Source organism: Homarus americanus, unplaced genomic scaffold (assembly GCF_018991925.1).
Source record: "Homarus americanus isolate GMGI-L3 unplaced genomic scaffold, GMGI_Hamer_2.0 scaffold52763, whole genome shotgun sequence".
Classification (NCBI taxonomy): Eukaryota; Metazoa; Arthropoda; class Malacostraca; order Decapoda; family Nephropidae; genus Homarus; species Homarus americanus.
Window position 1 is genome coordinate 47080 of NW_024728729.1, and position 72089 is coordinate 119168.

At 41.8% G+C, this 72089-nt stretch overlaps 1 protein-coding gene across 2 annotated transcripts; it reads left to right on the top strand.

Annotated features, from left to right (window-relative positions):
* Positions 1-22765: 22765 nt before the first annotated feature.
* LOC121866206 (chymotrypsin-like protease CTRL-1) lies at positions 22766-49792 on the top strand. Of its 2 annotated transcripts, XM_042365811.1 has the most exons (14): positions 22766-22902; positions 27289-27332; positions 28498-28643; positions 29112-29239; positions 29526-29620; positions 30616-30737; positions 31692-31724; positions 35343-35375; positions 44522-44684; positions 45719-45782; positions 46578-46758; positions 47610-47746; positions 48467-48587; positions 49241-49792. In XM_042365811.1, the coding sequence occupies exons 1-14, from the start codon at positions 22864-22866 to the stop codon at positions 49285-49287; spliced, it is 1353 nt and encodes a 450-aa protein (XP_042221745.1). In that variant the 5' UTR covers positions 22766-22863; the 3' UTR covers positions 49288-49792. The 2 variants fall into 2 exon arrangements, with proteins under 2 accessions (XP_042221745.1, XP_042221746.1); XM_042365812.1 differs by lacking the exon at positions 35343-35375.
* Positions 49793-72089: the final 22297 nt, after the last annotated feature.

Below are 72089 nucleotides of genomic sequence, written 5' to 3' on the forward strand. Positions count from 1 at the left end.
ATTTCCAGGACATATTGGAGGAAATGGTGAGGCCTAACATATTTATTTCAGAATTTGGGAGGATGATAGCGTCCTGAAATGTAATTGGTGGGAGATCGTCTAATTTACAAAGCGTAATTGGTAAATATTGAGTTTTGTTACTATTGAACTTGATCAAGTTTGTATCTCCCCATTCAGAGATGCTGCACAGATCCGCGTTGATAGAAGTAATGATATCAGTTCTAGAAACAGATCTAGTTTGAGAGTTAGGAGGAAGGGGAAAATGTGAGGAAGAGTGAAGAGTGGAATCATCGGCGTAGGAATGGATAGAATTAGTTGTAGTGTGAAGTAAATCATTGATAAAAAGAAGGAAGAGAGTTGGTGAAAGAACATAACCCTGTGGGACGCCACTATTGGTAGAGAAAGAGCGAGAAATCGATCCATCGACAACAACTGCCATGGATCGGCTCTCAAGGAAACTAGAGATGAGAGAACAAAGTGGGGGAGAGAAACCAAAAGAGGGAAGTTTAGATAGCAAAGACTTGTGCCATACCCTGTCAAATGCTTTGGAGATGTCGAGGGCCACGACAAAAGTTTCCCCATAATCCCTAAGAGAGGATGACCAAAGATGGGTGCAATAGGAGAGCAGATCACCAGTAGATCTCGCACGGCGAAAGCCATACTGGTGATCCGACAAAAGAGAAAGGCGTTCAAGGTGACGGAGAAAATGGGAGTTCAAGATAGTTTCGAAAATCTTGGAGAGGGATGAAGTTAGGGCAATGGGGCGATAGTTAGAGGGATTAGAATGGTCACCCTTCGTTGGGATGGGCTGAACCAAGGCATGCTTCCAAGAAGAAGGAAAAGTTTTCGTTTTGAGGCAAAGGCGAAAGAGGCGAGCAAGCACAGGGGCCAGGGCTTCAGCACACTCCCTCAGAACACGAGGGGGTATTCCGTCCTGTCCATGCGCCTTACTCACATCCAACCTTGATAACACACCGGCAACCCTGCAAGTGGAGATTATAGGAAATAGCTTTAACCTGTCTCTGTACTTAGGTTCCTAATGCCCGGGATTAGTCTTGTCATTCTCCTCTGAATTCTTTCGAGGGCTTCTATATCCATTTTGTAGTACGGTAACCAGAACTGAACTGCGTAATCCAAGTGAGGTCTCACAAGCACAAGATATAGTTTTAGGATAACCTCGCTAGTCTTGTAACTAACACTCCTTTGTATGAATCCAAGTACTTTGCTCTTCTTGTTTCGAGCAAATACATATTGTTGACTTGGTTTAAGATTCCTACTCATCATTACTCTTAAATCTTTCACACGGTCGGGTTTCTCCATAACAACGTTGTTCATCGGAATTTGGTTTCTCTGTTTACATCTCCTAGACAAAATACTTTACATTTATCCACATTAAACTTCAGCTGCAATTTTCAGACCATGCGAAAAATTTGTTTTGATATTCCTGTAGTTTTGTGGATTCCTCGTCATATATAATTACACGCCCTATTTTAGTGTCAGCAAGTTTACTTACGTTACTGTCTACTCCTATATCTGTGTCGTTTATATATTTAATAAATAGTAATGGTCCAAGTACTGAGCCTTGGGGTACTCCACTAGTGACGTGACGTTACCCCAATCGGATTTTGCGCCGTTTATGCTTACTCGCTGTTTACTTTCTTGTAACCACGCCCTAATCCATTTTAGAATATCACCTCCAATTCCATGACCCTCCACTTTTCGTATTAGTCTCTCGTGGGGGACTCTGTCGAAGGCTTTGCTTAAGTCGAGGTATACCACATCATAATCGTGCCCATCATCCACTGACTCGAAAACAGCTGAAAACAATCTTATTAGATTAGTCAGACATGAACGCCCACTTGTGAAGCCATGTTTGGAATCATTGATCAACTTGTGCTTCTCCAGGTGATTTCGAATAGAGTTTGAAATCATTGCTTCCAGTAATTTGCCTACAATTGATGTTAAACTGATTGGGAGGTAGTTAGAGGATAGTGATATATCCCCCTTCTTGAAAATCGGTATCACATTTGCTATCCTTCAGGATTCTGGTACTACACCCGTTTTAAATATGTTAAAAAAAATTGCTAAGGGCATACTACGCTCTTCCTTATGCTCAACTGTTTGCGTAGTAGACATTTAAGTTAGTCGTGATACGAGTCCTCTCTTTGTTGCATTTAGGTTTTAACTCCCTGCCTAATTTAGTTTTGTTATCATTCCTATTACTATTACTCTGCAACTTTTCATTTTGTTTAACCGCCCCCACTGCAGTGTCCTCGATCCTTGTGCTCACACGTTCCCCAAGCAGTTTATAGACTTTAACATCTTTTGAACTCCCCTCTCGAGAGAGCCAGCCAGGGATGCCACCCCATCCCTAGACAAATGTATCTCATCCCAAGAATAAAGTTCCCTTCTGCCTTAAAAGTTGTCCCAGTTGTCATTGAATGGCGCTGGTATTGAGTTGCAATATCTGTCGATGAACTGCCATTGACACCAACTGCCCTTGACAACCATTCATTGCCAACTCTCCATCTAGGCAGGACACCACATATGGTAAGGATCCCTCCCTTCACCCTAATACGTTCGATAGCTGTCTTGAACTTACCTAGGTGCTCCTCATTCCTACACCGGCCAATATCATTGCCTCCTGCACTGAGGCAGATAATGAGTTTGTTCCCATTACCAGACAAAATATTGTCCATCCTGTCAACTATATCCCCCACCCCAGCTCCTTGCAAACATACCGTACCTGGGAATCACCAACATGATTTGTGGTGTGGCGTTAGACAGGGAAACGCACTATCCCCACTGTTACTAATCATATTTTTGTGAAAAAACATTAAGTTATGTTTGCCACAGGGTCGATGACGTGGTAACATTTGCACATACTGATGATCTGGATGTAATTTCCCAAACAGAAGATGCCTTTCAGAACTTCATGCCTGTGGATTGATATTAAACTCCGGGAAATGTGAAGTGATGATGGTGTCCCGACAGAATGAAGAGTTTGAAATATGGCTTAATGGAACTGAGTTTAAGTTACTTTATGTTAGGTTCGATTCAGTTCAGATAGGTTAGGTTAGGTTGGGTTAGGTTAGGATAGGATAGGATAGGATAGGTTAGGATAGGTTAGGTTAGGTTAGGATAGGATAGGATAGGTTAGGATAGGATAGGATAGGTTAGGATAGGTTAGGTTAGGTTAGGTTAGGTTAGGTTAGGTTAGGTTAATAACATTAGGTTAATTTAGGTAGGCTAAGTGTTGTTACTTTATGTGGGGATAGGTCAGGTTAATTTTGATTACGTGAGCATAGGTCAGGTCAGTTTACGTTACAACACCGCTACTTAAAATTAGGAAAACGCGTTTTTTAATATATTGTGGATATGTCAGCTATCAATAGATGGGATGGGAATGCCTTTTTTTTTTACCCTGTAATAAATTGTTGTATCATTGTTGTTGTATCAGCTGCCAATAGAAGGCGTGGGCATGCACCCTTCTGAATAAATTATGAATATATTGTAGGTTTTCAGCTCTAAGCCTGGCCCTGTCCGCACCCCCTTTAAGCTGACCCTGACTACACCGTACCATCACCACCACTACACCCAACCATCACCACCACTACACACTATCATCACCACCACTACACCCTACCATCACCACCACTACTTCCTACCATCACCACCACTACTTCCTACAATCACCACCACTACTTCCTACAATCACCACCTTTACATCATACCATCATGAGTTAAAACCTACCCAACCCCCCACCCGCACATTCCCCCTACCCTCCCACCGTTATCCCTCACGTGATGCTGAACTTCCATTTAGTTTCAGTGATTCTTCATATACAGTTGGACAGGCAGTGCTTTCTTGTTTATTGAGTTCCCAAACAAATATATGAAAGCCACAGTGCCAACAAACTATTACAGAAGCACAAACAGTAGTGAACATAAGAACATAAGAATGGAGGAAACTGCAGCGGGCCTATTGGCCCATACTGGGCAGTCCCGTTTACACCCAACCCCTATTGCTCATATAACCATCCAACCTATGTTTGAAGCTATCCAGCGTATTCGAGTTAATGATGATATTTGGTAACTTGTTCCATTCATCCACTACTCTGTTTCCAAACCAGTGTTTACCAATTTCGCGCCTAAATCTAAATTTGTCTAATTTAAAACCATTGTTACGAGTTCGCTCCTGGTTGGATAGTTTGAGTACCTTTGTAATGTCCCCTTTGTTTAGCCCTGACTTACATTTATACACCTCTATCATGTCGCCCCTCGCTCTACGTCTCTCGAGGGAGTGCAAATTAAGACGCTTTAACCTGTCTCTGTACTCAAGGTTCCTAATGCCCGGGATTAGTCTTGTCATTCTCCTCTGGATTCTTTCCAAGGATTCTATATCCATTCTGTAATACGGTGACCAGAACTGCACTGCGTAATCCAGGTGAGGTCTCACAAGCGCAAGATATAATCTTAAGATGACCTCCCTAGTCTTGTAACTAACACTCCTTTGTATGAACCCAAGTACAGTACTTTATTAGCATTGTTACGAGCAAAAACACATTGTTTACTTGGCTTAAGATTACTACTTATCATTACTCCTAAATCTCTCTTGCAGTCGGATTTCTCAATGGCATCGTTGTTCATGTGGTAACTGATTTCCCTGTTTACGTCTCCTATACTGAGTACTTTACAATTGTCCACATTGAATTTCGTCTGCCATTTTTCAGACCATTCGAAAAATTTGTTTAGATCTTCCTGTAGTTTTGCTGAGTCCTTGTCAGATTTAATTACACATCCTATTTTAGTGTCATCAACAAATTTACTTATCTTGCTGTCTATGCCGATATCTATGTCGTTTATGTATACAATAAATAATAATGGTCCAAGTACTGAGCCTTGGGGAACTCCACTAGTGACGTTGCTCCAATGGGATTTAGTGCCGTTAATGCTCACTCGCTGTTTCCTGTCCTGTAACCATGCTCAAATCCATTTTAGAATATTATCTTTAATGCCATGTGCTTCTACCTTTGTTATTAGTCTTTCGTGGGGGACTCTGTCGAAGGCTTTGCTAAAGTCGAGATATACCACATCATAATTGTGCCCCTTGTCCACCCATTCGAAAACTGATGAAAAGAATGTTAATAGATTAATTAGACATGAATGCCCGCTTGTGAACCCATGCTGGGAATCATTGATCAATTTGTGCTTCTCCAGGTGGTTTCGAATAGAGTTTGAAATGATTGATTCCAGTAATTTGCCTACAATTGTTGTTAGACTGATTGGACGGTAGTTTGAGGATAGTGATCTAGCCCCCTTCTTGAAAATCGGTATAACATTCGCTATCCTCCAGTTTTCTGGTACCATACCTGTTTTTAAGGACATGTTAAACAACTTTGCTAAGGGCATACTAAGCTCTTCCTTACATTCCTTTAATACTCTGGCAAATATCTCATCGGGTCCAGGCGACTTATTAGGCTTTAGTTTGTCTATTTGCCTACTAACATCGTTACTAGTCACTACCATTTCTCTTAATTTGTTTTCTTCACTATCTCTGAATAGAGTCGGTGCTTCGGGTATCATGTTTAAATTTTCGTTGGTGAAAACTGTTGAAAAATATTTATTCAGACTATTGCTCGTTTCCCCGTCGTTATCAGTTAGCTCGCCGGTATCTGACTTGTAGTGATGGGTTGTCAGACCACAGCTTACATCTCAGAAACAGTCCAGACCTGACCCGACATTAGGGGGGTCAAGTGTAAGGGTAACCCTCCCTGCCACTCAAGGAGTTACAAATCAACTAGCTCCCCTTCTCATGTCACACGGCCCCAACAAACATGTAAGAAGCACCTGCCGACTCTCTCCCAATATACACAACTACATTACATCTCAGACAAGGCCCAGACCTAACCTCAGATCAGCCAGGTAAAATGTAACCCTCGAGCCAGAGTCAAGGGGCCACAAATCAACCAGAGCCTCTCATGTCACACGGCCCTACCAACGATGTTAACAGGCAAGCATTCATCTGAAGATTTCTCCAGAATATACAACAACTTATAGTCTCAGAAAAAGTCCAGACCTGACCCTACATTAGCGAGGGCAAACGTAAGGAGACCCTTCGCCGCCCCCCCTGATCAGCTCAACCTGACGTCTCCCAATATATAGGACGTCGTAACCCTCCCTTGGGAGAGAGAGAGAGAGTGTGTCTTGTGACCAGGAAGGGCCAGCTACGACGTCCCCAGGCCCGCTCGAGAGGAGTCAGAGAGGGCCGGAAGCAAGCCGCCTCCGGTCGCCTCCGGTCGGGAGCGAGTTGCCCTCTACACATCGGTGCCCAGCTAAGCAGTCTCCCATAGAGACAACCCAGGACCACCTGCTAGGCCTTCCCCAGGTCACGTGAGTTTTTGTCAGAGCTTTCCATGGGATGAGTTACTTACGTGAGAAGTGTATTCATTTCATGTTCGTGTCCGAGAATCAGTGTCTAGTAACGTAATATGATGTCCTATAACGTATATATAGTGTCCTAGTAACTTCAATAGGAGGTGTTATTAATGTTCCATATCTGTTCGTAATTAATAAAGAGTCGCCCTTAAGACGTAATAGATGTGTGTTGACGCATAAGATAAGATAAGTGTAAGTCCAGTTCAAATAACTAACACGGCCCGGCTACCAAAGTCTTCCTCTCTTTACATTTCTCTTGCTATCAATATTCTACCTATATGTAATCTTCTTCTTGTGAGATTTGTCTCATTATAGACTGTAGCCCAATCTTTTCTCGTGTTTTAGTTTGATACATTTGATAGAATCCCTTGGGGTTTGTCTTCTCCTCCCTTGCTATCCTCAGCTCATTACTCCTTTTTGCTTTCCTTATCTCGGTCTTAACCCTACCGGCCAATACCTTATAATAATCCCGGAGGTAAATTTCGCCACGATTTATCCTTCTACCTTTAGCCTTCCTTTGACCAATAATGTTCTTTAAATAATTATTTATCCATTTAGGGTCGTTGTTGTTTGATCTGAGTTTTTTGTATGGTATGTTCTGCCTTTGTGCATTCAGTAACTCATTATTTAATTTGTCGTGGAACTCGGCAACCTCAGATTTTGTTATCAGGTCGGTTTCAATCGTCAGGTCCAAGTAGTTCACCCCCAAGCGTGATACCCCTTCTCTCAACTGCCTCTTCAAACTATCAAAGTTTGCCCTTCTGAAATCTGGGACTTTTGAGAAATTTTCCTTATGGCTGCCCTGAAAATCTAACTGGAATCTAATTTCTTTGTGATCTCTGTTTGCAAGTTTGTTCCCTACCTCGACATGACTAATGAGGTTTTCTCTGTTCGACAGAACTAAATCGAGTATATTATTACCCCGGGTGGGATCGGTTATATGTTGACTTAGGAAACAGTCCTGGATTGTTTCAAGAAAATCCTCTGATTCTAAGTTACCCGTAAGGTCAATCCAATCTATTTAGCCAAAGTTAAAGTCGTCTACTTTACAGACTTTGTTGTGTATGGAAGCCCTGCGCATTTCATCCCAGATATGTCTCTCATTAACTCTATCAAAATTGGGAGGTCTACATATTACTCCTGTGATTAATTTTTCCCTACCGTCGATTAATCCTATCCAAATTGTTTCTGTATTCCGCTCAGCATCATCTCAACTTCCACAGCCATAATAACAACAAAGTTTGCCACCATCATAACTAAAAACCACAACAGAAAAATAAATTGAAAAATATATATAATAATAATCCGGGTTCATTTTAGAGAAAATGTTTTAAATGTGTCACAGGTGTATTGAGGGCCTCTCTGACACCTATTTCAGAAAATCAATACTGTTCACAAATCTTCGACAACATTAGGTAGATTAAATTCATGCCTGAAACTATTGGTATATTCTCGATAATATCAGAAAAAAAAACATGAAATAAAATGTCTAAGAAACAAAATGAAATAAAAAAGGCCGGTAAATATTTTGAAGTGAATTCTGTGAAATTAGATATTGCGAAATTAACACAAGGAAATCTTAACACTAAAATCCTGGCCATGATATCAGAGACACTGAGGCCGCGCTTCTGACCAATTCAGCAGTTCTTACCACGCATAGCATTTCCGCAGCCTTTTTCTCGAATTGAGGTTGAGGTCCCTTTTTATTAGGTCTTTTAGATTATTAAAAGGTGTTTTTGAGTGACTCTTTTTTCTTTCTTTTCGTACATCTACCATCACAGTTAATGTTACTTCCCAAACACACAAAATGTTCCTCTTGTTTAAGTTCCGTGTTGCCTACCATAATTTTTATTTTAGGATTTTTCTCCCAATTTGGAAACAACTCGAGTAGCACTGACAAAATTTTGTTTCTGTTCACAAAGCGCTTTAGTAGTAAGCTCAAGAGATCTCCAAATGAATGCCTACCTGGGCTACCACAGTTACACTAGTTTCTATGTCCTTGAGAGTCTGCCTCTCGTCTTACTCCACCACTGACCAGCCACTGTTCCAGTGATGGAGGTAAAAGGGGGCTGCGGGGGAATCCCCTACCCAGCTTCAGAAAGGATATTTTCGTAAAATGTGTGTGCGTGAAAGGTCTACTGCGTCCTGTAAAGTAGGACGGCACAAAAATCTCAGAGTGTCGTAACTCGCCCTTACCGCATGCAGTGGTTGAGTGTACCCTGTCTTTGTGTCTGGCAGACATAGGGTGCTTAGTGTGAAGAGCATTTTGAAACCATCCTTACCAAATCCAAAAATAAATGCAGCTCGCTTGATATTCCTGTTGATTTTTTACGAAAATTAATATCAGGAAGGAAATCATTCTCTGGTGATGAGCCTACCTCTACAGTATAACCGATTCAAAGAAACGATTTAGAGTAGTATTTACAACAGTGTGTTGGACACTGTTATCACCGACCTCAAAACGAGATTTAACTACTGGATACAATAAGTATTGCGGAGAACTGAACATGTTTAGAGACTTCTCAAAAGACGTTTTCTCACTCGAGATAATGGAACACCAGTACAGACATCAGCCCGCACCTGGGAGTATGGTGGTGAGGGAGAGGCTGTACCAAGGGATCATGAGGATCTTATGACCTTCCTCATCAAATATAAAATGAAAGGTCAGTTTGAGAGAGTTGATACACTTCTTGAGACTGCGTTGGCCTTGCCTTTTCTTCTGCTCATTATGAGAGATAACCTTCAGCTGCTTGGAGAGACTCAGGACATGCTTGTGGAGTAAAATGCCTGGGAAGCGACAGTCACTCTAGCTTATATATTTCAATCAATCACGAAGTTGTTGAAAACTTGTCTTTAAGGGAACTTCAACAATCCTTTCTGAAAACAACAAAAAGGAAAATTCTTCAATAAAATAAGTTTTATATTACATGAACATTGTGAACAGTAATTTACAAATAAGTTGTTCGTTAGTGGTAGTGATATGGTTATCCATAAAACTGATTATAAATTATTTTTATATCTTTTTAAAGTTATAATAAAAGTAAATTTTTGTGTTTAGTGTTTCACTTTTATTTACTGAAGAGTAACAATTAATTCAGGTGTGTTTTCGGTATATGGTTGTAGCAGCCATGTTATTTTTATCGTTCGTTCTCTTATGCTTGGCAGTATAAATTGTTACAAATTTTCTAGCTAATTGTTACACATTCCGCATTGCACATTTTCCCTGTGAATTATTTATGTTCATTTCGTGACAACGTATTTGTTCTGTTTTTGTATAAGACTATTGATGTAGGTGCTCTATCATACATGTTTTCATCGCACTTAATAGATTCTCTGTATTGCCTGAAAAATCTGATGGCGAACGACTTCTTAAATTAAACGGAACAAATTTTAAAATGTACGAATGAATTTTAATTAAGTTTTAGCAATAATTTTGTTTATCAATATTCCACTATCCGGCAAAAAACATTTATTAATTTTAAGGTTTAATCGGTGCTTATCTCAACTTATCGGCGATTATCTCTATTTTTTAAATGGTGGATAGCTCACCCGGGCACAGGTCACCGACCCAGAGCCGTGGAACAAAAAATATATTGGACAGAAGTAAAGCCAACCCAGATATTAGAGATGTACTCCAAGTTAGGACGAATGAATCCCTTATAAACCTGAAGCAACTGGTCAGGAGTAAAGTAGCTACGGCTTCTGTACAATATCCCAACGCTTGTGGGGAGAGCTTTAGCTATGTTGTGGATGTGTGACTTCCATTATATATTAGAGAAAATGGTGAGGCCTAGCACATCTATTTTAGAATTTGGCAAAATGGTTACGTCCTGAAATGTGATTGGTGGGAGATCCTCTATTTTGGAAAGTGTAATTGGTAAATACTGTGGTCTCTTACAATTGAAGTTGACCGCATTTCTACTTCCACATTCGGAGATGCTAGTTATGCTGCACAAATCTGCATTGAAACAGATCTAGTTTGAGAGTTAGGGAAAGGGTAAAATTGAGAGGAGTGAAGGTAAGAATCATCAGCATAAGAATGAATAGAATAGTAATAGTGTAAAGTAAATCATTGATAAAAAGAAAGAAGAGATTAGGTGAAAGAACAGAACCCTGTGGAACACCACTATTGGTAGAGAAAGAGCGAGAGATCAAACCCTCGACAACAACTGCCATGGATCGTTTCTCGAGGAAGCTAGAAATTAGAGAACAACGTGGGAGAGAGAAACCATAAGAAGGAAGTTTAATAAGCAAAGACATATGCCACCTGTCAAATGCTTTGGGGATGTCGAGGGCCACGACAATAGTTTCCCCATAATCCCAATGAGATGATGACCAAAGATGGGTGCAGTTGAAGAGTAGATCATCAGTAGATCTCGTCTGGTGGAAACCATACTGGTGATCCGACAAAAGGAGAAAGACGTTCAAGGTGACGGAGAAAAGGAGAATTTAAGATACTTTCGAAAATCTTATAGCTGAACGATAGTTAAGAGGGATTAGAATGGTCACCTTCTTCAGGATGGACTAATCAAGACATGCTTCCAAAAAGATGGAAAAGTTTGTGCTTAAGGCGAACGAGACAAGCAAGCTCAGAGGCCAGAACTTCAGCACACTCCCTGAGAACAGATTGGATGACACACCAACAGCCCTACGATTGGAGGTGATTTTTTGGTAATTCCAGATATTTTATTTCCATATTAACACTATATCAATATATTTTCATGCAATACCATTACCACCACTACATCCTACCATCACTACTCCCTCCCATCTCCACCACTACAACCCATACCACCACTACTTCCTACCATCATCATCTACTACTTCCGACCATCACCACCACTACTTCCTACCATCACCACCACTACTTCCTACCATCACCACCTACTACTTCCTACCATCATCTCCTACTTCCTACCATCACCACCACCATTCCCACTCATCACCACTCACTACTCCCACCATCACTCACTACCTGACCATCACCACCACTACTTCCCACCATCACCACCACTACTTCCCTACCATCACCACCTTCACTCTACCATCATCACCCCCCACCCCACCCCACCACCCACCCACCACCACTTCCCCACCATCACCACCACTTCCAACACCATCACCCACCACTCTCACCATCATCACCCACCACCTCCGACCATCACCACCACCACTACTTCCCACTATCACCACCACTACTTTCTACTTCACCACCACCACTCCCACCATCACCATCACTACCTCCCCATCACCACCACCACTTCCCATCATCACCACCACCACTTCCCACCACCTCACCACTACTCCCACCATCACCACCACTACTTCCCACCATCACCACTACTCCCACCATCACCACCACCACCACCCCACCATCATCTACCACCTGACCATCACCATCACCACTCCCAATCATCACCACCACCACTACTCCCCACCATCACACCCACCATCACCACCACCACCCCACCATCACCACCACTACCCCATCACCACCACTACTCCCACCATCACCACCACTACTCCCACCACCACCACTACTCCCACCACTCACCCACCTCCACCACTCCCCACCACTCACCACTCACCACTCTACCACTATCACCATCACCATTCACTACTTCCCACTCTCATCACCAACTACTACTCTCACCATCACCACAACTACTACTTCCAACCATCATTACCTACGACTTCCTACCATCACCACTACTACTTCCTACCATCACCACCACTACTTCCTACCATCACCACCACTACCCTCACCAATACTAGTTAACACCACCACCACTTTCCACACACCACCACTTCAACACCATCGTCGCCCTGATTCCTTATCTCTCACGTAATGCTTTTTAATTCTGGTACAGTGATTCCTAATACGTGCTTGGCTGAAGGCAGTACTACATCAGCTTCGTGACTACCATCATGACTGCCACCTCACCACCACCTCATATGCCACAACGTCAGTAACAACAACTAACAACTCTACCCCAATAAACTCATACCCTGTGTTCCACCTTTTCTAGGGATGAAGGTCTCTGAAGGTAGGGTTTCTATGCCTGGTTACAGTAATCCAGACTCAAACGTCTATGATATTTATAAATTTGAAGGAGCATTTTCCTCTATGGGTATTCGAAGGTTCGCTTCTCTCACTGCTGCGTCGCCTTCAGTGACTGATCTGTCACAACGCCGATAACTTTCACTTTATGAACAGTATCCAAGAAAGTGTTATTAACAGCAAAGTTGTCATTAGGGTCATTGTATCCTTCGTTCAGAGTCTTGCATTGTATAATGTTAAAGAGCATTCGCCAGCCTGGAGACAATTTGAACAGTTTGTGCAAATCTATCCGAATGATTGCGCCATTGTCTTGAATTGCTACCTTCCCAAATATCTTCGTGTCGTCCGCAAACTTACTATTGTGGCTCCATATATTTTCATCTATGTCGGCTTTGTAGAGTACAAACAGATTAGTGTGGTACTGCACTGAGAACCTTTCTCCATTCTGAATGTACTCCTTTATGACCACCCTGTGTTCGAGCCAGTTGTTAATCAACTGTCCGTGATGCCATGTGCCTAGGCCCAGCCTAGAGGCTAGCCGTGCATGTGAAGCGTTGCCAAACACTTTAGAATAATCCATTTACAGGTAAAGAAGATAGTTGCGTTAGACTCACCGTGCCTTATGTTCTGAACCACCACATTGGGTCTCTTTGCTTACCAGCTGATGGCGCGTATGCCTGTGTGCACAGTGTCATTTCTCGATGTAGAGGAAAGACAGTCATTTAGCAATGCAATTGTGATTACAAAATGATGTGTAAGAGAAGGATTATATACTGTATACCTCAAAACGTGATTGTTGATAATCTGCTAATTATTTTTCGTCCATCCCTTAGGCCTACTAAATTCACCGGCGTAATATTACTAGAGGTTATCAATAGTCGCTGACTATTAATAGTCAGGTGGTTTAAAATTGAAGACCTGGTAGAGGCGCTAGTGCAGGAGTATCATGCTTATGAATCATCGTATGTGTGTATGCTAAGACACGGTTTGCGTAATGATAACATTGTATGGATAATATTATGAGATAAAGGGAACCTATATTTCTGTTACTTAGTACGAGCTTCAAACTCTGATACACAATATTACGTGGGACAGATTTACAGTAACTGATAAAATATTATTGATATTAACATTGAAACAGTTTATTTAGCCAGAAAAATACAGATACAGAGTGGACAATAATGACATGGCTGAGTCATTATTGCTAATTTGATATTATATTGTCATTGTTTGTTTTCATACATTTTTACACAAGGTCCATTACACCTTGGTTTACAGATTGATGCAGTAAGTCGTAATAGAGCAGAAGATGGCTGGCCCCATCACCAGGGTCCATCCTGTTTTGTCATTTCACCTAATATAACAGTCGCTACAAAGTAATTCAGAGGACTATCAACACAAGTCCTACCGTCAGGTTGATATAATGTTTGACAGAGCTTAACTAAAGAAAAGTATAGTATGCAGGAACGCGCATGCGTGCGTAGTGTCAACAAAGGCTGTATGAGACTGCTCCTTAAAATTCGTATTTCTGACGAATTCAGCGCGTCTCACCAATCATACTGGTAACAACTATAATTAAGACCCAGTTATCAGCACAGTGGCATATTTTTGTTACTTTTTGAACTTTGTCTTTTTGGGGATAAAACATCTGGTCCTACCACCGATCCCTCTGAGCAAAGTTTTTTCAAGTTTGCGCATGCACATCGATAGTGTGACGTAGCAGTACGTCATTACCCACTCCCCACCCTGACTGCGAGTGTTGCCAGCGTGCCCCTATGCCCGCCGTTAAACGCTCCGTTTCGTTGAAACGGCGGCAGTAGGTGACAGTGATGCTGACAACTTTCTTCTTGAACACGTCAAGAAGAAGCGGCCCTCGAGTCAGGGTCTCCAGCAGGGGCACGGCTCTCCCCGCCCCTTCTGGGCTGTGGGAGTGGACTCTCCACCTGCATCCGGTCCCCAAGTGAGCCTACGTAGCCTTGGCTCAATGACCGACCCTCCGCCGACGATGGACAGGGATTCCCTTTGTCTCCCTGCCCGTCGCCTTTCGTCGTCTCGCCTTCCTCCCGGACTTGCCTCCTGAGCACACGGACGAGCCTGGTTCTTCAAATCACTGCTCTCCACTTCAGGACTCAACACTTCGCCTCACCGAGGTCTCACAGCCGTGATAGTCACCACACAAATGGACCCAGACGGTACGCCTGCTCACTCAGGTGGGCTTTCCTGGCTCTGCAGGGGGAGGTGATGCTGAAGTTCACCACCCATCACCCCAGAAACTCGTCGTACCAAGGTAATGGTTCGCCACGTACCCCTGGGAGATCTATCGACGATCTTCGCCCTCTTCTCCCACAACTACTGGACATGAACGCCGCATCAACCCGGTCTGCAAACGTCCATCCAACGAACTCATCAAGCTGGTGGGTGGGCCCCTTCCACCCGAGGTGGATAATAGGACCAATTCACGCTGTCCTCAACGTTTATCGGAACCCCGAAAATCTGTGGTCGCTGCCAATCGTGGAAGCACCGCACCTGGGAGTGCACGAGGATGGTCGCCTGCGGTTTCTGTGCAGGTCCTCACGAAACAGTGGAATGCAAATCGAAAATTCAGAACAAAATCCCAGTTATTCCACGGTGCGTCAATTGCCATGGCAGTCACCACGCCTGGAATGCCAATTGCCCACAGCGTCCTGGCACTCGCCCGGGGAAAACTTACCTTGTACCACCGCCCTCGTCTCTGACGAAGCCCCTGTCAACCAAACCTCAATCCCATCCACCACCGCCTCTTCCATCCACCAAGGATTTCCCATTGATCTCCTCTCCTCTACCACCCCCTCCATCACCCCTACCACCCATCCTTTCTCCCCTCCCTCCCTCTCCCTACCGTTCTTGGAACAAGGTCGTTGCCGGCCCTGCCACACAGTCACCGCCATCTCCTGCCCACCCGGACCCCCGCTGTCTCTCAACAGCACCACCACCTCTTACTCAACTGAACCCTCACCGTCCCTCTCCGTCGCTACCACCACCACATGCCCAGTCGGGCCCTCGGCAATCCTCGCCGCCACCTCCAGCTCATGCACAGGTACACCAAGTTGGTTCTATGGAAACAATCACTCTCCGTCTGGATCACCACTCCAAGCAAATCAACCTTCTCTCAGCCCAACTCGACTTGTTTGTGAAAACAATTGCGACATTGCAGAAGCAACAACAACTCATTCTGGACACCCTGACCCAACAGGGGCGCACTTTGCAAGTCCTGATGACCCGCCTCCTTCCATCTCCCGAGATGGAGGATCCATCCCTCGCTCTCCCACTCCTCCCTCTCCATTTCTCTCAACAGAATTTGGTACCTCCTCTGGAGCCCTGTCTAGTCCCTCCGACTCATCTCACACCGGAGGCCGTTCCCTCCTCTTCTTACAATGGAACATCCAGGGACTTAGACCTCGCCGGACAGACCTCGCCCAGTTTGTGCTCTCCCATCAAGTAGATGTTGCTCTACTTCAGGAAACCATCACAGACGATGTTACTCCACTCCGCCTCTCTGGCTATTCTGTTTACACCCTGCCTCGGTACCGTGGGCAGGCTCGTGGCCTCCTCACCCTTGTGCGTAACACCATTCCATCTGTTCGTCTCCCTTCACCTGACTCACATGGACCCCGTCTGAATTACTTTCTGTCTCCCTTACTCTTGGTGACCGGACCCTTCGTGTAGTCAATGTTCATTTCAAGAGTGATTCTCTGGACCCTCAGGTTCTTCACGACCTCCATGATGGGATTCCCACTATTGTTCTTGGCGACTTTAATGCCCGCCATCACACTCTTACTCCGGATCATCCCACGCCATGTACCCTTAACGGATCACATCTCTCACAGTTTCTTAATGGGGATGATGATGTTCGCTTTCTTTGTCCTGACGATCCTACTCGCCTCCCCCATAGTTTCCTTGATGTTGGCTTACTATTGAACGGTCATACTTCCTTTCATCCTACCGTCCGCACCGAGCCTGCTCTGTATAGTGACCATCTTGCCGTTACTACCCATCTCAGGCTCTCCTTCTCTGCCCCGACATCAACTCCTTATCGATAGCCTCGCCTTCGTCTCACACAAGATGCTGTTCCTCCCTTTACCCAATACCTTTCTACCTGGGCGGATTCCTATGTTGTCCCTCAGTCCCTTGACTCTTACAGCGCTGATTTTGTTGATGCCGTGTATGACTCTGTCAATCGCGCTACCCCTCCACGCCCTCCCCGTCACCCCAGAAGTGCCACCAACTACTGGTATCGTATCCCTGCCATGAGACATCTCCGGCAGGTAACCCGTGATCTCCACTCTGCCATACGGAGGTCCCGGTCTCCAGAGGACTGGGAAGACTTCAAAAATTGGTGCTCCTTTGCAACTCAGGAGCGCCGTCGGATACGTGAGGCGGACTGGCTATCCTTCACGGGGTCTCTATCGTTCCAGTCGTCACCCTCTTATGTATGGAATCGGATTAATGCTATACGGGGTACTCGACGGAGGCCTCCTCCCCACCCTGACCCCGCCTCCCTTGCCTGCTCTTTAATGGAGGACTGGGCACGAGCTTCCTCCCCTGAGGCACTTCCAGATCCAATGCAGGAGGCAGTACAGGCTCGCATCGATGCGTCTGAGCCTGTTGTTCGTGCTGCTCTTACCTCCCCTGCCCCCACTGATCATCCCATCACACAGTTCGAGCTTGACAGTGCTCGTCGCTCTAGAAAAGACACCTCTCCTGGGGATGATCAGATAACCTACTCCGTCGTCAACGCCTGTACTAATATTCCTAACGGCCCCTTGCTTGCTCTCTACAATATGTCTTATGAACATGGGGTTCTCCCGTCTAACTGGAAAAATGCCACTATTATCCCCATCCCTAAGCCGGGATATCCTAGGAAATATCGACCCATTAGTCTTACCTCCTGTGTTTGCAAGATGATGGAGAGGATACTCCATCGTCGCCTTCTTCACACCATAGGCGGCTTCCACAACTCCCTCAATGGTTTCATTCAACATCGCAGCACAGCACACTCCATTGCTTCCTTTTATTGCAATCAGACTGCCCGCGTCTCCGTCTTCCTTGATATCAAGGGAGCCTTTGATACGGCTCAGCCTGCCCTCATTTTAGCTGAACTTGCACGGTTAGGGGTTAAAGGGAGACTTCTTCAATGGATCGCCTCTTACCTCACTGGACGTCAGGCCCGGGTTCGCGTAGAAGGCTCTATGTCTCCTGTTCAAGAAATGAACCTCGGCACCCCTCAAGGTGGAGTCCTGAGTCCCACCTTGTTTAACACTCTCATGCACTCCATTGCATCACTCCCGTGGCCGACAGAAGTTGTCCACTCAGGATATGCCGACGATGTCCTCCTCCAAGCCCCTGACTACCTCAGCATGCAGGAAGCCCTTGATCTGGTCTCCAGAGTGTGATTCACTTGGTTTCCTTCTTTCAACTGCGAAAACAAAAGCCATGTGGCACGGTCGTGTTGTACCTCCACCCCTTTTCTTATCAGGAACGCCCTTGGACTGGGTTAATGAGACAAAATACCTGGGTGTGTATGTAACTCGCACACGCTGTCAGATCCCTGAAGTCCGCTATCTTCGAGACATATGTTTTCGGCGTCTCGCTCCCCTCTCTACCATGTGCAGGGGTTCCCTTGGTGCCAGCATCCCTGTACTTCTCACCATGTACAAGTCTTTTGTCCGTTCCTGTGTCGACTACGCCGCCCCTGCCCTCGTCAACATTAGTCGGACTGCTGTCAACCGTCTCGAAGTTATCCAGAGGAAACCTGCTCGTATCATCCTTGGGGCTCCTCAGTGGACACGCACTACTTCTCTATATAACGAACTTGGTCTTTCCCCCTTACAGGATCGTGTCCAGGAGTTTTACCTAAAAACTGCCGTTTCCATTCTACGGGATCCTAGGGGCAACTATGTCCAAACCAACTTGACTACTGCTGTTGGAGACCGACCTCCATCTAGAAGACAGTGGCGAGGGTCACTCATCCGAGCCCTTCAGGAACACGACCTCCTGCCTGATATTGTTGTCACCCCTGCTGTTGGTTCGTCTCCTTCTCCCTGGCTGGATTTTCAACCTGAAGTGATTGCCCTCGGTGGACCGCTCCCGAAATCCCAGGTGAACCCTGTTATTCTCTGCAAATACCACCTCTCTAGGATCGCTCACTGGTCCCCAGGTAGTTTCGTCCTCTACACTGATGGTTCTGTTGACCCCGCTACAGGTAGGGCCGGGGCTGGTGTCTACATCTCCCGTCCTCATGCCCCTGAGCCTATCAAACTGTCTCTCAGAGTTTCTGACGGGGCATCCTCCACTCAGGCTGAACTAATAGCACTCCTTGCTGCCCTTCTCGCTGAGGAAGAAGCAGATGGTTTCTGCCCCTTGCTTGTCTGCTGCTATTCCAGGTCTGCTCTCGACGGGATCGCATTTGGATCAGGGGAAAATAAGGACCTCATCCTCCGAATACGAGGGTTAACATCCACACTTCAGGATGCAGGCCGTCCTGTGACATTCCTATGGATACCTAGTCATGTCGGTATCTTGGGGAATGAGGCAGCAGATGACCTTGCCAAGACTGGCTGCAACAAGGCCACACCTGACTACGTTGTTCCTCGAACACTCTTACAGATTAGGACCCAAATCCGCCGCAAACAGAGAGAAGCTCGGGAAGCAGCCATCCCCCTGGACTCCCCGCCCACCTGGTACGATGTCCTCCGTAAACTTCCTGACCTCTCGTACGTCTACGGGAAAGGGTCGCGGAAGGGGGACGTGATTGCTGCCCGTATCATCATTGGGTATGACTTTGCTTGGGAGATTGGTATCCCCGCATCCCCTGAGCAACGCTCTTGTGCGTTATGCAGAAGACCCGACAGCCGCACCCTTATTCACTACCTCCTAAGATGTCCCCACACACAACGCTTCCGTGACGCCTGCTGGACCACCACTCCACAACCCCCTGACGGAGACACGATGATCCTCCCAATACTGGCCAGATATTTTGTAAATAATGTTGATTATGTGTTAAAGGAATATCCTTCCTTCCTTAGGCTTTAGTAAGCCCCTGTATATTATTTATACTGTATATACTTGTCACACTTGCCAGATGATTCTGGTGTCATTGTACAGGGGTACCTAGTGACAGCACTAGGATCCCGCTTCCTCTATCAAGGAATAAACAATTGAAATTGAAATTGAATTGAAGTATAGTATGCGTGATGTGCCGGTAGGCGCATAGCAAACCTTAATTGCAATTTTGTTTCTTGGAAATAACACATCCACAATGTTTTACGCAGTAATCACATTATAATTTCATTTGAAATGTAATCATATGTGGTTACCTTTATATCATGGTAAAAACATATTAGTAATTGTAGTGAACAACTCTCACAAATTGGAGCATCTTAATTTACACTCCCTCGAGAGACATAGAGTGAGGGGCGATATGATTGAGGTGCATAAATGAAAGTCAGGGCTAAAAAAAGGTGATATAACAAAAGTACTCAAACTATCCAACCAGGAGCGAACTCGTAGCAATGGTTTTAAATTAGACTATTTTAGATTTAGGCGCGAGACAGGTAAACGTTGGTTTGGAAATGGAGTAGTGCATGAGTGGAACAAGTTACCAAACATCATCATTAACTCGAATACGCTGGGTAGCTTCAAACATAGGTCGGATGGAATGTGAGCGATAGGGGTTGGGTGTAAGCGGGAGTGCCCAGTATAGACCAATAGGCCCCCTGCAGTTTCTTCCATTCTCCTGTTCTTATTTTCTCTCCCCGACCCAAGTATTTGTCTCCCATACTCCAAACACCTTCCCTATTGTCCCTATCATACTCATATTTGGTGCATAAGGTCAACACCAGCCAGGGAGAGCACACCGGAGCAGTTGATGGCGCCAGACCGCACCTTGTGAGAAACGACGGACAGGCTTCGAGAGGTCATTCAGAGGGGGGAGGGGTGGCTGTTGAAACACTGAATAAAACACGCATAAGCCGTCCATCCTGTAATCATGGCCGTTGATTGTGAGGCGGGGCGTGGGGGTTGTCGGGGGGACTTAGCCTCATCAGAATGTAAAGTGTGGGGAATATATCCATTGTCAACCCCATTGTACAGAATACAAGAAGTAGTTATAGGTCAACAATTTTAAAATTTACCACTTATATTATTCATACCTTAAACTTTTTCGAATATATATATATATATATATATATATATATATATATATATATATATATATATATATATATATATATATATATATATATATATATATATATGTTATCAGCATATACCTAGATCACGCGCACCTACAGTGATTTACTTGCATATATATATATATATATATATATATATATATATATATATATATATATATATATATATATATATATATAGTATATATATATATATATATATATATATATATATATATATATATATATATATATATATATATATATATATATATATATATATATATATATATATATATATATATAATTCGTTCACCTGGTCTTATTCCTTGCCCTCCAGGTTACACATTCCTCTACTGTTATCTCAGGAATTTCCATGAAGTTTTATGTTAATGATAATTGAGTTAACTTCATTTAACGAGCTAAACTGGGAGTAGTCTTATTACATGTCGACCCAGGAAACTACCCTCATATTGCCCCCGCTCATATCCTTAAATGATATATTTTGCTACTAGACAGAGGTCATTTAAGTGAGTTCATGAGATATTGACTCGCTAGAACGTCTTCAGCTGCAAATTCGTGAGTTAGACAAACACAATTACACACCCGACATTGATGTTATAATGAGAAATTTAATGTTGTGCAAATACTGTTATATTGATTCAGAGGAGTAAAATATTTACTCTTGTTGATGTGCGTTTTTTTCTGATGTAGTGGAGGCAGTTTTCTTGGCGTACTTTACAGAATTAACTCTAACGAAGTCAGGCTAGTGGGCTAGTTATCTAATGAGTCCTGGTTTATATAAGAGAGTGACTAAGGTGTAGTGTCGACATAAATGTGTTCATGCTTTGTGATTAACGATGATAAAAATTCAAAAGGTATGTGAGTGTTTTCTGTGAAAAATTTTGAAGGGATACACTCATTGCTCGTGAGTGTGAAGTAAATCTATACATCTGCTCCTATACATTAAGATAACTACAGTGTGCTCACAACAACTATTTGCACTCATGTCGTATCGGTAATGGTCTACGAAATATAGTTAGTCTGTTGTATTCTGGAATACAGTGCTTTATATACCCAGTTCTCAGAAATGAGCTGTAAAGTAATATTATTACTGCTACTAAAATAACTATATTTATTTTCATTATTTCATTATTGTTTTATTTATTTATTTTATATATTTATTTATTTATTTATTTATTCTTTTTTTTTTGCTGGGATTAGTCCACCCGGGCACAGGTCACTGACCCACATCGAGGTCTGAGGGGCGAAAATAATAATAATAATAATAATAATAATAATAATAATAATAATAATAATAATAATAATAATAATTCGTAATAAATAAAATTTATAATAGAAATAAAAATATTAATGATACCAATAATAATAATAATAAAGACCTACACAAATGAAAAAAGATCAAGAGTGAGAAACAATATATGTATGTTGTGTTGTCACATGTAAGAGAAACAATTGAGACCCTGCAATTGTGTGTAAGTGAGGCAGTAAGTCAGATCAGCAACCTGGGACTTGGTCACAATTTTCGTGATGCCATATGGCAGCAGGGTCTACCATAGACAACACATTATGCTTCCAATATCTTCCCAGGCGGTAGTACCTCCCTGTTTGGTAGCTGCCGACTACCATTCTGCTGTTATTAATATTTCTATTTTTAGTGTTATTTTCAATGTTGTTATTACAATTTCACATATTGGCACCTAAATTTATAATCTTTGATTTAAGTTAAAAAGTCACCACCCCACTCCCCCTCACCACCACCACACGCCACCTACAACCTCTCTATAGCTACCCTCAACTTCAACCTGGATTCTTCCTATTTTCTTTTAATTCGGTCTTTCAATCGTGGAAGAACGAGGATGTTTAGAAACTTTTAATTAACCATTTTGATCATATTTTGTGAATCCCTTGTAAATTTGTGGTTGGTACGAAGGTTTTACAATACACGTGTCAGCGCACAGGTGTGAGGCACAGGTGGGACCCGACCAAGGTATAAAACCGCTTGCCTAGTTGGCCATCATCACCAGAGGGCCACTGTCACCAGCCTTCGTCAACATAGCGCTCAAAGATCTCTTCCTGAGTGAGTGTGTCTCTTAAGCTGACGATAAGCCAGACAAGCTGCTTCCCGTCACCATGAGAGCCAATAAGCTGGTGTTTGCCGTTACACTTCTGGTCAGTATCTCTCCGTCACACAAGTTGTTCCCCTCCACCTTCACCACACTTATGTTCCCACACTCAGGTGTGTCACCCTCCACCTTCACCACACTTATGTTCCCACACTCAGGTGTGTCACCCTCCACCTTCACCACACTTATGTTCCCACACTCAGGTGTGTCACCCTCCACCTTCACCACACTTATGTTCCCACACTCAGGTGTGTCACCCTCCACCTCCGCAACACTTATGTTCCCACACTCAGGTGTGTCACCCTCCACCTCCACAACACTTATGTTCCCACACTCAGGTGTGTCACCCTCCACCTCCACAACACTTAAGTTCCCACACTCAGGTGTGTCACCCTCCACCTCCACAACACTTATGTTCCCACACTCAGGTGTGTCACCCTCCACCTCCACAACACTTATGTTCCCACACTCAGGTGTGTCACCCTCCACCTCCTCAACCTCCACCTCCACAACACTTCCCCACTGCTCAGGTGTGTCACCCTCCACCTCTCACACCTCTCCACCTCCACAACACTTAAGTTCCCACACTCAGGTGTGTCTCCACCTCCACAACACTTATGTTCTGTGTCACCCTCCCCTCCACAACACTTCAGGTGTGTTCACCACACACTTATGTTCCCACACTCAGGTGTGTCACCTCCGTCTTCACCACACTTATGTTCCCACTCACCCAAAGTGCCCCCACCTTCACCACACTTATGTTCCCACACTCAGGTGTCACCCTCCACCTTCACCACACTTATGTTCCCACACCCAGGTGTGTCACCCTCCACCTCCACAACACTTGGGTTCCCACACCTCAGGTGTGTCACCCTCCACCTCCACAACACTTATGTTCCCACACTCAGGTGTGTCACCCTCCACCTTCACCACACTTATGTTCCCACACTCAGGTGTGTCACCCTCCACCTTCACCACACTTATGTTCCCACACTCAGGTGTGTCACCCTCCACCTTCACCACACTTATGTTCCCACACTCAGGTGTGTCACCCTCCACCTCCACAACACTTAAGTTCCCACACTCAGGTGTGTCACCCTCCACCTCCACAACACTTAAGTTCCCACACTCAGGTGTGTCACCCTCCACCTCCACAACATTATGTTCCCACACTCAGGTGTGTCACCCTCCACCTCCACAACACTTAAGTTCACACTCAGGTGTGTGTCCAGGTGTGTCACCTCCACCTCCACAACACTCCACACTATGTTCCCACACTCAGGTGTGTCACCTCCACCTTCACCACACTATGTTCCCACACTCAGGTGTGTCACCCTCCACCTTCACCACACTTATGTTCCCACACTCAGGTGTGTCACCCTCCACCTACGTGATTATAACCATCTACACACATTTCGTATAATGCCTCGAAATCTGAGACAATGGCTATAGCCGATTTTTTCTTCATTTTTCACCTTTTTGCCGTTTTACCATAAAGTATATGATTTCCGCGATGCCAGTGCATAATCTCTTAGCAACACCATCATATAATTTAATCTATTAGATGATATGATATTGTAGTCTAGCAAACAACAAATTCTTATATATATATATATATATATATATATATATATATATATAACGTTTCTCCCCATGCAACGGCACACATTGCCGTGGCACAGGTATTGCCAAAAGTTAGAAAGCTGTGTTTTATGTCCACATAATACAACTTGTTATTGATGTTTCCCAATTTAAACAAACACCAGAAATTATAAAGTATCTGCATTCACATAATGGGGATTGCTTACTAAACACGGTGCATCAGTGCCCTAAACTGTGCCCAGCGCTAACACCCACTGTACCCCATACTCCCGACGTCACCTCACCTCACCGTCCAGTAGACAACAGATAGGTAGTACAGTAATCTGTATTAAAAAATAATAATAATAGTAATAAATAAATCAATAAATGAATAATACAGATATAACTTCTGTTCACTAATGTATTATTTTCATGGTGTTATTACTTAAAATAATTGTGTTTGACAACTTTTTGGGTATATTCTTATTGTTCATTACACTAATACTGTGATGATGATTATGCAATTAAATTACAATGCATCTGTTATTCAGTGGGTTATAAATACAACCCCGTCGTAAATGGACACCATATGTAGATGCCCCAGCCTATCCCTCTATCACCCATGGAATAAGTGACAGTTGCTTAGGTTTCAGCAGGAGGGAAGGACAGGGAGGCAATACTTCATGGCAGGTACATGTGTGTGCGCCTTGGGGGGAGGGGTTGTGTTGTCACTGTGGCCAATGATCTCGTAAATTCTGGACAGTAAATATGCATAAATGGTTCAGACCTGTAACACAAGCTGAGAATACCACCCGTATGTGCTGTAACACATTCTACTCATACTGTGTGTTTTGTCCTGGGTATTTATACCCTTGCTTAATATATCCTGCATTGTAACTGCCCTGGTAACTGCTTAACTCTACCCACCCTTCTAGCCTTGTCTAGCCCCCTACACTCTGACCCTCCTCAAACCCCGCATTAGCCCGCCACCCACTCACACCGGTTCCAGTCCTCCCCTGGCCTCCCTCTCTCCCTAGCTCGTGAATGCTTCAGATTCAAATTCGATACTCCCGGGGTTCACACAACACGGAGAATGTGCAATGACAACGCTGATTATACCAGTTGGAAGTGAAAAAGGCTGTACAATTGGGGAGGGGGGGGGGGCTGGTTGTTAGTTACATAATAAAGATAATGTATAAGACACGTGAGAATAATGAAATATTATAATATAATTTTATGTTGTCTTGTAAGAAGGGCTGACCACAGCCATGACCGCCGACCAGCCATACCGTTCAACACTCCTAACACACACATGCCCACAGAGAATTGGTCTTGTGTTTCTAACTCCCGCCAAACATAATTGCTACACGATTAGTCGCACCAACCGTCGTTCTCTGTAGAAAGGCATTCGGCTGTCACTAATTCCTCCTACAAAATTGTGTCACCATTAATAATGCAGAAAAAAGGCCTATGAGGTTTGGAAGGCTCCTGGTTATTGGATGGTGAAATAATTGTGAATTACGAGTTAATTTTCTCTGAAAAACATGACTCGGTTTTAGCTGGGTGAGGACAACAACTGAAGCCGTGAGCGATGTAACTCAACAAGGCGACCATTTACACAAACAAGCGTTAGTCACTCCACGGGAACTAAGTGTACGGTATGACTAGTGAGGTATTGCTTGTACTATATACATTATATATATATATATATATATATATATATATATATATATATATATATATATATATATATATATATATATATATATATATATATATATATATATATATATATATATATATATATGAGGTATTGCTTGGACTATATATATATATATATATATATATATATATATATATATAATCACAACCTCACCCGGCCAGGATTCGAACCCACGGCCCAAGACTGTGACCGGGGAATGCTACCTCTAGACCACCAGGATACTAAAAGTAGTTTTAGACTGTTATATTGCACACAAAGCCTGTAAACGTTGGTATACTCGCTTGGCCTGTGGTGTAATCGTCGGTATACTTGCTTTTCCAAACGAATGATCCCGGTTTCGATTCCCAGTCGGTTTGAATTTATGTGTAAATTTAATTACGCCATTTACCTTTACCCACCCAACATTAAATGGGAACACGGATGTTAATCAATTTGCGGATTGTAGTCCGGGGTAATGGGTAGCCAGTACAGGGCGAGTTTTCCTGTCTTCTTGGATTTTTCCTTGACACCGAGTCATACAGCTAACTTAGGGTGCAGTTGTTATATTAGCAATAGTTCCTACACCTTAAATAATTTCATGGCGAGGTGGCCCATTGGCCAGCCAGCCTCGAACATGAGAGGTAACAATTATGGAGGCAACATAAGATTTACAGTGGAGTGAGTGGAACTGGCAAAAGTATAAAACAAAACACGGTTCCTTGCTGCTACGGGAATGATGCGTTTATGTAAAAATAGACAAGAATGGAAAAACAGATCAGATAATATAAACATGCATTTCACATTTTATTAATTAACACAACAAAAACATTCAAGACTTACGCTTTATGGCAAGATAACAAACACGCTGCTGTTGTTGTCTCAGAGATAAGGACTGTTATTGTTACCTTAATGGATGGAGGTGTTCCACGCCATACCTTTCCTCAGTAAGTCACAGGTGTCTTACTTTTGGTCAAAACTGTAAACTTCTGTTTTCAATTTGGTGATTAATGAATTGATAAAAAATATTTACTAAGTTAATTAGTAAATCCTTCAATAGTGTTTTTTTTATTGAACTGCCTTCAAAATATTCTAAAAACTTGTTCACTTACTGCAAGTTTCTGCTGATGGATTTTGATATATTTTTTTCAGTGTGTGTGGTTCAGGTGTGACGCCAAGTCATTTGATGCTATCAGGTAAGTCTGCTATCATCCTTTACGTTAAGCAAAGTATTAAGTTGTGATGATAATACAACACATACCCCGTACTACACACAGTATATACGTGTCAGGTTAACGAGAGATAACCGCCGGGTAAGCTTTAAAAGGCAACAGATTTTTGCCAAATATGGATCATTTTTGGATGTATTGCTATAACGTAATAGAAATTTGTTTGTATATGAATTAACTTTCTCTGTTTTATTTAAGACGTATTTTACCATCATCAAATAAGCTAACTATGCCTAACGTAGGTTAGATTAGGTTAGGTTTTGTATGACTATTCATGTATTATATTTCCAAGAAAAGAAAAATCTATATATCGTTAATCGGCACTTATCTCTATATAGTACAATAATATATATATATATACATATATATATATATATATATATATATATATATATATATATATATATATATATATATATATATATATATATATATATATATATATATATATATATATATATGCAGGGTTTTCAGGGCGTTTCGGAAATAAATTTCTTAATTCTGGGATGTATAACTGAGACATACTGTATATGAGGATAACTATGACCATAGTGTCATAGTTTCTGAGATATAACACATGACAGTTGGGAATGGAAGGTGATAAAATCTACAGAGTATAAATTAAAGAACCAGTGTTATTAGTATAATTTATATACAGATAGATGTAATCTGATATGTATTTTACCGTAAATGAAAGTTACCACCTGTTTTAAAAAGGGCTTGATAATTTCTATTTATGTCCGTAGACTTGTTGTAGTCCTTTCCTACCCAATGTTGTGGTAATAACTCAGAGACTATGGGGTATTGACACTATGGTCATGGAGTCATTTATCCTTATTTATGTCTCACTAATACATTCCAGAATTAGGAAACGTATATCCCAAACACCCTTTATATTTAATATAATATATAGGATATGTGAATACTGGTGTATAATTGGCATTTATTGTCAATAACAATGACTTTATAATAAACTTATTTGAATAATTTCTGTCCGCTAAAGACAAAAATAATATATACAATTTTATTTCCTCCAAATTGTCCAGAATATATATTGACTCCCACATGATAATAACTAATGTATCAAAATAAACACAGACGACAGATGGTATTTATTTCACTTCTCTTCCAGCAAGTGGCAAGGCTTTGATCAACAACAAGATCTCGTCTTTGGAGCCCAGGGTAGTCAGGTGGTGGAGCCTGGCGAGACTGCCAGCAATAACAGTGATACTAAAACAACGACAATGAACTTCGAAAACACTAAGGCTCTCACTCGACGTAATTATATATATATATAGTTCATAAATGAGGCCTGAACTACCTCTTACAGTATGACTGAAGTTAACTAAGTCACCCAACAATAAAATACTGATTTTTGCTTAAGTTGGAAAGAGACGAACCACGACGTTTTGTGGAGATGATTACTTATGGTATAACTATACTTTAACTCTGCTCTAATTTCATAACAATACGAAGATAAATTTCGAACAAAACTCCCTGGACACTAAACCAGTCATTACCTTGAGGGTCATGTAAGGCCGTTTGGTTATTTTTATGTGTATTAAACATATTTATGTTAATGTGGCATTTATAATTTGTAATATAAGACAAAGATCACCAACTATAAGCTAATTATAAATGTGACCCGTAGGACGAGGGGGATACTGACAACTGTGGAGGGAACCGACTGTATGTTGCAACTGAACACGGGTGGGGAACACATTAACAAAGCTCTAACCATTTCAGAAAATACAGCACCTGTATCTGAGTGTGACACCTACACTTATCTCCGCCCATTTTGCCAGGCCGTGATTCAGTCTGATAATTACCCTGGAAATTACTTCAATTTTACATTTCAGTTATGGACCTTCGAAGTGAGTGTGTCATATTCTTTTCAAGTTGCGTCCCAAATTTAGTAATTTATACGTCAATACTCGGGTATATAAAGGTTTACCAGTTTTATAATGACCATTTATTTATATCTTTGATAAAGTATTTGATTTTTTGCCTTAAATATATCCTTGTTTGCTGTTATGAACAAGGGTAAATGATATTATTTGGACATCATTTTCCACTGTCTATATAATGAAACACTATTACCATGGACGATTCATTTTATGATACTCATTGTTTGATAATGTTTCTTTGATTGTTTAACAGACTGATGAGGGCAGTACACTTGATGTCACGTGTGGCCCAATCGAATTGGAAGAAATATTTGATCATTTATATTTCTTCCTTCCTGCCAGTGTAAGGTAAGACAAACACCTCACTCGCAGATTATACTATCAGGAGAAATTTTTTAAGTAAACAAATTAAAGAAATGCAAAGTGATCATGTTTGTAAAAACACCATTACCTGCTTCAGCCATCAATGAGTATAGTCTGTGAGTGTTTAGCTATAAGTGATAGTTAGGTTTAACAAATGAAGTCACTCATCACTGAGTACTTGTCTGTGCCACATTTATGATGCCATTGTTTTGTGGAATCTTACGAATTGATCTTGTGGAGAGTGAGTTTTAGGTAAAAGTCTTGGCACCAGAGGAGTTTTTTACCTGATTTGCTTAATGAACGTCATCGTGTGTAGAAAAATATCTTTGGGAAATTAAATAACGTCATAATATTACATGTTTTTGTCTGTGTATTATAAAAATTAAAAGTGAAAAAAGAATCATTTTAATCCATTTTCAACTTTAAAGCCACAACGAACTTTTACTCCTCACAAGGTGTACATTGATAAGTAACTGTGAAGGTCATAACCAAGGCTCAGATCACCAAAGGCTCGTACGTTAAATAATAATCTTCAGCAGATGTAAGAGTGCACATAAACGCCTCAATTAAAACAAAACTTAACTCTTGAAGAAGCATCAATAGTACTGTGAGACTCTTCCTAAACCAGATTCATTTTCTTAACACAGTTAGGGGACAAAAACTATGTACTGAATCATTATGAATCAGGACGCAGTGCTGAAAATTTCCGCGAAAAAGCTGTTATTACTATTGACTACTTAAATGGGCCCCAGCCATTAGGTCCCATTACAATGGTTCCCATCTCTAGTGGTTAGGTTATGTTGTAGGGTCCAGTAGGCAGGGGTCTGATCATCAGTCTGGTGGACCTCGGGAAAACTCTACATCTTGCTTCATTGGATTTGATTTTCTTTTACTTTCTTGTATAATATGGGTGTTCTGGCAACACTTGTGAAATTGAATAGTGAAAAATTATAACTAATGTGTACTATTCTTCTTGACAGTTATGATGGAGTTGTGGAAACCGGAGTGCAGCTTACCACCACCGGGAATAAATTGATAGTCCTTTTCCAGACAGATTTTTCAATTGTATTTTCTGGCTTCAGTTGCACTGTTAGTGTTTATGGTGAGTTTGTGTTACATTTTCACTTAGATTTTAGCGATTCCTTTAGCTCCTGAGGCTGTCTTCGCCAGTGTATTTTCCTCCCAGATTAAATGTATTTTATATCCAGCCTCTTTATTCCTCCCTGATGAGAAAGTTCATGGGTCTCATATTGGTAGATAATAAGGTTGAATTACGAACAAATCTCATCACCGTACTCCTGGCTGGTTTACCTAACACATGTAAGCTACAGATTCCTCTACTTGCGATTCTCTTGGTGATCAAACGTCTGGTACTTAAGATAAAAAACAGAATTCTTGATGTATGGAAGTGTAATCTTTGTTTACATTAAGTATCACAAGTTACTGACATTATATTCATCTCCAGAACGCTAATATTAACACAGGCGAGGAAACAGTAGTGTTGAAGATGATGGGTTCCCATGGCACTATCATCATCTTCATCTTGTTATCTCTCTCTCTCTCTCTCTCTCTCTCTCTCTCTCTCTCTCTCTCTCTCTCTCTCTCTCTCTCTCTCTCTCTCTCTCTTGCAGTTACACTTGAATTATCACAAGAAATGTAGAGTCTGGAGGTCAGACATCAGGATAAGAATCTATTGCATATATGGAAGGTAACAGGCAGGTGTGTCGGGCGGTCAGGTATAAGGCAGCAGGCAGGTGTGTCGGGCGGTCAGAAGTAAGCCAGCAGGCAGGTGTGTCGGGCGGTCAGAAGTAAGGCAGCAGGCCGGTGTGTCGGGCGGTCAGGAGTAAGGAACCAGGCCAGCGGTCTCCACATACACAGAGAGGAAACACTATTGATCTTGCTTCCATTCGCTCCATGTTATATGTTTACCCTAAAACAAACAAAAGCTGGGTTTATCACATCTAGAATTCAAAAATATTTATTCTTACCTATTGTAAACACATGTGATAAATTACATTTAACTAGAAGTAAATTAATATTTCCTTTGTACCCACAGGAGCCACCGGTGATGAATGCCCCATCGACTGTGGTAAGTTTATTACATAAGAACATAAGAAAATAAGGAGTCTGCAATAGGCCGGTTGGCTTGTGCATGGCAGCTCCTGTCGAGGAGAGTTATTACCACTCTCTATCACCCATGAATCTATCCAGCCTCCTTTTGAAACTTTCCAGCGTTCCAGCACTTATTACAAAGTGGCTAAGCTTGTTCCACTCGTCCACCACCCTATTTGTGAACCAGTTCCGTCCTATCTCCCTCCTAAACCTTAACTTATCCAACTTAAATCCGTTGCTCCGAGTCCTATCCTGCTCGGATATTATAAGAACTTTATATATATCCCCTTTATTGATTCCTTTCACCCACTTAAATACTTCTATCATGTCTCCCCGCACTCTTCGTCTTTCTAGGGAATGCAAGTTTAGTTTCTTTAACCTATCCTGATCTGGAAGGTTTCAAAGTCCCGGAATCATTTTCGTCATTCTTCGCTGCACCGACTCCAGTGAATTGATATCCGTTCTATAATAAGGGCACCAGAACTGGACCACATAATCGAGGTGCGGCCTGACTAGCACTCTTATTACTTACACTTCTAGATATAAAACCCAATACTCTGTTTGCCTTATTTCGAACATTAACGCACTGTTTTCTAGGCATTTTTAGGCCGTAGGTCCGGGCTTACAAGTACCCCTAGGTCTCTTTCACAAGTCGACTTCTCTAGGTTGATGTTGTTAAGGCTGTATACATTGACAGTATTTGTTCTTCCTTTATTAAGTACGCTGCACTTGCTGGTGTTGAATTTCATTTGCCATTTTTCAGACCACCCCTGCAGTTTATTTAGATCCTCCTGTAATGCATTTGCTTCCTGCCCCGAATTAATCTGGCGCCCTATTTTGGTGTCATCCGCAAACTTGCTTATGTCACTGCTGATCCCAGTATCTAGATCGTTTATGTAGATTTTGAACAAGAGTGGGCCTAGTACTGACCCCTGGGGAACCCCACTGGTTACACGGCCCCACTCAGATTTAACACCATCTATGCTGACCCTCTGCGTTCTATCGGTGAGCCATGATTTTATCCAATTTGAAAACTTCCCCTCGATACCATGAGCCTTAATTTTTTCAGAAGCTTCTGATGCGGTACTCTGTCAAATGCTTTGCTAAAGTCTAAGTAAATAACATCAAAATTTTCGTCATTATCTACTACCTCGAAGACTTTCCTGAAAAAGTCAGCAGATTTGTTAGACAAGATTTTCCCTTTGTAAACCCATGTTGCGAGTCGTAGATTAATTTGCTTTTCTCTAAATGCGATCGGATGCTATCTGCTATAATTGATTCAAGAAATTTCCCCACTACTGACGTCAAACTGATCGGCCGGTAATTTGACGCTGTTGCTCTGTCTCCCTTTTTGAATATGGGTACTACATTTGCCTGTTTCCACAAGTCTGGCACAACTCCCGTGTCTAATGATTTTGTAAATAAATTTACGAGGGGTCCGCTAATCTGTTCCCTACACTCTTTCAAGACTTGAGGGAAAATTTCATCCTGCCCTGGGGATTTTGTCTTCTTTAGTTTATTTATCCTCTTAAGAACATCCTCTTTCTGATAGTGATATTCTTTAATTTCTCTTCTTCCTTTCCCCTAAATATCAGTTCAACCTCTGGAATTTCCTCTCGAATTTCTTCTGTGAAAACTGATAAGAAGTAGCTGTTCAATGCTTTGCTTATTTATTCACTGCCATTTATCACTTCTCCCCTCCCTGACTTTAAAGGCCCAACTTTATCCTTGACCTTTGTTCTATATACCTGGAAAAATCCCTAGGGATTTGCCTTGGATTCTCTTGCTATTTTGATTTCATAGTCTCTCTTTGCTTTCCTCACATTTTTCTTAACATTCCTAGATAGTTCATTATACCTATTTCTGAGCTGCTCCTGCCCTCCCTTTAATTTCTTATATATTCCTTTCTTTATTCCTATGTCATGTTTAAGTTTTCTGGTCATCCACCTTGGCTCATTCTTATTTGACAAAATTTTTCTGTATGGTATATTTTGTTCTTGTGCTTTATGTAGTATACTAGTGATCAATTGTTGTGTCATCTATGACCTCACCCCTTCTTACTGGGGACTGTCGTGACTGTTCCCAGGTGACCTCACCTAGGTACCTTCTTAACCCCTGATAATCCACCAACCGAAAGTTTGGGACTCTGACCATATTGTCATTGTTTTTCGTTTCCCAATTTAGGGTGAACCTGATTTCTCTGTGATCACTGTTACCTAGTTCTTCCCCTACTGTGATATTTCTGATTATATTTTCTTTATTTGTTAATACTAGGTCTAATATATTGTCACCTCTAGTAGGTTCTGTAATTAGTTGTTTCAAAAAATTGTCCTGTGCTGCGTCTAGGAAGTCTTCAGATTTATAGTCACCTACAATGTTGTCCCAGTCAATATTTCTGAAGTTGAAATCCCCATAATGCACAGGGTTGTTATATTTTGCTGCCCTACTCATTTCCTGCCATATGGGCTGAGCTGCTTCTTTCCCAAGACTTGGGGGCCTGTAAATCACTCCCATAATTAGTTTTTCTCTTCCTTCCGTGATTTCTACCCAACAGACTCGGTTCCTATTTCACCCTTTATTGAATTATTAATACAACATTTTAATGTATCCTTGTGAAAAAGGTTGTACCTTTCTATGTGGTACTCTGATAAAAAAAATTTGCTCGCCAGATTCATCCAAGTTTCGGTGATTGCAATGACGTCTACATTCTCGGTACATATAACCGGTCTCAGCAAGTCTATTTTATTTCTAACGCTCCTACTGTTTGTATAGTATACATTTAAACCTACTCTTCCCTGGTCCTGTTTTACCCCTTGTCCTGAGTTACCAATTTTACTTCCCAGGACCTGCTTGTTTTTTGACTCCCACTTTCCCCGAGCTCTCTCTATTGGCGAACCCCCCACCCCTTTGGAGTGACAATTTCACGCTCCAGGGATGCAGACAACGTCTTTACCCCGCACGAGACAAGTGTACTCCGTCACGACTGTACAGGTAGTCGTTGCCATAGAATCGTTGCCAGCTATCAATGAATGCCCAGCTTTAAGTCAGGTGTAAGGCAGCAAGCTGATGTATTGGGCGGTCAGGTGTAAGGCAACATTCAGGTGTATTGGGCGGTCAGGTGTAAGGCAACAGGGGGGTGTATCTGGCAGGCAGAACTAGGAGCCAGGCCGGTGTGTCGTGCGGTCAGGAGTAAGGAACCAGGCCGGTGTGTCGGGCGGTCAGAAGTAAGGCAGCAGGCAGGTGCATCAGGCGATCAGGTGTAAGGCAGCATGCAGGTATAAGGCAGCAGGCAGGTGTGTCGGGCGGTCAGAAGTAAGCCAGCAGGCAGGTGTGTCGGGCGGTCAGAAGTAAGGCAGCAGGCCGGTGTGTCGGGCGGTCAGGAGTAAGGAACCAGGCCAGCGGTCTCCACATACACAGAGAGGAAACACTATTGATCTTGCTTCCATTCGCTCCATGTTATATGTTTACCCTAAAACAAACAAAAGCTGGGTTTATCACATCTAGAATTCAAAAATATTTATTCTTACCTATTGTAAACACATGTGATAAATTACATTTAACTAGAAGTAAATTAATATTTCCTTTGTACCCACAGGAGCCACCGGTGATGAATGCCCCATCGACTGTGGTAAGTTTATTACATAAGAACATAAGAAAATAAGGAGTCTGCAATAGGCCGGTTGGCTTGTGCATGGCAGCTCCTGTCGAGGAGAGTTATTACCACTCTCTATCACCCATGAATCTATCCAGCCTCCTTTTGAAACTTTCCAGCGTTCCAGCACTTATTACAAAGTGGCTAAGCTTGTTCCACTCGTCCACCACCCTATTTGTGAACCAGTTCCGTCCTATCTCCCTCCTAAACCTTAACTTATCCAACTTAAATCCGTTGCTCCGAGTCCTATCCTGCTCGGATATTATAAGAACTTTATATATATCCCCTTTATTGATTCCTTTCACCCACTTAAATACTTCTATCATGTCTCCCCGCACTCTTCGTCTTTCTAGGGAATGCAAGTTTAGTTTCTTTAACCTATCCTGATCTGGAAGGTTTCAAAGTCCCGGAATCATTTTCGTCATTCTTCGCTGCACCGACTCCAGTGAATTGATATCCGTTCTATAATAAGGGCACCAGAACTGGACCACATAATCGAGGTGCGGCCTGACTAGCACTCTTATTACTTACACTTCTAGATATAAAACCCAATACTCTGTTTGCCTTATTTCGAACATTAACGCACTGTTTTCTAGGCATTTTTAGGCCGTAGGTCCGGGCTTACAAGTACCCCTAGGTCTCTTTCACAAGTCGACTTCTCTAGGTTGATGTTGTTAAGGCTGTATACATTGACAGTATTTGTTCTTCCTTTATTAAGTACGCTGCACTTGCTGGTGTTGAATTTCATTTGCCATTTTTCAGACCACCCCTGCAGTTTATTTAGATCCTCCTGTAATGCATTTGCTTCCTGCCCCGAATTAATCTGGCGCCCTATTTTGGTGTCATCCGCAAACTTGCTTATGTCACTGCTGATCCCAGTATCTAGATCGTTTATGTAGATTTTGAACAAGAGTGGGCCTAGTACTGACCCCTGGGGAACCCCACTGGTTACACGGCCCCACTCAGATTTAACACCATCTATGCTGACCCTCTGCTTTCTATCGGTGAGCCATGATTTTATCCAATTTGAAAACTTCCCCTCGATACCATGAGCCTTAATTTTTTCAGAAGCTTCTGATGCGGTACTCTGTCAAATGCTTTGCTAAAGTCTAAGTAAATAACATCAAAATTTTCGTCATTATCTACTACCTCGAAGACTTTCCTGAAAAAGTCAGCAGATTTGTTAGACAAGATTTTCCCTTTGTAAACCCATGTTGCGAGTCGTAGATTAATTTGCTTTTCTCTAAATGCGATCGGATGCTATCTGCTATAATTGATTCAAGAAATTTCCCCACTACTGACGTCAAACTGATCGGCCGGTAATTTGACGCTGTTGCTCTGTCTCCCTTTTTGAATATGGGTACTACATTTGCCTGTTTCCACAAGTCTGGCACAACTCCCGTGTCTAATGATTTTGTAAATAAATTTACGAGGGGTCCGCTAATCTGTTCCCTACACTCTTTCAAGACTTGAGGGAAAATTTCATCCTGCCCTGGGGATTTTGTCTTCTTTAGTTTATTTATCCTCTTAAGAACATCCTCTTTCTGATAGTGATATTCTTTAATTTCTCTTCTTCCTTTCCCCTAAATATCAGTTCAACCTCTGGAATTTCCTCTCGAATTTCTTCTGTGAAAACTGATAAGAAGTAGCTGTTCAATGCTTTGCTTATTTATTCACTGCCATTTATCACTTCTCCCCTCCCTGACTTTAAAGGCCCAACTTTATCCTTGACCTTTGTTCTATATACCTGGAAAAATCCCTAGGGATTTGCCTTGGATTCTCTTGCTATTTTGATTTCATAGTCTCTCTTTGCTTTCCTCACATTTTTCTTAACATTCCTAGATAGTTCATTATACCTATTTCTGAGCTGCTCCTGCCCTCCCTTTAATTTCTTATATATTCCTTTCTTTATTCCTATGTCATGTTTAAGTTTTCTGGTCATCCACCTTGGCTCATTCTTATTTGACCAAATTTTTCTGTATGGTATATTTTGTTCTTGTGCTTTATGTAGTATACTAGTGATCAATTGTTGTGTCATCTATGACCTCACCCCTTCTTACTGGGGACTGTCGTGACTGTTCCCAGGTGACCTCACCTAGGTACCTTCTTAACCCCTGATAATCCACCAACCGAAAGTTTGGGACTCTGACCATATTGTCATTGTTTTTCGTTTCCCAATTTAGGGTGAACCTGATTTCTCTGTGATCACTGTTACCTAGTTCTTCCCCTACTGTGATATTTCTGATTATATTTTCTTTATTTGTTAATACTAGGTCTAATATATTGTCACCTCTAGTAGGTTCTGTAATTAGTTGTTTCAAAAAATTGTCCTGTGCTGCGTCTAGGAAGTCTTCAGATTTATAGTCACCTACAATGTTGTCCCAGTCAATATTTCTGAAGTTGAAATCCCCATAATGCACAGGGTTGTTATATTTTGCTGCCCTACTCATTTCCTGCCATATGGGCTGAGCTGCTTCTTTCCCAAGACTTGGGGGCCTGTAAATCACTCCCATAATTAGTTTTTCTCTTCCTTCCGTGATTTCTACCCAACAGACTCGGTTCCTATTTCACCCTTTATTGAATTATTAATACAACATTTTAATGTATCCTTGTGAAAAAGGTTGTACCTTTCTATGTGGTACTCTGATAAAAAAAATTTGCTCGCCAGATTCATCCAAGTTTCGGTGATTGCAATGACGTCTACATTCTCGGTACATATAACCGGTCTCAGCAAGTCTATTTTATTTCTAACGCTCCTACTGTTTGTATAGTATACATTTAAACCTACTCTTCCCTGGTCCTGTTTTACCCCTTGTCCTGAGTTACCAATTTTACTTCCCAGGACCTGCTTGTTTTTTGACTCCCACTTTCCCCGAGCTCTCTCTATTGGCGAACCCCCCACCCCTTTGGAGTGACAATTTCACGCTCCAGGGATGCAGACAACGTCTTTACCCCGCACGAGACAAGTGTACTCCGTCACGACTGTACAGGTAGTCGTTGCCATAGAATCGTTGCCAGCTATCAATGAATGCCCAGCTTTAAGTCAGGTGTAAGGCAGCAAGCTGATGTATTGGGCGGTCAGGTGTAAGGCAACATTCAGGTGTATTGGGCGGTCAGGTGTAAGGCAACAGGGGGGTGTATCTGGCAGGCAGAACTAGGAGCCAGGCCGGTGTGTCGTGCGGTCAGGAGTAAGGAACCAGGCCGGTGTGTCGGGCGGTCAGAAGTAAGGCAGCAGGCAGGTGCATCAGGCGATCAGGTGTAAGGCAGCATGCAGGTATAAGGCAGCAGGCAGGTGTGTCGGGCGGTCAGAAGTAAGCCAGCAGCCAGGTGTGTCGGGCGGTCAGGAGTAAGGCAGCAGGCTGGTGTGTCAGGCGGTCAGGAGTAAGGAACCAGGCCGGTGTGTCGGGCGGTCAGAAGGAACCAGACCAGCGGTCTCCACATACACAGAGGAATCACTGGGCTTATGGGCCCATACTGGGCAGTCCAGTTTACACCCAACCCCTATCGCCCATATATCCATCCAAACTATGTTTGGAGCTATCCAGGCTATTCAAGTAGTGAAGATTGTAGCCAGACTCGGGTGAGAGCGGGGTTTAATGAGATCCGTCCAGGATTACACGACAAATGATTATTCGTTCATACCTGGAAATACTTGTCCCACTATCAGTTGTAACTAACAAACACACAAACGGTGTCCATCATATTTTAACTCACATCCGATAACAATAACAATCAAGTGATTAACTTCCCAAGTTGGCTTAATTCTGAATACAATAATACAAATGTTCAACACTCACTTGTGGCGGGTCTGTTGGAATAACATGCGTGAGTACAATGGCAAACGATCAGAGGTGAGTTGTCACCATACCCTGAACTCTTCGGTTTCCACTCACCAACTATTTGAGTTAGGTCACTGATGTACAGTTGCTTGATATCAGTTAGAAGGCGTCTCCGGACCACTTAATAGACCACCTAATCTGCTCACTGTACCACACACACTGACCCTCACTAATACACACATGGCCACCAGCCCGATATCAGAACGCTAATGGACCCGGTGCTGACGAAATCACTCACTTCAAAACAACACTCCTCCCTCTCTCCATTTCTACCACATCCCATGTCCCATGAGATGCAGTAAGAATATTGTTTGGTAACTTGTTGCAGTCATCCACTACTCTATTTCCAAACCAATGTTTACCACCTATCTCTTGTCTGAATCTAAATTTGTCTAAGTTAAAACATTGCTACGAGTTCGCTCCTGGATGGATCGTTTCAATACCTTTGTTATATCACCTTTCTGTAACCCTGACTTCCATTTATACACCTCGATCATATCGCCCCTCTCTCTAAGTCTCTCGAGAAGAGGAAAATTAAGATGTTTTAGCCTGTACTTTGCTACCTTCAGTTCATTATTCCTCTTTGCTTTTCTTATCTCGGTGTTAACCCTACTGGCCAATACCTTATAATAATCTCAGAGGTAAATTTCATAATGATTTGTTCTCCTACCGATAGCTTTCCTTTGTCCAATAATATTTTTTAAATAATTATTTATCCATTTTGGCGTCATTGTTGTTTGATCTGAGTTTTCTGTGTGGTATGTTCTGCCTTTGTGCATGAAGTAACTCATTATTTAAATTGTTGTGGAACTTGTTAACCTTAGATCACGTGATCAGGTCATCGTCAAACATCATATTTTGTGAGGTTATCGTTGTCAGGTTACCAGGTAAAGTGAGGTCGCCCTCTGTAGGTACATTGTGTGAGGTCACCTCACGTGAAATCATGTAATTTACCCCCAAACGTAATACCCCTTCTCTCAGCTGCCTTTTCAACCTATCAAAGTGTGCCCTTCTAAAATCTGGGACTTTAATGGAATTTTCCTTGTGACCGACATTAAGTTTTGCTTTGACTCTCACTTCTTTGTGATCGCTGTTAGCTTGTTCATTCCCTACCTTGACATTACTTATGAGGTTTTCTCTGTTTGACAGAACTAAATCTACTATATTATTACCCAGGGTGGGTTCGGCTATTTGTTGACTTAGGAAACAGTTCTGAACTGTTTCAAGAAAATCCTCTGATTCTGAGTTACCCATAAGGTTGGCCCAATCTATTTGACTAAAGTTGTGTGGTTGTGTGCAGCACACTTGCTGAGGAGGAGTAGACCGTTGGAATTTCATTTGCCTAGTCCATTTCTCCTTATGATCCCCTGTCAAATGTCAGCATCTCTGCCAACTCTGGCATTGAAGTCGCCGAGGAGCACAACCTTATCTTCTCTGGAGATGGAGGTTAGCACTCTTGTCAGGGTCGGCGTAAAAGGCCTCCTTGATGCCATCTTCTGCATCCAGTGTTGGGGCATATGTAATGATGAAGAAGGCATGACGTCAGTGATTCAGTGGGACTCAGAGCGTCAAGAGGCGCTCGTGATCCCAACAGGCATTTCAGTTAGTCTATGGAGGATACATTGGCGGATGGCAAACCCAACTCCATAAATGCAGTTTCTCTCCGCAGTAGATTTAGCCTTCCAGAAGAAGGTATAATCAGACCCCATTCTGTGAGTCGACCCTCGTTTGAGAGCCGAGACTCACTAATGGCTGCCATGTCGATGTTATACTTTGCCATCTCCTTTGCCACAGGGACAGTTCTTCTTTCAGGATGCTCATTTGTGCCAGTATCCAGAAGGGTCCTGACATTCCATGCAGGGACCATAAGAGGTTGTATAGTTTATTTTTGTTTTGATCTGTGATTATGATTGTGTTTTAGACCACTTAAGGATGACCTTATTGGGTGTGGGTGCCCAGTCTGGTTGTTTTTTTAGGCAGGCTATGTTTGGGGCACCTTTTCTAGCCCCCTCCCCATGTGGGGTGAACAGAGTTGTTCCTCGAAATGGCTGCTCAGTCGCACAGACAGGACCGAATTGCACTCCTGCCTAAATCCCAGTGCATAAAAGATCATCTTATCTATGACGCCAATGTACAGAGTTGTGACTAAGAGACTCCCGGCAGTCATCTCTGCCTGTCCCCGTCGCCTCTCGTCCATCGCCATAGGATTTTTGAGGAATAGGGGTTATGATGATGATAAGAACTATGATGTGCTGGATGATGGCTGTTCGTAAGTTGATTTATGTGGTGAGGCAGGAGCACAGGCTGCAACCACATATCTTGGCTCTTCCTTTTCCTGATTCAGTGGTGCAAGTGTTGCAATGACTGGGGAGAGGGAGAGTTGCAATGGACTGCCGATAGCCCAGTTTGTTGGGTTTCGCCTTAGTAGCCTGTCCATCATACATTGCCTTTGTCCTCCAGTATAGTCACCTCTTCCGCCTATACCGCCGTTGGGGTCTTGTTGGAGCTCTGTAAGCATGTCTGCCTGATGCGGGGCTCCACCACAGATTTTTCGTTCGGGTTTACACCTGTAGCCCTATACCTACCAAGGTTAATCCACATGGCAGCAGGGCATTGGTTGGTAGGCGCCATGACGCGTCCACATGCCAGTGGGCCTAAGTGCTGTCCCTCTGGAGCCGACCGCTGCTCCGAGATACCCTGCTGGTTTGGCCTGGGGCTCACAAGGCACCCAGTTACCGTGTGTTGCCACGAGGAGGCCCAGCAGAAGTCTTGATGGTGAAGAAGCTGTGTACTGGCAGTGCAGGACTTATGCAAGTTGCTTCCCTGTTCGCCACGAAGGCTAGCCAGCTGCTGAAAACGAAAGGAAGCAAGCAGTGCTTGCACCTTAACACTAACATAATACTGCCACACTATACGCATTACACCACCCTGTATGTACACACACGCACACACATACACATACAAACACATACATTACATCTACACACACACACACACACACACACACACACACACACACACACCGGGAAAATTTGAACCCTTGATATGATATTAATGAATATTACACATTGATAGGATGTTATTATTGTTATCGTCGCTTCGCCTTTTCGATGAACGGGGTTAAAACATGATGTCAATAGGTATGATACTAGAAGATTATTATTATTTCTGTAAAAGCGGATAATTTAGATCGCCCTGAACGGAGAGGTGAGGTGAGGTGAGGGGTTGTCTGTGTGTCTCCTTCATCCCTAATTTTATATCCCAAGTGTTTAATTTTCCTTATTCTATAAATGTCAAATATTTTGAATGATATTTTTGCTAGTCCTTCTATTTCTTAATTTGTTTTCCTGTCAGTTAAACTTATTCTTAGCAGTCTCCTGTAGCAACACATTTCAAAAGGCTTTATACCTGTACTTTCTGGTGTCTGCTGAAAGTGCCCATGCTTCTTACCTATACACCAGTTTGGCCATACATAGGATTTCAACAACGTTTTTCTCTAATTAAAATTATTATGCCTTCATATCAGGTCTTTTAGATTAAATTCTGTTTTAGCTTCACCTGTTCTTGTGATTGATTTCTTTTGCATATCTACCATCACCGCTAATGCTACTTCCTAAGCACACAAACTTGTCTCTCTTGGCTATCTTAATGTAGTTTAGAATTTATTTGTAATATGAAAACAACCATTTATTTCGTCATTACAACATTAAATCTCAGCCCATATTCTTCAACCTTTTCCACTGATTTGTCAAACAGTTTTGGTAACGTCCTCTTTACTGTCGGTGAGAAGACCAGTATCATCTGCAGAGTGTTTATTGGTTATTACTTTACCAATAACTTTTATTCCTTCATTATTATTTAGAACTATTCTCATATAAAATTCTGAATATATATTATACATTGTTGGGGATATTAGAGGCAGCCTCGTCTTACTCCCTGTCTAACTGGGAACCAATTGGTGAGGTCATTATTTACTAACACTGCCGTCTCCTGTTTCCAGCAAGAAATTTATAGAATTCTAATATACCATTTATTCATAGCAATTTTATCTAAAACATTTATTAATTTATTATGCGAAACCCAATTAAAACCAATAAAAGAGATATATAAATTTCTATGGACCCCAAAGCCTTTTCCTCCCAAATTCTCAAACCTAATGCAGCTTCTTTAGTTCCTTTCCCTTTCAAAATCCATTTTGATCTTAATATAACTCACTGATTATTTTAGTTTTTATTCTATATAAGATTATGTTTAATTAAGCTTTGCAGACATGACTCGTTAAGATAAATGTTCTATAGTCGATTCAGTTTGAGGCTCTTGACTCTTTAGGTAATAATAGCCTATATAATATTACATATTTGATTCAAACGTTTCATCCCCTTCTATCCCATTTGATTTATAAATTCTGAAGGAATCTCATCAGCAGGTAGGAGGCAGCTATCAAACAGGGAGGTACTACCGCCTGGGAAGATATTGGAAGCATAATGTGTTGTCTATGGAAGACCTTGCTGCCATATGGCATCACGAAAATTGTGACCAAGTCCCTGGTTGCTGATCTGACTTTCTGCCTCACTTACACCCAATTGCAGGGTCTCAATTATTTCTCTTACTATTGACAACACAACATACATATATTGTTTCTCACTTTTGATCTTTTTTTATTTTTTTATTTCTTTATGGTTCTTTGTTATTATTATTATTATTATTATTATTATTATTATTATTATTATTATTATTATTATTATTATTATTATTATTATTATTATTATTATTATTATTATTATTATTATTATTATTATTACTACATTTTCGCCCCCCAGGCCCCGATGTGGGTCAGTAACCTATGCCCGGGTGGGCTAATCCCCATAAAAAAAATAAAAATAAAAATAAAATCCCACAAACGTTTTCATTTTTACTCTGGCTCACAACTTCCTCAACTTATATTTCCTATTCTCTTCATACCTCTACAAGGGCTCCAGTCCATCATCATTACTGAACGGTTCTTTTACACATTCTGATCGTGTATTTTACTTATTTGCCTCAAACAGGATCTTATTGGCTTTACTTTTAATGGATCCACTCCATATATTTCCTCTTTTCTGGTATATTTGTTTAAAATTTCTGTGTATGCCCATATAGGTTATGTTTCCTGGTATCATCATTTCAATCCTTTGATTTCCTATTATCGTTTGATGTGGTTTAGAGTATAGACTAACTTAGTAAACATGCTTAATGACCATAGTTGTTGAAGCCCCTAATTGAAGGTGTATTATCAATATCCAGGATGTGGAATCTCCGACGCCACTGAAGGAAGTGGAGCATTGGCGACTAAATATCCCTGGCAGGTTGCCATTTTTAAACTGAGAGGCCAAAATTTTCACTTCAAATGTGCTGGAGTAATATTATCTGACGTGTGGATCATGACTGCTGCCCACTGCGTTGAACAGTAAGTACCTTCTGAATGCGATGACCAATTCTCTTGAGAACAAAAACCATTGAGTATAAAAACCTAATCCCTTGACTATGAAGACTTAAATCATTGTATATAGTAATTTAGTTCCTGGGTTTACCGTTCTATTACGGTGGCACCCCCTGAGTACAATAACTTAACCCTCTGATTATGGTGAGCAATTTTCTTCTATACGATGACATTGTACTCAAAGGGTTAACTCATCGTAATCAACGGTTTCACACCTGCTGGACTGATACTGTTATTTTTTGTCAATTGGATGATAATTATTATAGTGTATGATATGGATAGATAGTATTTTCGAGGTCGTCACTCACGAGGCTGTCACTCTGGAGGATGTCACTCGGCGTGAGTCTATACTTCTCGAGTTCTCTGCGACAGTTGAGCGTTCAACAATGTTGTCAACAGTGTTTCCTGGGTCAAGTCACTTCTCAACACACGGTATTATTCACTCAGTCAATAATAGTATCATATACCATTCTACTATAATATTGCTAATATTTCGTCCAAATTGAGAAAATTATGATAATTAGGGATGAATATTCCTCGTAAGCATGCACTTAAATGGTTGGCTTAAACTCAAGTACAAAAACAACATCGTTGATTGGTATCAGGTTTGCACACAGATCAACATTTCTTTCCTATTTCATTTATTGAATTTGGTAAGGAACAAATTACAAATTGTTCTTTTGAAGATTATTTGGTGTTAGAAAACCTCATGTCCTATACTTGCTGGAGGGCGCACTGAAATGTGCCACGATGTGATTGAACCCTTGAGTGTGTACAGTACATACGACTTGTTGAGCGCATGTCACCTGGCTGGCTGAGACCGTAATGTATGGATATAGAGAAGTAATGAGTTGTTTATTGTGTTCAAACTATACACGCATTCTAAAAACTGTAATAAGAAAAATGTATAAAATACGACCTTAATTAATCATAATAGCATTACCTATGTCGACATTCATTATAAGGTGACATACAGTACAACAAGATCTTTACCTCTCCAGATCTGACCACCATTTCGTACGGGTGGGTGACGCCGACTCAGAAGCTTTCTTTTCAGTCGAACAGGTGAGTGAGGTTGAATGTTGTTTCAATAGAAATGATATATTATAAATAATGATTACTCCTCGTTTTACTGGGACTGGTGTATATTTATTTATATATATATATATATATATATATATATATATATATATATATATATATATATATATATATATATATATATATATACACACACGAGTTAATTTGTACATGGAAATATTTACTATTTCATTAAGACATTCGTTTATTATCATATGATAGATTAGGTTAGATTAGGTTAGGTTACGTTACGTTACGTTACGTTACGCTACGCAAGACTAGGTTAGGTTCGGTGTTGTATAAAACCTTTCATTTTTATGTACCTTTAGGACCTACAGTACATGATCGTTTATGGTCAGTCAGAAGTTTAAAAAAAATTGAAATAAATAAATATGTAGAAGTTATCGTTAATCTGTAGTTATTCCTATTTAACGTAAATAAACAGATAGATAAAATATACATAATTGGGGAGTGGATTATTTATTGACCTGAGTGACATATACAGTATATTAAATAACAAGGAGAGAGTAATTTAATAAGGAATTTCTACCTCGTAACTGTGTAAAAGTAAGATTGGCAGGGAGTAAACATACTTGTTAACTACGAGTTGTTGATAATTTTAAAATGGTAGGAATTGGGCTGTTCTTATTGTAGCGATTACTACGTGGTCGTATGGGCCTTTCATAACCCGGAATCATTCTCTGTACACAAAAATGCAATAATCAAGTTACAATTACTTTCTGTGTCTTATGAAAAGCATGAATTTATATTTTTTTTCAGAAAATAATCCACGAAAATTATGACAATCACTTTGAAGGATACGACATAGCCCTCCTCAAGATGGGGATCTCACTAGACTTGAGCGACAATGGCCTGGCTCCAGTGTGTCTACCAGCGGATACGAACCATACCTACGAGGGAGAAAATGCCGCTGTCATTAGCTGGGCTCGTACGAAAATAGGTGAGCGATAAACTTTACTTCTCTGAACTTAACGACAACAAATTGTATCAATACAGTTTATTGTACTTGGTGTAAATGAGTGTCACTTGTTTATTATCTTCATCACGATGGCGATACGTAAATAATTTAGGTGTTTTCTACTAGAGGGTTCAGCTGCTGGCCACCTGTCACTGTTATACATGTCAAACTGTTATACACTCATCTACCTAAAAAATTTGAGTATGTAATTGCCCTAACAGAAGCGCTGACAGTGGTTCACATTACGCAGAAATTATAACGTGTATGAAACGTGTATGAATAAAACTCATTAATATAATATTTTGTCATATGATTTATTACAATGTTAATTTCCCCCTGTACTACTCTTATCAAAATCCAGACAAAAATAAACAATAGATCACAAAAAGTAAAATTGACTTCAGTATTAAAGACGACTATATTACTGACCATCTCTTTAAAATATTACCAGTTTGGTTGACCGAGCAGGACACAACACTGTTCATTAGACTCAGATGGTTTGCTTAAGTATACCTATTTATGTAAACTTTTAGGGGGAAAGTGGGTTTACCGATGGAGGCCTTGTTTTGTTCACCCTGTGTGTGTGTGCGAAGACGTGTTCCCTGGAGGAGAATCATGATGTTGGTGGGACATATCTAGATAAGTAGAAAGAAACAGGCAAAATAAGTTTCGTATTCACTCTTCCGCTCCTGTCAACCACGCACAGGTAGATGGACACAAACACGAATATCTTGCTCCACGGTTTTAGGTAACTTAACATTATGCTTGTGTTCTATGACAAATAAAGGAATCCATTTACTGAAAGATAAATTGATATTTTTTTTCTTTATCAGATCAAGGAAAATTTGCGTCGACCCTGCAAGAAGTAGATGTGGTAATCCGGACAAACGAGGCTTGTCAGAAGAACAAGAATGAAGATATTCCCGACATATTCTTCTGTGCCGAAACGTATGACAATGTCCTCTGCAACGTGAGTGTTTAAAACTCTTATCGTTTCATATTAAAGTGAAAGAGCTGATGAGACATGGCGAAGTATGTAGAGTGTACGAGAAGCAAAAGCGAGGCGTGTAATGAGGAGGCGAGTGTGAGAGGAGTTTATATGTACCACTGTTATCGAGATGTATGAGAGAGAACTCCTTTGTGCACGAACCAATGTGTGTGGATAGAGTGGTGCCTTTAACTCTGTAATTTAACTTTGGAAGAATCGATTAGAATGTCATAACAGTGGTCAGCTTAAGATGAATTAGCGATGAAACACCCAGAGTTATTGCCGAATAGGGATAAAACAAAACAATTATTGTTAAAACTGGATGGAAATTTATTTGCATGTGGTAAAATTTGCTCAGTTTCATTTACGGCGTCGCTTACAGTCTTAAGATATCCAAATTATACCAAAAATAGGTTAGTTAAAGCTAGGCTAGGTTAGGTTATTTTTGCAACTTTTCATATACATGTATTTGTATGATCTATATGATCGTTTATGGCCAGACAGAAGTTTCGAAAAAATATAAATACAGAGAAGGTAGTTATCAGAAAGGAAGCTAATGGAAGCAAGTACAGTAGTACCAAGTATATAAGAATGCCACATGCGGCAGAAGCCTTCACCTCCTCTCTGAAAGTGAGACGAATTAACCTGGAACATTTTACTGACAGACAAACTCACAGTTAAAGTATCTTTTGTGTGTTTCAGAAAGACGACGAAGGCGTACTGATCTACAACAATAGTGGCATTTATGAAGTCATTGGTATTATGTCAACTGATCAAAATAATTGCGGTCAGAACAGTGCCACATTGTACACCAGAGTTCCTTGTAAGCACTACACTAGTTTACTCACTCCCAGCTTACAGTACAGTATACAATACACTATCTCCTGACCTACAGTACACTGTACAGTTGCTGACAAAATTACCTGAACACTTGGCAATATCTGACAACTACTTGTGGGTCATATAGAAGATTGGTTTATACACAGAAAAATCCGAGAAAATATTTTACAATTCCACTTATATGCCACATACTGCCAAGTGTCCAGGGAATTTTGTCTGCATTAGCACACCAGAGGAACTATATAAGTACTAGATTGTTCATTCTCCTGACCTACAGCGTGGACACTCCTGACCTACAGACTACCATCACTATACTCGCATGGTTACATGTAGGCTTTTAGGTGCATGGTAGTGAAATACTAATCCAATAGTAGGTGTAAATGTACATGGCAATGAAACACTACAGCTACAACAAGTGAAAATATCCCTGATAATAATAAACTACATTACATTCAGCCCACACGGAGATATATCAGTAATTTCCTCATAATTTGATAAGTTATACAAACAGCCATCATGGATTATTTATCAAACCCTGTGTAAATATTATGATTTTTTTTATCAAATCTATTAATAGGGTAAAATATTATATTGTTTGTCTTACTTTTGCAAATTCTACTTATTCACACGTTACAGCCTTCTTCAACTGGATACAAGACAACGCTGAAGGCATATGTGTTTAAGCAACAAGCTGAAGTAGTGGGCTTCCTGTTCCTACCACTCACACACCTACTGCCTCTCTGCCTGACTCACCACCACCCAGTTATCTCTGCCCCTGTTCCATCCTGCTTGACCGCCTGACTCCCATCACTTTATTTTCTGATTGTCATGATACCATCACTACATACTGTATCTTTTGATCATCACAAAATAAATTATTAATGTAAAAGTATAAATTTATATTAATGGATACATTTTTCTGATTGTCAGTCTTGTATTTATTAAAATGCCGTTTCTGGTTGTTATATCTGGATTTATTGTTACTCGAACCGTTTCTGATTACCATGACTGAAATTGGTATTACACTATCTTTTGAATATCTTAAAGCCAACTGTCATGGTTTTGGGGTGGTTCGGTAGTGGTAGGAGGGGATTATATTTTATAAAGATAATATTATGTCGTATTTCTTATTTCTTACCGTAGAGTCCGATACCTTCACACTGATTACTTACAGGAGATTATGGCGTATCTACGTAGAAGTTCACTCCACCACTCGACATTCCATGATTTATACTTGATAAATGATGATTTAATGAATTCATTTAATTTTCAACATCCATCTAAGTCACTGGTTATACTTTGTCATAACCAATCAGTCATTACCTTTAGTAATAATAAGATAGGATCACAGATACGGGCAGATAATTGCACTTACATTTATTTGTCAAGCTTCCATACAATGATTTACAATTTGCATGGGTATATGATTCACTCACGTTCACGCTGTAATAAAATTAATCTTCTAAAAGAGAATTTTAACTTGGGGACACATGTGATTACTCTACTATGGGTATAACTTAACAGAGCCTTAATTCTTCAAGTGATACATTTACTGCCAGCCTGGATTGCTTTTGTTGCAACCAGGCTTCCGCACAAGGACTTCTTTCCACGGGCCACAGCAACAAAAAGTACTCTTGGGTTACCACACATGGTGTCGTGCAGGAGAACTCTGTAAGCGTGACTTGAATTAACCAATAGACCAGCCTGGATTGCTTTTGTCGCAACCAGACTTCCACACCTGATATTTCCACGGGGATAACAACCTAGGTTAACACACTTAGTCGCGTGTCGATCACGGCCACAGTAGACGGGTGTCGTGCAGGAGAACTCTGTAAGCGTGAATTAATTAACCATTTACTGTAGGTTTGATAGGCCAGCCTGGATTGCTCTTGTCGCAACCAGGCATCCACACGTGATATTTCCACGGGGATAACAACCTAGGTTAGCACACTTAGTCTCGTGTCGATCACGGTCACTGTAGACGGGTATCGTGCAGGAGAACTCTGTAAGCGTGAATTAATTAACCATTTACTGTAGGTTTGATAGGCCAGCCTGGATTGCTCTTGTCGCAACCAGACTTCCACACGTGATATTTCCACGGGGATAACAACCTAGGTTAGCACACTTAGTCTCGTGTCGACGACGGTTCACAGGACTGAGTGGCGGTGAAGGACTCTGTGTGGTGTGGTGTCCCGCCCCCTTTCAGGAGGGAGAGGATGGGGACGACGTCTTAACTAACCCATGGCTCAGGGGATACTCCTTAAAATGAGGTTTTTGGGTGTGAAGCGATGAACAGTACAACACTGTTCCACTGCCCACCCCTCTAAAGGCTGGCTAACATACACTAATTGAAAAATATATGTCCCAGTTATGCCTCGCCGGGCGTCTTATCTCTGGTAAAACAAACTTTGGAGTTGGTTGCGTGGGTAAGCCTTACGCAACCCATGACACCAACACTACATGCGTTCTGATTGTCATAATTGGTTTTATCATCACTATATTTTCTGAATATGAATTCACTATTATATATAGTTTTTGAATTCGGATCTACACCCAGTTTTAATGTCTCTTCCACAGCACATGGTATATACTGTGCACTGTTATTTCCATCTGTCAGTTCGTCCGTACCATTAGTTCCTTCAGACTCGTTTCCTTACAGTGACTTGGAAAAACTCTGTGGATCGAATCATCATTTCGTTTGTGTTTTCTTATTAACAGCTTCTTGGTATTATGTAATGATGATCATCAGTAGTTGTGACTCCTCTAGTAACAAGTTTTGGCAGTGGAATTCATCCCCGTCTCTGAGTTATCTTCTTGATTTTTACTTGAGTAGAGGTGATTTGTTTTGGCTTTGTTTTTAATTCCACTATATGATATGCATATTGGTATTGTATCAATATATCTTTCATTCAATGCAATTCGTTTTTCTTTAAATGCTCCTTTAAAATGACCACTTTGATATATGTTCAAATGCTAACTACAAAAAGAGGCAATGTGAGCATAAACACAGGCAACATGAGCATACACGTGGTAATAAATAAAGGCAGGGTGAGCCTAAAGACAGACAACGTGAACATGAACACGTGGCCCAGATAGAAATGCAAAAGGCAGGAAAGGAATGGGAGTGTGGAAATTATTTTGTATAATTCCACGTAATAATATTAAAATGTAGATAAAGCCCTTGTAGCAACTTACCTCGCGGATCACTAAAACACATTCGGATATTCAGGCGGCGGGTTTCTGTGTGAATTCAACGTGAAATAGACTTCTTGTCAGGGGCAGATCATGAATTTCTTGCAATAATTAATATTATCTATGATTCACTTGTATGGAAATACACATAGTGGTGAGGGTTTATTACTCATAAATAATTAGTCTGATGAACGTAAGCGGCCATCAGATGGTTTCGCCAAGTTGAGACGAGTCACTATTTATCGCCAACTACTGTACTTTAAATTTGGTAAATTAGTTCATATAAATGAACTAATAATAAAATACCGTTGTATTTTACAAAAAATAAAAAGAACGCTACGTTTGAGTGACAACACGTCACAGTGACGTCATTTTGGCGGGTTTTTGGGCTGAGAAGAGCTGTTGGCTGCTCGAGCAAGAAGACAGAGCCGCTTACACGACCCGAGCGAGGACATGTCTAACATGACCACCAAGCTATTGTGTTTTTACTTAAACATTCCCGTTTACACCTCAACGTAACGTCCTTACAGGTTGACCGAAATCTACAGAGAACTTAATTAAAGATTCATAACCCAGTCCTATGATAAGCTAAGTATCTGAAAGTACTGTCGGAGAAAAGTGATTTCGTAGGTGAGGGAGAGCGCGAAGAGAGGGAGAAAGAGCTTGAGCAAAACAAGAGATATATGAACAAGAACAACACATTACCCAGCTACCATTCCAGAAGGCAGAAAGGGAATGGAAGCACCAACAGGCCTGGGAGAACAACGGGTCAAAATTCCGCTCACCTGACAACTCCCTCTCCGAACTTGACTTGTAAGTTGCCCATCTTCACAGACTATAACGCATCCAGCAGTATATTACGTGGTACGAGGATCTCTCAGATCTCTATAAATTCAATGAAGTCACTAAGAAACTACAGTACAGTACTGTACCTACGTCTGTTCGAGAATAAGTTTACAGAAATTCTTCATCGGATGAATGGAGCCAAAAGGACCTTCTATGCCATGAAGTCTGCAATACTAAGACCATATGGATTGACTACTGAGGATACCAAGCAACTATTCAACAGGTCAATGTTGCAAGATAAGGAGACGGTTGTATAGTTCATGCCACGACAATCTGGCTACTTGGACTAGTGGATGAAAAAGGATGGGACTCCCCGCTCTGTAGAAGGAATTCGGGATCTGATGGTGTGCACGCAGATGGTGAAATCGTTCTCTCCAGAACTCATCGAGCAATTCCAGGTCTACAAGGTTAATTTATCGACATTGATGGTGGAGAAAGCGGACGTTCACTTTCCCGCTTATGGGTACCACATGCGGAGGCAATGACCACGCAAGAAGTCGGCAGATACCAACAAGGTCAACAACCTCAGCAGAGGCAATAGATGACCCCCATAGAAGCAGCAACAAAATGTCCGGCAACAACCTTAAAAACAGTAACAAAAGCAGCCTCAGTAGCAGCACCAAGGCCACCGGGGAAATCAGACCGGTAGGCGCCCAGCTAACAATGGGACCCAACAAACACACTCGGCCAGGCCCTACCTTACAACCTCACCACCACACCTTATCTCATTCTCAAGCGTGCCAACGAAAATGCAGTTGTCCTGGACCAGTCGCCTGGCACTCCCTGACGTCATTACCTGTAGACCTCCCCTCATTCGCTAGTGGGCACACACAGGCGCCCTAAATCAAGGTATTAGCTTTAGGAGCCGGCTTTAAACGCGAACAGCCTTTGTCGGACAGGTGCGGCATTTTGGGAAGAATTTGTTCAGCTCTAATCACAATCTGAATTTGGCCCATATATAACACTACAAAACATGACAACACTACAGTGGAACTCTGAGGACCTCCGGTTTTAATAAGGTGATAGGTAGAAGAAAGGCTGCCTTGAACTGTACTCACCCTGCGACCAAACTGAAAAGAAGAAATCCGCGGGACTCAGGAAGAAAGGCCATAAGAGAACAGTTTTGCAGGTAAGGGTTGTTACCAAACTTGGGAGATGTCAAGGGCTACTGTAGGGGTTTAACCATTACAATCTATTGATTGGTGGACTGAATGTGTAAGTAATGCTACAAGACCAACAGTAAAATGTCCAGTGTGGATGCCATATTGTTCATGAATTAAGGTATTGAGTACCGTTTCAAAATTGTTGGTTTTAAGATGGAGCAAATTGAGCTGTATTTGTACATTTGGATTTATCACTTTTGTTTGGTGTTGGATGTACAGTACGTTGGCATCTTCCCATGCAGAGAGAGACTGTAAGTCATTTGAACGAACCAAATGAAAGTTCAGCTGAGGAGAAACTTTTAAAAATATTGGCAAGATTCTACCTACATCAAAATATGACGATAAAAGTCTTTTCAGGGGCTACCGTTACTTACTAAACCGGCAGCTTGGGAAGAAATTATCTTACGGACCAAAGATAATCTACTTTTGTGTCTTGATTCAATAGACACGGTTTTTCAAGTTATTCAAGGAATAAATTCGTTGTACGAACCTTTGGGACTGAGCTTCTGTGATAAATTAAATAATCCAGTTAAGGAGAAAAAGTATTAACGTATGGATCTTTGAGAATCCATGTATGTGTCGCCACTAATGTGAGTCATATACGGTCTCACGTAAGGGAAGACATGTGGAAGCCCAGTTACGATCCACTGACGAAGCGTAGATTTGTGTTTGGTTTCTACTTGATACAATCGGGAGATGGGAGTCGAGTTCCTTAAACCTCCTCTTATTGAATCTACTCAGCCAAAGAATCATGTTTGTGTGTCGAGTTTTTTTTTTTTTTTTACCAAGATTGGAAAATATATTGCTAAGTAGTCGTTTCTTCCTTGTTCTTCCTTCCGTCTTTCTTTTCTATTGATACGTCTTTCAGTTTGTTTATTTGCTGTATTATTTGTGCGTTTGTTTCCTATAATGTGTTTCTATTATTAACTATTTTCAATTCATCCGTTTATAAATTATATTACTTAATTAGTCTTCTCTCTCTTTTTACTTCTTTTATTATTTGTTTTACCCATTTCTTCATTTGGTTAATCCCTTGAGTACGGTAATTTAAATCCCTTGAGTACGGTAATTTAAACCCCTTGAGTACGGTAATTTAAATCCCTTGAGTACGGTAATTTAAACCCCTTGAGTACGGTAATTTAAACCCCTTGAGTACGGTAATTTAAACCCCTTGAGTACGGTAATTTAAACCCCTTGAGTACGGTAATTTAAGCCTCTTGAGTACGATGATTTAAACCACTTGAGTAAGATGACTTAACCCTCTTGAGTACGATGATTTAAACCCATTGAGTACTATGATTTAAACCCCTTGAGTACGACAATTTAAACCATTTGAGTACGATGATTTAAACCCCTTGAGTAAGATGTTTTAAACCCCTTGAGTACGATTATTCAAATCCCTTGAGTACGATGATTTAAACCCCTCGAGTAAGATGACTTAACCTTCTTGATTACGATGGCTTAACCCCTTGAGTACGATGATTTAAACCGCTTGAGTACGATGACTTAACCCCTTGAGTACTATAACTTAAACCCCTTGAGTACGATGATTTAAACCCTTCGAGTAAGATGACTTAACTTTCTTGATTACGATGGCTTAACCCCTTGAGTACGATGATATAACCCCTTGAGTACTATAACTTAAACCCCTTGAGTACGATGATTTAAACCTCTTGAGTACGATTACTTAACCATCATCGCTCATTTTCATCTACCGTATACGCATGAACCCCTCCTCCCCCCCCCTCCCCCCCTCTTGGAACCATCATCTTGCATTTGTTAATTCCAGGCGTTTTCTTTTGCGCGTTTTATTCTGTTGTTCATTTCCCTTCGTTTCGTCTGCAGATTCATCATTAAACCTAACCTAACCTAACCTAACTTAACCTAACCTCTCATTTACCTTTTTCTACTAATCTGCATAGAAACTTGGCCTGTTCCGCCATTACCTGTACGTATGCATAATTATTTTTACTGTTTTACGTTAAGCTGAAACTTCGCCTTTCCACTCTACTCTTTACTCCTATACTCACTCTATCACCCGAGTCTGTGTTCTTTCTTATCCATATTTACCTTTTTACTGCTGCTTCACTTTTACAATAATATTAGCTCATTAAACGCTAAAGTAAATCAGCTGTCAGCAAATAAAAATAATCTCTAGAGCGCCACGTCATCAGCTGATTGGATGTAAATAAAGGCATCCATTCATTCATAACTGCGACTCATTCATCACGAGGGCTAATGTTTACGTTTGTATCCAGCCCGCCATGTGTCTCAGTTGCCAGCTGGTAAATTAATCTGCATGAGGTTTGCATATTTATGGTCGCAGTTGATGTTGTTTCGTTGAGCAGTGTGTGTGTGTGTGTGTGTGTGTGTGTGCTGCACAAGACAAGATGAAGGAAATGTCAAAATTTGTAACACCAGACAGATTTTAAAGAATGTCAACATACCCTTGCTAGATTTCGAACCCTCTTAGCTGACAAGAGAGAGAGAATGATTAAGTTAAAGAGAAGAATTAAGAAACACAGGGAGAGGGCTAGGAAAAGTGAAAAAGATTAGGAATGAGACAGAAAGGGTTTGAAAGAGATTTGAAGTCAGAGAGATAGAGGTAGAGATACAGAGGAGGATCTATAGAGAAAGAGAGATGGGGAGAGGAGCCGAGAGGACGCCAAATACATGTTGCCCGAGAGCCAGTAATAAACAATGATATTTTCATTCACGAAAGCTGATTGGATGGCGGAAAATAAGTCTCAAACTAATTGCCAAGATCATTTAGCCTCTTGAAAGGTGATTGGCAGTTGGAGAATGAGGTGAAAATTAATTGGTTGAAAGAGTGGTGCGCACTGAAGAAAATTGGCCAATTGTAGAGTTCAGAACTTAACGAGATTCAAAGTTTGAAATTTATTAGGACTTGAAGTTCAAAATTTAGCGAGCCTTGGAGTTCGAAACCTAACGAGACTCGGGGTTCAAAACTTACCGAGATTTAGAGTTCGAAATTTAGTGAGACAGGTTTCTAAACAGTTTTGACAAGAAATTTTAGGCGGGTTTGGTTAGTATTATCTCGTCAGTGAGGATGATCTGCTTATGTTCTGTTATCTGTTATAGTTCACGAGATAATTTGTCTGTCTGTCTGTCGTCTGTCTATGTGTCTATCTGTCTGTAATTTTCTTTACTTCACACCTACCATCGGTCTACAAGAATATTTAGGGTACCACAAGCGTTTTCTGTCAATATTCCATCTTGCAGAGCCTCCGTCTACTAAGATTCAGATATACTCCCACCTAACACGACATAGAACTTCCTGCAACAGAGTATACCCTAGAATACCAGTGTGTGTGTGTGTGTGTGTGTGTGTGTGTGTGTGTGTGTGTGTGTGTGTGTGTGTGTGTGTGTGTGTGTGTGTGAATCTCCCTGTTAAAGTGTTCTTCCTATGTAGTGCAACCTCCCACAGTTCAAATTATTTTCAATTTTTGATAAGGGGACGCCTCGGTGAACAGCCTGAGCGTGGCACTTGTCTGATATCTCCCTGTTATTATTTTTTTCTAAAGATAACAGATAACCTTTTGATCGGTTACTAACTCTACAAAGCGTCTTTTCGGGCAGTGGATACTTCAGTACCTCTGGACTGAAATATTAACTGTAAATGACATGGACTTCAAATGAACATATTATATCAACACAATCACGGAAGCTCACCACCACCACCACTTCTTCCCTGAGAAATCCATCAGACTGTACCCAGAGGATATGGCCTGGACTTACGTCTCAACGACAACAACTGCAAAGAAATCTGAGTATACCAAGTCTGCAACAATATGCCAGACGCTCCCTTAGTTTAACACAACCTTGTCTCCTCGCATGCGTACTGTATACCAGCCTACTCACTGACTTAGTGCAAGTAATTTGAGGTCGCAAGGCGATTAGACAAACTCGGGATCAAGGCATTTGACTTAATCACAACTTAATTATCAACAAAACCATAGACCTCGGTTTTCGGAGGAGTCTCATGCCATGTTCAGAGACTTTTATAGTGACCGGCGCCAGGCTGTACAGTACACTTCCAAGGGGCTGTCTCCACCTTTCAGTCACTCACCCCAAGGCACTATAAGATGGGACCACTCTACTTTCTCATCCTCATCAACGATGCCCTGAAACATACTCCCGCTCCCCGGAAATATGTCGACGGCTCCACTGTTGACATCAGAGTGAACAACTCGGTTCCAGAATATACTGAACAGTCTCCGAAACAAGGCCACCATCAACCATGTTACCATCAACCATACCAAGACCATGGTTATGCACACCAACCTCTCCTCCGACCATATCTCACCTCCCTCCATCACGCTGGGCCTCAACACACACGAGGATGTGGACAAACTCCTCGCCTTCACTATAATAACATACTCGACTGGAACCACTCGTCAGTAACAACCGTCAAATCTTCGTGTTTTTGGCCTCACCATTTCCTCTAATTTGTCATGGAAGTCACACATCCACAACATCCACATCCATAAAGCTGCTTCCCGAAAGCTGGGAATGCTGTACAGATGCCGTAGCTACTTCACTCCTGAGCAGTTGCTTCAAGTATATAAGGGATTCATTCGTCTTAGCTTGGAGTATTGCTCTCATATCTGGGGTGGCTCCTCTGTCCAACTGTTAGATAGAGTGGAATCAAAGGCATTTCGTCTTATTAACTCTTAGTTGATAATCTTTTTTCCCTTTCTCTTCGCCGCAATGTTGCTTCAATCTCTCTCTTTTACAGGTACTTTAACGGGCAATGTTTGGCACCTTGTGTACCGCCGGCAAGGCCGTGGGCTCGTAACACTCGTCTTGCTCGCGGTGCCCACCGTTTCTGTGTGAATATCGGTCACACTCGAATAACCCGTTATAGTACATCCTTCTTTCTTCACACAGCCAAGCTGTGGAATGCCCTGCCTTCTCCTGTGTTTCCATACTCTTCAATCTGTCTCACTTTAAAAAGCTGGTTTTCCGGCATCTTCCTGGTGTAGATTAATATAATTTTTTTTCTGTTTTTAATTTATTTTTACTCTTATTTTTTCGCCCCCTAGGCCCAATTGTGGGTCGATGACCTGTGCCCAGGTGGGCTATTCCCCCTAAGAAAATAAAATAAAAAATCTTCCGTCGCCTCAAGTTTCCTTGAGTGTTTACACAACATTCATATTGCCTAACTCACCTATACTTCCTCTGGCTGGTCGTCTTCCTTAAAAGCTACACCACATACCAAGAGGCGCTCAGCACACTGAACCTCTCAATTGTTTCTGATTATCATCATGACATCATCTATAAGTTTGGGAAGAAGTTACTACACTATCCTTGTACCGTCTCCTGCTCCCACCCGAGATCCCTCGTCCGCGAATTACTTGTTCGGCACTACAACCGCATCCAGCCCATACGACCACTGCTATTCTCACTTTTGTACTGTAACTGTGCTGAAATTCCTTGTTAAATGACCCTCTCCCTCATGTCATATATTATAATGTGTATGACCACTTATATACAGTATATGTCTTGTATATTTCTAGCTTGTAGGTGCTGTGTTTGTTTATAAACCATCAATTATTATTATGAGAGAGTGATGGAGGAGAAGAGGACAGTGAGGAAGGGAGGGGAAGAAGGGGAGAATGAGGGAGACAGGGGGAAGACGTAAGAAGGATAAGGGAAGGGATGGAGAAGAGAAAGGAGATGAAAGGAAGAGGTAATGAGAGGAAAAGGAGAAAAATGGGAGATAAAGGGAAAAACAGGAGGTGGGATAGGGGAGAGGAGGAGATTGAGAGAGGAGATGAGGAGATATGGAGAAAAAAGGGGGAGATGGAGGGAGAAGGTGAGGAATGAAAGACACACAGCCTTGCAGCAGACACACTCGAGAATGACACATGGTGTTGAAGACGCCTCTCTCTCTCTCTCTCTCTCTCTCTCTCTCTCTCTTCACAGAGACGTAGAAATGGCGGGGAGTGGGACGGGACAAATTACCTGCTGACGGTAGTGGTGGTTGTGCCTTCGTCAACATTGTCGTCGTCAGACAGGTGTTGGCTAACAAGCACCGGGCTGCCTCGTGAGCGTCATTAGCACGGCGCCACTCCTCCACACCTCCCACCCCCTCCCCCCCTCACCTGTCCCTTACCTGCCCAAATAGAATACAAAAGCAGAGGCACCCTCCTGGGCCTACATATATCCACGACAGGTTACTCCCATCATGTCCACAGTAGGAAGGAAAAAGCAAGAAGAGAGCTGAGAAAACTGTACCGCTTTAAAGAGCTTTCTGAGAAAATAAAACTCCGCCTGGTGACATCATTTATCACACCGATATTAACTTATCCAGCAATACCTCTTCATACTATGAGCACCACTCAAATATTAAAATTACAGGTGATCCAAAATGAAGCCCTAAGATTCGTCACAGGTGAAAGATACCCCTTCACCAGAACCACAGCCGAGATACATAGAGACCTGAGAATGAAACCCATCAACCAGCAGCTGCACACCGTGGCCAGCAGAATCTGGCAAAAGATACAACGATCAGAGCAAGAACTCCTTCAAAGACTCCCACCAGATAACGACAACAACCATACATGGTTCCCAAAAAGCTACGAAATCTCAAAAGGTCCATTACCACCCGCGATCTACACGGCCAGGCAAAAGGCAACCTCCCTAGACCAGCATCCGCCAGTAGGGTCGGCGGAATATGAAATAAGGCCCTTAAAACACCCATAAATGGGACAGGGTAGGCTGTCTAGTGCCTGTACCGACAGACAATAACTAACCCATGACACAACCCAAACACACTATTAGCTTAGCTAGGCGGTCAGCCCTCCCTCTCTTACCTCCTCCTGAATTTCTTCAATTTCCGAACTATAACTTCCTTCATTCCTCCTTTCCCTACAAAAAAAAAAGAGCTGCTTTCAGTTCCCCTGGTGATGGTGGTAGTTAGGGGGAGGTGTGATGATGGTGTTAGGAAGGGGATTGTGGTTGATTGGCTGGCTGGTGGTTGTGAGAAGATGATGGATAGTGGTTAAGGAGTAAGAGAAGTGGCATTGTGATGGTTGGTGGTGGTAGTTAATTGTATAGTGAATAAGCGGAATAAATGCGTAGCTTTTCTCATTCCGTAAATACTGTGGCGAGATACGTGGCCTCAGCTCTAGTTAAAGGAACAATTTAGACACATGTTTCAATACTGTTATTACAAAGTTTATTTTGTTAGGGGGAAAACTTTGCTGTAAGGGAGACCAAGTTACCCGAAGACTTTATAAGAGAATCGATTTAGATATTAAAATTTGATGAATAAATTAGTTATGTTGTCATGGTAACGAGAAGGTTGTTTGGTCTCGTTGAAGAGCATCCCTACCATAAATACTCTCCCTCTACCTCCCTCCTCCTTTCCACTCCCTCTCACTCCTCTTTCCCATACCCCACTCCGTCCTCTACTTACCCATGGAAAGTTTCCCCATCCTAGTAGACAACTCATCATCCCTCCCCCACCCCCCCCACCCCCGTACCAATATCCATATACTACAATAAACAACAATCCCCTCGTTTCCCTCCACCGCCCTTAACCCATTCTCCCCCTTTTCCACCACCCTCAAACCCTACTTCCTCATTTTCTTCCTTCTCCATCACCCCTAACTCCTACTCCCCCTCCCTCACACCGAACCCCTGACCCCACCCCTTTCCAACCACCACCACCCCTACCCTCACACTATCCACCTGGGCAACTCCACACTCAACGTGCTAAACGCCTTTGCTCCCTCAGATCAGCTTCAGTACACAGATCTCCCAGACTTTTTACACACTGAGCCCACTGTCCTGATGGGTAACCTGAATACTAGACACAAGAAATTAGGTGACTCCACCACTAACACCAATGGTAGGAGACTTATCTCAGTTCTCAGCGCATATGAAGATGTTCAAATTATAGGTAATAATGAACCAACACACATCTATGGCGGGGGTCTAGACAAGTGTATTGGTTTTAATTTATCATACACAACTCCTAGCTATGATGTTGTCACTGATCTTATGTCTGACCACAGCCCAATCCAAGCTAGTATACATGTAGCCAATGACACCCCCACTGGTGGTAAACTCAACAGATGTAGAATCACAGTCAAGCAAGAACATGAATGCCAGTTCATAGACTTCATCCATGACTGGTACAAGGACTACAAGCCTGACAACTACCAAAGTTTCCATGACGATCTGATAGATAGGACTTATGCATACTTCACCAACAATGCCTCCACCAAAAAAAAGGAGAAAACGTGGTCAGCATAATGGGAACAGGCAACAGCAGTGCTCTGATGACCCTAAACTAAAAAAACTCAGGGCTAGAGTCAGCAGGGTGCGAAAGGGTTACAAACAAATTAGAACACCTCAAATGTTACAATTTATCAAGCTTCCCTTGCTGCTGTCAGGGAACGTGCAAACAAACTCATACAAAATGCATGGGAAACATATGTCAACAGCCTGAACCAACACACATCCCTCAGCAAAGCCTGGAAAGACATAAACACAATCAGAGGTAAAAACAGTAGACACGTCTCCCATCCAAACCCTCTGCAAAAGTCGAATGAGCTAATAACAAAGTGGGCTCATGTGTCGAGCTATGACATGTTACCAGCTAGGACTCGGGGACTCCTTGATGCGAAGTCTGTAGAGAGAAGTAATCTTATTAACTTTATGCTGGGCAAACAGCACGATGAGTATGATGTTCCATATACTAAGTGGGAGCTTGACGCCGCCCTCGCCAGGGATAGGTCTACTTCCCCTGGAGAGGACGGGGTCACCTACAACATCGTTAGACTACTAAGGCGTGTGCCGGGCAATCCATTGTTGGTATTGTACAATATGAGTCATGCCGAGGGCGAACTATCCACATCATGGACCAGCAGTATTGTTGTACCAATACCGAAACCAGGACAGCCTGATGCTTTTCGTCCCATATCACTAACCAGCTGCCTGTGTAAAACCTTTGAGAGGATGGTTCTTGGAAGACTCTTATATAGAATCAGAGAACACATGTCTCCTAACATAAATGCTTCACCCATGGTAAAGGTGTACATAATTGCATCACCACATTCCGAACTGTGCATGGTGATGAAAGGCACAGATACACCACATTTCTTGATATTGCATTTGATATTGCCAATAGGCAACTGATATTGTACGAACTAGCCAAAATGGATATAGGAGGTAGGCTGTTACACTGGATAAGTGGTTACCTAACCAACAGAAGGGCTGCTGCACTATTTCAGGGTTACAAAAGTGAAGTTAAAGATATGCAACTTGGTACCCCTCAAGGTGGAGTACTTAGCCCTACTTTGTTCAATGCTCTTATGAATGCATTATTAAATTTAATACCAGACAACCCCAGCAATATCACAATCAGCTATGCTGATGATATTCTTATCCATCTATATAAAACTAAGGTGTTCAACGAACAAGTTGGTAACCGCAAACGCGGCCCCGCCAAGTTCCAGATAGGTAACAACACTATTGACTATGTTTCTTCTTTTAAATATCTTGGTGTTTCCGTCCCTTGTACCTTACCTGCCATACAACAGCTAACCCGCCAATGTACTGACAGACTGAGACCTCTTAGAAGTGTAGCGGGGTACAGCCCACACTATGGCGCTAATATTAGAATTGTTAAAACAATGTACCTAGGCTATACAAGATCTCTGATAGATTACCACGCACCAGCCCTGGTCATTCGTGACTGGAAAGGCGTTGACAAGCTCGAGAAAATGTGGTGATCCTGATAACATTGTTTCCTTAAAATTGCTAGAATGTATGAACCATGGGACTACTTACTGATGTATGACAATATGCGATCCGTAATATTCAAAGCATTTTTTTAAATGAAAATATGAAAATTTAAGGCAAAAACGATAATGTAGCACAGCTCTTACGATAATGCGGTCGTGCGAATCTGGTAACGCTGCCTACCCCTGACGGTCCCCCGGTATCACTTCAATGTTTACCAAACCAGTGGCGGCGAGTGTGGTCCATCCGTCGTGAACTTTAATTCGCTGTGACATTTATAGTGGTCAAGCAGGACTATATTGCAACGTATGTGATGAATAAGTGTTCCTAGAAGGTATGACTGCCATAGCAAATAGCATCATCGTGAAATTAACTTGTTGGCGACTGGCGTTGAGGCGGTAAGCAGATTCCGAAAACGAACAGTATTATGCGATTCGGATGTTGTTTCACGAACGGCATTAAGCTATCCGGATTTTGGCTTCATGAACGCTCAGGTGATGTTGTTGGCCATTATGGCAAGTTATTTGTGTTTGTTGAGGATGAAGACCGTGTTAGCCACTTATTGGCAGGACATACATAGGTCCACCATGCAGCAGGGAAGTGACATGCAAGGAAAAATACTTGTTTAAGTGTAACAGCCGGATGCCATCGCTGCACTCGACCCACCTTGATATTAAGGTAAGTTTGTTTTGCCGTTACGGGGAACAGCTTAATACGATGTTTAAACAACTTTATATGGCGGGGGTCCAGAGGGCAGAGCCTTCGGTTAGTAAGTTAGGTAAAGTTGGTTTGGTTTGTTGAGGTTCTGCGCTTTGTCGTCACCATTTTCTTTTAGTATCATGCAAATAACATTTACAAAAATTTGAGTGCAATTCCATAAGTTTCTTCTGGTGATGGTCGTCGTCTCCTCCATCTTTATCGCATTTTTTATTGTCAATATTATTTTATTCTTAGGTGAATAATTAATAAAATAATACAGTTGTACTTATGTATCTGAAAACGAGAGGAATTACTCTCTTATATTTCAATGTTTCACTTTTCTAGATGTGTTTAGTGAATATTTAAATAAGTATTAGTGATGAAATTAACCATCAGAATTTATAGGGCTTTTCGTGTCTTTTGTAGCAATGATTGAGGCCATCATTCATACGGAGTCACTGCTAATTGACTTCATGTCTGTCTGCTACATTAAAAGACTTCGTTAATTGACTTTGGACCGATAGCGATTGATTGGGGTGCACCATAACCACATTATTGTTATTACCACCAATGTCACTATTTTTACTGTCGTCACTATCACCACCACTCTCCTATTTCCAGGATTTACTATTACCAATAAGGCTGCCACAACTACTATTAATGTCACCATCTCCATCTTTTATCACCAACATTATATATAACTACAATAGCTACCGAACGCTAGTGTATATACCACTATCTACTACCACTACCCTCAACTACCAGCAGAACAGGATTTTTCCGTTTGGGGGTTAGCAGCGGATTTTATTGATAATCGGTATACTAATGCAGATTTTACGCTGATTCGAAAAACCTAACGTAACCCCCAAACGGAAAAGACCCGCAAAACAACATACTACTACTTACTCCATCACTACCTACTGCTACCACGATTATCCACTAACTTTACCAACAACCACCATCACCACCTTCTTTCACCACTACCATCATCCATGTAGCCTTGTGGTGGAGACTTGTAACTTCTATCTCAGCTACTCCTTTTCCCTCACTTGTAACTTGCCTTGTAGTTTCAGCTGTCCAGTTCACTCAGTTACTTGTTATATCTGTTTATACTTGTTCAGATTAATTTATGTTCACGTAAACACTATGTACTGTCTATATTTATTATAAGAATATATGTACACAGTATGTTGGTATAATGACGAATGAGCAACTGTCCTTACGTTCATCTGGGTAGAGGGCTGGTCGCTTAGTGCTGACCCCTGCAACAAGAGGTGTAAGGAGGACGTGGGTAGCATCTGGCACGTGAGAAGGAAGTGATAATTACTGTCTCTATGTTGACAGAAGCTAATACATATACAAACCTCCTTCTAATACTGTCACCACCGATAACTACCACCACCACTACCCACCACCACTACCTACCTCCATTATCTACAATCACCACCCACTACCACCTCCCCCTACCATTATCCACCACCACTACCCACCACCACTACCCACCTCCATTATCTACAATCACCACCCACTACCACCTCCCCCCTACCATTATCCACCACCACCTCCCTCTACCATTATCCACCACCACCTCCCCCTACCATTATCCACCACCACTACCCACAACCGCCACCACCACTAGCTTGGATTTGTTTGTGATTAGACATAAGATCAGTGACTACATCAGAACTATGAGTTGTGTATGGTAGATTAAAGCCAATACACTTGTCTAGAGCCCCGCCATAGACGTGTGTTGGCTCACTATCACCAATGATTTGAATATCTTCAATATGAGCTAAGCAGTGAGATATGTCTCCTGCCATTGGTGTTAGTGGTGGGGTCACTTAATTTCTTGTGTGTAGTGTTAGGTCACCAATTAGGACAGTGGGCTCAGTATATACGAAGCCTGGTAGGTCTGTGTAGTGAAGCTGATCTGAGGGAGCATAGGCGTTTAGCACGTTGAGTGTGGAGTTGCCCAGGTGGATAGTGATCCCATGGTACTGAAGGTTGGTAGTCTTTTTGGATACAAGAGGTACATGCGGGAGTGACTTCTTAACATACATCAGGCATGTGTGAGTAGAACTAGGATCATAATACACATACTTGGGCAGACTGGGTGGGGGCTTACCATTAGGTGTGAGACACTCCTGTAGACACTCAATATTGATGTCCTCAGTCACAACTTTGTGGTGTAGGTCAGGGTATAGATTTTTGAAGGATGATTGTTCCAACTCATCATCTTCACCGCTCTGTATCTCTTTGTCTGGTATTAACACTGGCCATTATCTATCTATCTATCTATCTATCTATATATATATATATATATATATATATATATATATATATATATATATATATATATATATATATATATATATATAAATATATATATATATATGTATATATATATATAAAACAAAGAAGTCTGTCTATTTGTCTGTGTGTCCGCACGATAATCTCGGAAACTACTTTACCGAACTGGACTAACTTGGTATGGATAGCAAGTGTCATGTGGGGATCTCAAAAAAACTCCAACCAACCTGATCCGACACACCCACCCCGACCCGACACGCCTGAGAGAACGAGAGAAAGAGAGAGAGAGACTCACGTCAACCCGGACGCACACACGTAGAAAAGTCGTATTCCCTCCTATGATTTACAGCTATTTTGATCCTTAGGTTCTCTTTCATTATGGCTTACTCTTCTCTTCATCTAACCTTCATCCGATACACCACACAGAGGTTGAAAAGTTGTATCCTATCCCACGTATTATAGCTAATTTTATCCTTATGCTCTCTCTCATTACAGCTTATTTTTCTTTGATCTCTAACTTTTCTAGGCAGTCCATTCTAACAAGGTAGGTAGGTAGGTAAGTAGGTAGGTAGGTAGGTAGTCCATTCTAACGAGGTATGCCAAACGTACGATATTTCACAGTGTTAAAATCAATGTCGTTATGTCCTACCTTAGTAAATCTATTCCTTGCCATGGCCATCTATATAATTAACTGAAAGAGCATATCTATATAAATAAAAAAAAGAGTATCGGTGGTATATGGCAACTTTTTGCCGAGGGACTGTCCGTGCGTTGTTTCGTAGCTTACAAGCTTGAGCCACTGATTGTTCCCAGCTTTGCCCGAGGAAGGAAGGATTGTAATCGCGCTGAAAACAAAAATTAACATCAAATCTAACTGAACAAAATGCCGCCAAAGAAACGACCAAGGCTGTCAATTCTTGAAAGAAGACAGAGGTGCGCTGAGAAAGCAGCAATCAAGATCAAGTGAATCAAGGCAACAACGTGCTGCACGTTTTCAAACTAACAGAGAGTGAACAACGGCAAGTCAGTCACAGGAAACAGATCAGGAAAGGGAATCCCGTCTTAATGCTGACAGAAATCGAACAGCGGAACGTCGGTTACAGGAAGCAGATCAGGAAAGGGAATCCCGTCATAATGCTGACAGAGAGCGTAAACCTGGTGTTTCCTTGTTTCTCTCATGGACAGTTCTATGTTGGATGCTCCAGAGTGGGAACTGACAAAAATCTGTACATACTTGCTCCTAATGGCAAAACCAAAAATGTGGTCTACCCTAATGCAGTACAGTGAGACAATGTGAAGCCTCCTGGAGAGTGGCGTCCTACTTTGACCTAGCGAAAGAGCCGCCCAGAGGGCGGCGTTTCTGCTAGTGTATTATATTTGTAAAAGAGCTTAATGCACTTTATGATAATTATTTTTTCCTTGCTGCCTGTCCTGTTTGCTGGCTGAAGGTTTAATTTCTTAGACACATTTCTGGAGCATGTATTACTCACCAGTTGTTGTATTTCAGAGACAAACATCAACACACTTTAGTCGCACTCTACAAACGGAGTCTACATCACCACCATTTTCTTCTTGTGTTTGTTCATCTTCACCGATTATGTCCACAGAGGCATCAGTAAAACTGTTACCAGTATCCCTGTTTTCCTCTGCTTGGACACGAGGTCCTGGTGGATCTTGAGTTTCCACATCAGGCATTGTCATTTCCGGATAATCCCTTCTATTACAATTATTGCATTGCTGAAAAATCACGGTGTTCAGTCCCTTTACTGTGTGGCAAAGGTCTTTGATCACTTCATTTTGTTTGACCATTTGATCTTTAAGCTGTTTTATATAATTTTCCATGACAGTGTTCACTACCGTGCTTGTGTCTTCAGTGGGAGCGTTGGTAACTTCCTGTTGCGGTTCTGCGTCTGTCACTCCATACTGGTCTGCTGTTAACAGCTGAGCTGGTACCGGTCAGTTAGGTGCGGTGGTGCGGATAAACCAGGGGTTGTTCCTAGGTGGCTCCCCTACAGCAGTACAGTTGCCTGACACCTGCCTAGGTGGTAGGTTTGGTCGCTGGGGGAGGGGGGGGCTTGAAGGCAGCTGTAGTCTTATAGTTGATGCAGTGTTTTTGTACAGTTTCACCCGCAGTAATCTTCTCACTGCAGATCTTTGTTGTGTGTGGTTCTCATTGACTTACAAACTGACAGGTTTGTCATTTTCATGAAAAACTTGTAATTTTTCTGTGATTATATATGATTTAGCATTAATTATTTACGAAAAGTTTACAGAAGAGAAAAATTTGGGATCTTTTTAGCATATTTCTGATTCGAGATGTGAAATTTAAGGGCTTACGATGAGCGATCGGGGACAGAAAGATATGAATATGAAAATGTCTAGCTATATACCTTGATGAAAACCACATTTTTTGCCAACTTTTTTCTATAGGACTCGGGTCAGGATTACTGTATACAAATAGCGCAACCCCTCGATGCCGTGTCTAGCTAAATTAAGGTACTGATTATTACCCTGTATCTTGATATATTAGAGTGGCCTCTTGTTAGTGGGTTGCCCCAGGGCCCCACCTGTTCTTAATCTGTCCCTGGGATACAGCACACTGAATACTGGGCCACTGTACATAAGGCACTGCACTCGACAACCTTCGCTTCCCCATTAGTGTCAGGTACCCATTCCCAGCTGGATCGACTGGGGACGCCCTGGCAATGAACCAACTACCATTAGAAAAGGAAGCGCACCCCAGACTCACTCAGCCACCGTACCCCAGAATAACCGAGAACTGGATACAGCTGCCTTTTAACTTCAAATTACAAAATTTAAGTCTGTTAAAAGAATATAAAGTAAAAATAAATACACTAATTACACAAGACTTAATATGCTAAATAGTGGGACGCAAAAGGTAAATCTGACTCCCTGGAAAACTATTCACAGCAACAATTTCCTTTCAGTCTTAAGATGTGTTCAGAGATAGGAACCTGACTCGACGCTGCCTGGCTCAAAGACCTCAGGGCTCGGTAGATCTTCTCGTCAGTGGTTAACTACGCTGGAAAAAGCGTAAAAATGCGTGTATGTTAGGCAACTTATCACCCCCCCCCCCTTCCCCGCCGAATTTGTCTGTTTATGTGTTGGCGTTGCACAGATATGCGTATATGGGTTTAGGAGTACTTAGGATGCAAATTCATTTCAGTCTTCGTTCTCTCTCTCTCTCTCTCTCTCTCTCTCTCTCTCTCTCTCTCTCTCTCTCTCTCTCTCTCTTTCTCTCTCTCTCTCTCTCTCTCTCTCTCTCTTCGTTATTTGCTGTCTTTATTCTCCATTCGTACCTCCCTACTTCCTTCACCCTTTCTCGTCCTCTCTCCTTTCCTTATTTTAATATATCTCTCCCTCCTTCCTCCCGTTCCTCAATCCCTTCCACCATTCATCCATCAACCCGTTCATTCCTCCCCCTTTTCATCCATTCATCCATTCATTTATCCTTTCCCTTTTCATTCATCCCTCCTTTCGTCTATTTCCGTCTCCACCAATCCACCCAACTCTCTATGCTTGCTTGCATCACTCCCTCCCTCCCTCCATCACAGACATAAGACATACTCAGTGCCGTACACACAAAGGTATATTTATATACAGTATATACCTTCACAAAGAACGTTGTTCGCCTGCATAATAATCACATTCCGTATTCACATCCGAGGCCTGTCCTGCCCACCTGCTCTTAAAGGGGAGGGCGTACAGCTGCAAGTGTCCTACCCACACACAACACACACATGGCGCCAGCGTATGCAGGTATATTATGTTTATTAACATCATTACCCTTATGTACTAAATAGCCACGTAAATATAATTATATAGTACAATTGTATACTTATGTTGCGGCCATGTGAATATGTCTATATACATCAGGACAATATATATGATTATATACGCACGTCAAGATAACGCACGAATGTACATAACTTGAAACAGTACACTTACCTCACGACAATACAGATATACATGCACACGAGATCTCCACATTTTTGCAAATATTTTCTTAGATTTCCAAACTGATACAGAAGGTAGGAATGGCGTTGGGTTTGTGTCTTCCTTGACATATGTAATGGACGTGTGCATGTGTTGACCCACGTAGATTTAGTGTTGGTCAAAGTTCAAAGGTCACCCATCGTTGATTTCTACGGAGACCTACGATGACGTCATCTTGTGTTCACAGCGGGGATGGTAACCAAGGCAGGAAGTTCCTCAGTGTTAACACGAGAAGCTTCAGTGAGGTTGAGTTGACAATTTTGTCGCTAAAGGTAAAAACAGTTTTGGTTGAATTGCAAAACTGAAATGAATAATACTGAGGGAGACTATGAGTGGCTGGGTGACTCATCGGTTGTGAACTTTTGTGATAGTTCAACAATTTAGGAGATTGAAAGACACAACAGAAGAATGATAAGGAAGATAATGCAGAAACCATCGCTAAAAAAACAGACATGTACAGTCGCCTGCACTTATACCTGGTACAGTGGCTGGCGTATTTTGTGAGATGTGGCAACTATGTGTTTGTTTACATCTTATTAAAACTCCTGGAATAACCATAAGGAACCTACAATAATAGCCAGACTAAGGATGCCATACCTTTTCCACGCTAACCTGGCCTATAAGCCCTGCCCCTCGTCTATAGCTACAAATAGTCGATTGGTTCCCCTGAGCCTCCCCCCCACCCCCCTCCACCCCCCCTCCCCCGACTGCACATGTATACACTCGTATATATATCGATCGACCTTTTATGATAAATATTTAAAAATTTCTAACATCCTCTCTGATGTGCTAATACCTTGAAATCATTTGCATTTTGATAGTTCAGATATTTAACATTATTTTAGACAATAACAGACCTGCTTGCCAATTGTGAACACATTTAGTTTGGATTTCTTATGAACCAATCAGCTATTAGTATAGAAGAGGGGCGTGGCTTATGGGCCAGGTTATTATGGAAATACTATAGATAAGCCTTACCACAGACTTGACACCTCTCACAAAGCTGAGACACAGCAGCACTTCCTGCCACCCTTCGACATCACAACACTCACGTACCCGTCTAAGCGACTGACCACACCTAATCCTTATCTCCAACACACTGCCAAAAAGAGAGCTCTTGACCACATACATAACCTGCAGACTGAAAATAACATCACACAGACCATCTACACTGACGGCTCTCTTAACACCGTCTGTGGGAGGGCTGGAAGTGTTGTCATTGCGACTCAGCCTAACGGTAATGTAATAGAGAAAGGAGCTAGAATAAGTAACTAGGCATCCACTCACAAACTGAACTATTTGCCAAACTCAGCCCTGAAACTTATTGAAGACACTGCCACTGACAGTCTCATCATCATTGACTCCTTATCCTCACTACTTGTTCTTGATGCCCTAAACTCAGATTGTCACCCGCCTGCCTCTGAAGACAGACACAAGCATATGTGTCTTGTTGACGGGAGTATCAGGATCAAGCTGCTGTG

Bases quoted from the DNA above. Each gene is read 5' to 3' on its own strand.
- LOC121866206 (XM_042365811.1), top strand. From the start codon at position 22,864: ATGAGAGCCAATAAGCTGGTGTTTGCCGTTACACTTCTG. The intron at 28,644-29,111 runs GTAATTATATAT...TAACCATTTCAG, and splicing joins CACTAAGGCTCTCACTCGAC to AAAATACAGCACCTGTATCT. The intron at 29,240-29,525 runs GTGAGTGTGTCA...ATTGTTTAACAG, and splicing joins TTCAGTTATGGACCTTCGAA to ACTGATGAGGGCAGTACACT.